The sequence below is a fragment of the Castanea sativa genome, chromosome 6 (assembly GCF_040712315.1).
Source record: "Castanea sativa cultivar Marrone di Chiusa Pesio chromosome 6, ASM4071231v1".
Classification (NCBI taxonomy): domain Eukaryota; kingdom Viridiplantae; phylum Streptophyta; class Magnoliopsida; order Fagales; family Fagaceae; genus Castanea; species Castanea sativa.
In genome coordinates this window covers 13434791-13493831 of record NC_134018.1, presented here as the reverse complement: position 1 = coordinate 13493831, position 59041 = coordinate 13434791, and the positions used below count along the sequence as shown (strand labels likewise).

The following is a 59041-nucleotide window of genomic DNA, read 5'->3' as shown; positions in this document are numbered from 1 at the left end:
TTTTTTTTCCTCATGAGTGATGTTAAAAATGCACAAATTTTACTATATAAGGTTTATAAATTAACGTATCAACAATTACAAATATGTAATTCAAACATTTATTAGTTATAGGTTGTTAAAGTTCGCTAATTGCATCTATTATTACATCCATTAGTAAATATTTTATAGTAGAGTAATGATAGAGACAAAAACTTTTTTACAAAATATTTTATAAATTGCTGATGTGGTTAGTGATTATTGGTAAATGAAAAAGTAATATTAGTAGTGAGCCTGGATAAAAGCCAATGAAAAGTTGCCCACAATAATAGTTTGTAAAAATGTTATAAAATAATTTGTGTCTGTAATATTACTCTTTGTAGTAACTATAGTATTTTCCTTTTTTTTTAATCTCTAAAAACCTCTAAAATACTAGACTAATAGAAACTTAATCCAATTGAAGAGAGAGAGAGAGAGAGAGAGAGAGAGATGAATTGATTTAATTGTTACCTTTTACACTTACTGAATCCTATAAATTAAACAAATAATGTAATCACTTACTTTATAATTAAGCATTGGTTTCCTTGTTTGTATAAATGTCCTAACAAAAATCGATATATACCATCCTACTACACAGGAGGATAGAAGAGTTTTATTACAATTTTTATTCTTTTCTTCTTCTTCGATTATAAAACAAAAATGATGCTTGTGAGTTTATATATAAACTAGCATGTGCATTTAAAAGTAAACAATTTTGTTAATAATAAAAATATCCACAATTGATTGAATTATTAGAAAAAATAAACGTAATTAGATACATATTAAAATTCCTACCTAAGTTAAATATATTTATGATACTTTTTAATAAGATAGAAAGTGGTAATTTTTGTTGAGTAGATATATGATTGGTTTTAAAAAAAATATATTTCACTAAAATTAGATTCTTAGAATTTTGCACTTATTAATTCACTTGGCATAAAAATTAAAAAAATTTATTGGACACATGACACAAATTAGTCCACAATTGAAATTTAATCTGAGATCTAATTGAATTTTCTCTTAGTTTTAAATTTAAATGTATATAGATTATTTTAAATTTCATAAAATTTCGATTAATTCTCTATCCATTATTTGATAATTTGTATATATCAAAAAGTTCCATTCATAAATTGATTACTTTGAGTAAATACACACTGTCAACAACTATATAGCTTTCACTTATTAGTGATCAAAATGTACTTTATAGAATATCAAATTCAACATGAGAGGAGTGAGGACACATGATAAAACTTAAAAATTCAATAGATTCTTTAAACAAATATAGTAAAGTTAGAGCCACAACCAAAATTTACGACAACACCTCACACATGAGTTCATTAATGAAATTTAAATTATAGAATGTGGTGGCCCAAATGTGAGATAATAGGCAATTATAAGGTGTTATATACTAATTTTCAAGAGCTTTGTAGCTCAACCAAATAGCACCTCCTGGTGTTTCCCATAGAAACGTCCAAGGTTTAAATTTCCTCTCCTTTATTATAATTATCGAATTATTAATAAAAAAAGAGGTGTAAGACAATTGTTGTGAATATTTTTTGACAACTCTAACTTTATTGATATCCTTATTATAATATGTGTGTATATTGTAGCTACGCTTGGTACCATTTTGTTAGGGGGGTTGAGCTTATTGGAGGCAAATTAAAAAATAATAAAAATAAAATCGGTTAATTTCATTGGGAATAATTTTAGTGTCCGTTTAGTTGGGGTGATTATTGGGGATGGTAAATGGGCAAGGGAAGAGTGAAGCAAAAATAATATGATAGGGGTATTTGGTTGAGAGGTAAAATGAGAGAGAAAATAGGGGCGAGGAGTTTTCTCACCCGCTCAACATTTGGGGTGATTTTGGAATCTCTCTAATTTGGAGAGAAAATGCGGAGGGAAGAGGAGGCTTGATGAAAAATTACCCATCTCCTCCCACTTACTTGTGTTTAACATTGGTTTCTCTTCTTCTTCTCTCTTTTTTTTTTTAAAAAAAAAAAAATTCTTTTCAATTAATGTTTAGGTTTTTTTTTTCTTCCTTTCTTTTATGTTGAGATCAATTTTTAAAAAAACTATAATAATAATAATAATAATAATAATAATAATAATAATAATAATAAGGGTGCGATTTGAGTCCTAAGCCCAAGAGATAACGGGATTAAGGCCCAAAAAGCCCAACACAATGAATTTATAGAGAATGGGCTAAAAACTAGGCTTCAATGAATTGAACAAGGCTCACAATGGACCAAGATGATAAGGAAGCAAAGAAAAGTAAGCTTTATACAAAGAAATCATTCCTCAGCAAAGTCCGAGGAGAACAGTTCTTGAATATATTTCTTTTAGACTTAATTACAGTTTCAGTTCTTGTTGCTACTGTATTTTTTCTCTAGATTCTCGAATAGCCCTCCCTTTCTAAAGGGCTTCTTTCTCTCTTATATTATCCTATTTCTTTCATCTCCACCCTCCACGTGTAGGTCAAGTTGCTGGCTTTGATCCACGTCTTATCAGCACCTTCTTGAAGTCTCTGGGAATAGTTGTAAGGCTGAATATCACTGTTCAGGTATCACCTCTACATTAATGTGGCCAAAGAGTTAGCTACAGAGCATTCAATGCGGTGGTAGTAGCTTTCTTTTAGATATTTTTTAGCTTCCCTTTGTCTTATACTTTCCTGATGTTTATCCTTATCAATATAATCATCCGGAGTGTTGCTCTTGATGGCAGACCACACCTTCTGACATTTGCTTTGCTTAGCCGATGAGGCATTCCTCCTCGGACTATCTTCCCAAATTCTTATAGACATAATCTTTTCGTAACCCACTGATTCTTATCCCTTCAACAACGTTTCCTTGTCCTCGGACTACTAAGTGTCCTCGGACAAGGCCCACCGCCCAATATACATTTCTAGGCCTTTTACCCCTACAATAATAATAATAATAATAATAATAATAACAACAATAACAACAATAGGTGAAGTTAAGAAAAACTCAAATAAAAATTTCAAATTAGAGTTCTAATTTTGCGTCATGTGTTCTAAATTATTTATTCTTAAAAAATTTTATTTCTTAATTTTAGAATTAAATGTGGGACCACATCATAAATATACATCCAAGTGAGTTATTAAGTACAAAAACCAAAGAGTCTAGAATAAATGAATCGTAAAAAAAAAAAAAAAAAAAATTTCTTCACAATAATAATAAAAAAATTGACAATTTACATTTTATACCTAATAATATCCTTACAAAATTTTTTAAAGAGTTAACAAAATATAAAAATGACTATCATTAGTATTTAAATTATGTATTTAGGAATTATATTATGCATCTTATTGTATATCTTTAAATGTATCCATGCATATGCATGGTTACAAGCTAGTTTGTTTAATGTAAATGGACACGATAATAAATTTATACAAACTACATTTTATATCATCTCATTTTTCTTCAAAAAAAAATGTTTTAATCTCTTCACTTTTCCATCCATTACGTTTGGTTGGGTGAAAGTAGAGGAAAGAGAAAGAAAAGACTTATAATCATTTGTTTCATTTAAAAGGAAAAAGAGGAGGGTGAAGAGAAATTGTTTCCATGGGTCTACCCAATATTTTATGTTTTTACTTTCCCTCTAAATCCATAAAATTACTCTTATACCCTTTGAGAGTTTTAAAATTTTGTGAGTTTTAATTTTTTGTGAGATTACTTCTATATCCTTATAACAAATTATTAATTTATAAGTTATAAGAATAGAATTGTAAAATAAACTCTTATTATTATTATTTTTCTTATTCTTTCCCTCTTTTTTCTATTCCCATCTTCATCCAAACACATAAAGGAAATAATTTATTTCCCTTTCCTTTTTCCTTTCCCTCCCTTATAAGGATAGAATTGTAAAATACATTCTTATTGTTATTTTTCTTATTCTTTCTCTCTTCTTTCCCTTCCCTTATTCGTTCAAGTACACATAAAAGAAATAATTTCTTTCCCTTTCCCTCCCTTATTCTTTCCTCTTCTCTTCCCTACCCTTCCACCCAACCAAGCATAGCCTTAATACTTCTTTTCCTTTTTCTTTTTCTTCAAAACAACAAATAATTTTAGGCAAAAATACAAATTTAGTCCTTACGTTTTGGGATTACTATTAATTTGGTTTTTACATTTTAGTAGCAGTTAATTTGGTATTTCTTATTTTCAACTTGTAGTCAATTTTTATTAGTGAGTTAATAGTAGGGGTCAAATTAACAATAATTCCAAAATGTAGAAGCCAAAAATGGTATTTTTGCAAGAATTTTATTGATTTTGGACCAATAAATATAAGGTGTGAGCCTAGTTTCAAAATGATCTTGCATTAGTGATGTTATCTCATATTTTTCTCATATATAGTATCTCGCTCTAGAGTAGGGATGGCAAAACTCCTTTGCCGTGTCCCTACTTTATCACCCTCTCCTTTTCTCTCACACAGGTCTTCCTTAGACAATGAATTTGTCTTCCTTGCATGGCCCAACTTGCTCCAATTTGTCCAAAAAGTGTGTGGAGAGAGAGAGAGAGAGAGAGAGAGAGAGAGAGAGAGAGAGAGAGAGAGAGAGAGAGAGAGAGAGAGTTGAGTTCAAGTTACACCAAGTGTAACTCTAAGCAATGTTACACCACCCAATAACTTGTTATTGAATTTATATTTTGAAAATCTCACCGTTGGATTACATGTTCTATATGTTTTTAATATGCATGTCAATCTTTATACCAATCAGATGTTATTTACTATTCGATCTATAAACTCATATTTTATGCAATATTGTAAACTACAAAAACTTGAATTTAAACAATTGATTGATGACATGACTATTGATCTTTGATTATTTTGAAACTTTGCAAATATAGAGATTATACAAAGATAATGTAATCCAATGGTTGATTTATTAAAATTCGCGTCCAATTAAAAATAATTGAATGATGTAACATTGCTTAGAGTTACACCTGGTGTAACTTGAACCCAACCTATATATATATATATATATATATATATATATATATATATATATATATATATATATATATATATATATATATATTACATATCTACTACTTATCTCCAAAACTCTCTCTCTCTCTCTCTCTCTCTCTCTCTCTCTCATTGGGATCATTTCATTTTTGATGGCGAAATTCCATCACTCCACTTCTATCTTTCCTACTCTTGTCTCAACGCAAGGATGGGGCACCCATGATTTAATCACGTCTCATCATAATATCATTTACTTATTTAATATACACACTAATAAATAAAAAGATTATTAACTAAAAATATAGTTGGTAAAAAAGTAAAAACTAAGCATGAAGCTATATATTTCTTTCATAATTCGCTAGATTTTTGGGATGGGACTTAGAATTTTTTTTTTCAAATTTTCAAAAGAATCCTTTGTCTAGTCTTATATTTTTCAAATCATTCACCATCTATTAAATATGACTTATTCAAAATCAAAAGTTTTTTTAAGATGGACATAAATAGATGAATGCAATTTTAAAAAATAAATAAAAAGCATACATATCGTTGGGGATATGACCTCAATTATGAACATGAGGGCTCATGTTTTCATTGTATAAAACAAATAATCATTTATGCATCATAGAAGATAGAAATGTTAACTAAGCTTTAACTAATTAGCTATTTTTAGTTGGTTGACATCTCTTAGTATTTTCAAGACATTCAAGATTGAAATTCCTTCTCTCCATTCTAACTATTAAATTATCACCCAAAAAAAAAAAAAAACTATATAGCCATTTTCAAACAAAGTTGACAATTTTGTATACAATATATTTATAAATTATAACTTACTCTAGTATTAAAAATATTAAGGTTTATTTATGCATGTGTGTGTGTGTGTGTTTATTCATTTGTGCGTGGGTTTGTTTTGATCGAATACTACTCTTGGCTAATATATTAGTATTCACAATTTGGTCCCAAGCAAAAACTTTTGGCTCCAACCCTGTATTGTTTGTCCCTTTTCATTCAATGAATTTTCTTTTTCTCACTTTTCCCCACTTGAACTTATTTATCATAGATCTTAATCCATTGCGAAGCATAATAGAGAATTCCATTAGCCTCGCATCTTGGAACTTTTAATCCCCACAAAAACTTTTATAGCCTCCAGCAACACAACAAAGTTTTTATAGAAAGAGCGTTGGGCTATATATTATGTAGCATCCAAGCCTTGTTTGTAGGATCACTGAACTTGAAGAGTAAAATGTTGTCTACTATGTCTTTAGCGGTCACTCTATTTTGAGTTCCCCAGATTTTCATTGGAGTCATTTCCATAGCTAGCTTTTGTGTTGAACGCTGTTGCTATTAACAATTTTTGTGAAGGTCTTCCCCCTCTACTTTTTGTTGGGGGTGTTTTTTATTCGTTGCCCACATGATGTTAGGGGAGTAAAAACCGAGACTCGACTTTAGGCTTTAAACATGGCCCAAAGGCTATCGATGAAGTGTGAAGAGCTTATTTTGCTCAAGGTCTAGGTTGCATCAAACAAAAATTATAATAAGGCTCAAAAGACCTCCTGCAAAGATAAGCTAGTGCAAAGGATGGCCCACCACAACAAGTGCTTAAATAATAGTCTAGTGTTAAACAAGAGAAACGTCCAACGGTAGATGTTTGGAAAATCAATAAATGTATTTGCATAGTAAAAATTATGCATTTCCTCCTTAGTTGGTTAATATAAAAGTGGGCCCATTATAACAAGTACACAAGAGGAAAAAATGGTCCAGCGGTAGATGCTGACAAATTATTAAGTGTGTTTATGTGGTAAAAATTATATGATTTCCTTATTATTATTAATTCAACATAAGGGAAAATTTACATAGTATCCAAAATATTATGACTTTCATCATAATAATAATAGACAAGGATTAAAGATTTCATAATTACAAATAAAAGAGGAAAAATAGGATGGAATGAAGGGAGAGAGAGATTCCGGCTTAGTGCAGCATATATTGAGTTAAGATTTTTGAGGAATATATAAATGTGGCATGAATGGGGTAGTATAGGCTGTTTTGAATGAGTGGGTATGTAAGCTTGTAATGGTATGATAGAGTTAATGTTGAAACTAAGGCTTTAATGGATAAAGAGTTGTTTGTAACTGATTATGAAGCATTTATGGGCTATGAATATGTAGAAAAAGAAAGGGAAAGTTTGAGGCTAAGTGAGTGAGGGCTAACGGGAATAAATTGTGAGCTTGGGGAGAGCTAAACCACAAGCAAACTGGCAAGCAAATCAGAAATTTCAGAGGGAGTTGTTGAGTCTATTTTATGGTGCTGGGATTTTCTGAGAAAATGGAATGTGATGTTTATGGATAAGTGTATATGAGCATTTATGGACTAAAAGCTAGTTTCTGAACTAAGGGGCTGACTTATGGGCTGAAAATAGCATGATGGGTGAGAAATTTTATGATAAGATTTGTTGGTCTCCATGAGTTGATGGTAGTTCCCTTTTATAGTGAAGCTTAAGGGATTGATTAGCAAAAGTTCAAAAACGTAGGGCTTATTCAGGGGCAGAATAACTGATATAATTATCCTAAGATTTGGCCTAAAATGTGAGATTTGCTTTTGGGGCTATTTTGCTTCTTTGGGCAATGTCACACTTGGGTAGTATTTGGGGTAATCTTGCATTAAATGCTAAGTTTGCTGAGATTGTGTTTAGCCAATGGGGTTAAGGCAGGTATTAAGGAGGAATCCTAGTGTTGCAACTGAAATTTGGACCCTAGGAAGTAGGATTTAACACTCCAAGTCAGGTGTCAAAGTTTAAGTCCATTTTTGAGTGTTCCCCTGGAGATCCCTTTATGCCCTCCAAACCACATGTTCCCAAATTTTTCCCTTTAGGATTCATGGGATTGGTTCATGAACCAATTACATGCATTTTTAGTAATAAAATAAACTATTTGGTTAAGGATTTCATGAGCTTGGAGGTCTTGGTTATGGCTTCCTTGAGTTGTGACCAAAACTTGGTTTGTGTATTTATTGCCCATTAGCCTTTAGGTGTCTGCCTCTGGTACTGCTCACATCAAATTTGGCAGTGGGACAGGTGGCCAGCTCCTAATTTGGTTTGGGAGCTTGGTTGCTTCTTGAAGTGACTTGCAGCGAAAGGCAGAATTGAATGGAGTTCTCCAGCGGGATCAGTTTGCACACATGGGCTGTTTTGGCTAAGATTTCATGTTAGGCTTGTCCATGAGGGCTGAGTATTTTGGTGGGTCTTTGACTTGGTGGTTTTCTCCACTTGGGCCTATCCTTTTACTTTCTCATTGTGAGCCCTACAAAATGGACAAAGCTACCATATATTGCCATCAATTTTTATTCCACATGAGTTTTAGTTGTTAGTAGAAATAAAATGAATCCATGAGCTTTAATAAATATTTATGATAGGTTTTAATTTCCATAGGCTTTAAATAACAACTTGTATAGTTTGTCATAATTTTTGTTATGGATTATTTTTGTAAATGATATTTTCTTTGGGATTTTAAATAATGACCTCCAATATTTCTTGAGAATAATATTTACCATGGGTTTTAAATAGAGACAATATCCATGGGTTTCAAATAAAATATGGTAACAACCACTATAGTGGAACAATGTGATATTCTCATGGGTTTTTCTATAGATAATCATAATGGGTTTGTAAGGAGAATAATCACCATGAGTTTTGTAAATAAATATTATGAATGTTGTGATACAAATAGTGACCATGGGTTCTTATATAAATTTCATGGGTTTATATTATGGTTGAAATAAATAATCACAACTTTCCATGGACTTTTATATTAGTAACACAAATTCATAATTCTTCATGAGCTTGATATATGTTTGCCATGGTTTTTGGAAAAATGAATAGTATTACGTAACATAAATTGTTACCATGAGCTTATAATATGGTATGAAATAAATAATATTATGAGTTTAAGATAAATATTAACTTTCCATGGGTTTTTATATTAGTAACACAAATTCATAATTCTCCATGGGCTTGAGATATGTTTGCCATGGATTTTGGAAAAATGAGTAGCATCACATAACATAAATGGCTACCATGAGTTTTATAAGATAGATTTCATAGGTTTGTAATATAGTAGTAATAGGTTTAAGAACTTTAAGTATTGTTTATCATTGGACTTTAAGTGAAATACTTATGAGATAGTATTTTGCCAAGTATTGATAACTTTGGGCTTTTCACAAAATAGTGCCAAGTAGCTAGCTTGGGCTTTTAATATTACTAATGAGAATTGAGCTTGATTAAATAATGATAATAAAATTCGATAAGATTTGAGTTTTTTGGCTTTTTGTGATAGCTTATATTATGACCCAATTTAGATAATGAGATATAAAATATTTGTGGTTAACATTATAATAGAGCAAAAAATATTTGCGAAAGCACAATAGCTTATTTTGATGTTTGAAAATAAATAGGTGGTAATAAAATTAGGTGTAAAAAAAAAGTACCCTAACACTTTTCATGCTCAGATGCTCCCAAGTCCCAACCAATACTTGTACTTCTAGATCTCTGCATTTATCAAGGAAAGTCTTAAGAGGGGAGAAAGACTTGTACTATGAACAAGACATGATATTTCTATAAACCTCTAGCCACAAGAGCAGTTAGGGTTAAGAGAAGACAATATGAATAATTTAAAACCTGATCGTCTTGGTTTAGGTAAAACTTAAGTATTGATTTTTACTTTTTAGAAGTTGTGCTTTAAGGTTCCTAATTAAATTCAACTTTATGGATGTATTGACTAATAAATTACATAATTAATTTTTTTTTATAATATTTCTAAGGGAAGATAAAATACTATTTGTGTTGCATTAATCAACACAATTATGCAGTTGAATTTAATTAAAGAATCTAACCTAGGCATTTAGGCTCCGTTTGGTTGGGGTGAAAATAGGGAGGATGGAAAAGAAGGAGGGGAAAATTGGGTGGAAAATGGAATTTTCCCTTGTTTGGTTCAAGAGAGAAAGAATAGGGAAAGAAAATAGTGTGGAAAATTTTCCCTTCGGCCCACAAAATTTTGTCCTCCCAATTTGGGAGAAAAACTAAGGAGAAAAGATGATGTGGGTAGTAAATTACACAAATACCCTCATCTTTACACACAGCACGTCTCTGTGTTCTCCTCTTTCCTTTCCTCTTTTTTCTTTTGACTTTTCCTTTGTTTGGTATCGCTGGCTTTTTGTTTTGTTTTGTTTTGTTTTTTCTTTCTTCTTTCTTTGGTTTTGTTAGGACGTGGTGGGTTCTTCTTCTTTTCCTTTTCCTTTTTTTTTTTAAATTTTAATTTTTATTATTTTTTTAAGAAAACACTTTTGGATGATTTTTTATGCTATTTTTTGAAATGTCAACTTTCATCTATACACAATTTTTTTTAAAAGTATAATGTATTACTTTTTGTTTTATTTAAGAGGGATATGATGGTAAATTTATACAAACCTTATTTTCAACTAAACTAAAAAGTTTTTCATCCCTCCACTTTTCCACCCTCTCAATCAAACACAAATGAGGAAAATTAAAAACTTTTCTATCTTCCCACTTTTCCATCCTCTCTCTATTTTCTATCTTCTCACTTTTCCATCCTCCCAACGAAACAGACCCTAAGAAACTGTATCTGTACGTGTTTTTTAATGCTTTGTAATATAAAATTGTGAGCACTATATGAAACCTTTGGGCTTTGGGCACACGGACTAAAACCAAACACAAAATCACTTCACTAAAATCAATAATTTGTTTCTCCTTTCTTGTTACTTTTTTAATAAAATAAATAAAAAAGAAGGCCAGAAAATTAGTCCTTACATATGTACATGTAATTTAACCCCCGATACCCCATTCAAAGTTCAAAAGGTACGGACCCAAAGTCCCAAACCCTTGCATTAAACACCACTAGTCCAAAGTTCTTGCGCCGAAATTATCAATGTATGACATTTATAATTTGTATTTAGCTCCTTAAATTGTGGATTAGAGGGCAACAACCATAATGAAAACCGACACTCCAAAAACATGTAGTGATGTTTGCATAAAGAGCTCATTATTATTAGATTTGACTCCTAATTCCCACATGCATTACTTTTTTTAATTCAATTTTGAATACCAAAAAAGTTTATGAAACTAAGACATATATAATAAAGTTAACAATTTTTTTCTAATCACAATCTACCGCATAGTATGTTGTGAAGTTTACTATGTTTCTAACATTGTTTGGGGTATTTTATTAAGGGTAAAACTTATATACAATACTTAGGTGTTGTTCCTTAAATTTCTCTTTTAAAATTCAAACATGTGGTTACTTAATGAAAAATATACTTCTATCTCATGAGAAAAAAACCATATGACTGAATTTTAATAAGGGAATCTAAGGTATTGTATCTAAATTTTGTCATTTTATTAATGAACAATTTCAGAAAAGTTTAATACTTACTTTAATAAGAAATTGAAAAAAGTTAAGAGATTTCCTAAGGACATTAGTTTAGAAAAAAATTTAAAAATTTTTTTATGGGAAAATAAAAATAATAATTTTTTTGACATTTTTTCTATTTACCATAAAAGTGGTGGCAAAACTTTACCAAAATGGTTTTGTAGGGATAAAGGGCCCAGACATGGGTATTGGGCCGTGGGCCGTGTCCGAGAACCTCAGGTAGTTTAAGGACAGGTAATAATGACGGAGACCTATAGAGCAATGTCTCGTGGAAGGAATTTTGTCATGAAAAATTGGAGATGTTGTCCAAGGAGAAGTACCTCCTCGGCAAGGCAAAGTAGAGGTCATACTTCCGACCTTTCATCAAGAACAAGGCAACAAATGATCATTCTGACAAGGATAAACATCAGAAGAGGATAAGACAAAAGAAAGTTGGGAAATATCTAAGGAGAAAGCTACTGCCACCATATTGAGTGCTCTGCAGCTAACCCCCTGGCCGCATTAATGTGGAGGTGATACCTGAACAGTAACCTCCAACCTTATAGCAACCCACAAAGATTTCTGGAAGGTGTTGATGAGACAAGTATTAATGCTAGCAATCTGATCTACATGTGGAGGGCTGAAATGAAGGAAAGAAGGGATATATAAGGAAGGAAATTCTCATTGATCATTAGATAATATATAGAAAATCACTGTACACTCAAGAACTGTAAATGTGGTTAAGTTTAAGAGAAATACATAAGAACAACCTTCCTCAAACTTTGCCGAGGAAGATTTTCCTTGCTCAAATTGTTTGTTTCATGCTTTATAATATCAGCTAACCTATTGTGATCATTGAGCACCTAACTCATTGAAAGTTCGGATACAAGTCCACTCTCTACAAATTCATTATTTTGGACTCTTTGGGCCATTAACCTTTCTTTTGGGCTTTGGGAACAAAACTTGTACTTACATGTTTATTAACAATTGCCGTGAGAGCATTCTTTAACATGAGCATAAGAAATATAAAAAAACCATCAAAAAATTTAGTTGCTTTTTTTTTCCATAAAAATTTTCTAAAAATATTTCCTAAATAAACACTCTTTATGGCATTGGTAAACCTTTTTTTTTTTTACATTCATGTTTCATCTCCGAATTCTCCTAAATAGGTGAGACTTTATTTATTCTAGTAATTTTCTACAATGATGAATCATATGCTTTTGGCTTGAACTATTTTTAATTTATTTTTCTTATTTATTTATGTATAGTTTTTAAAATCTCACTTAAAAAAATAACTATATTTAGCCCAATTTATTTTTATGCAAAATTAAGTAATAAAAATAGTTATATCAAACTAACACTTAATTGGTTTATAATAAAGAACTTTTAAACTCTTCATATATCTTTTTATTATATGTGTATTTTGAAAATTTAATCGTTAAATTATACATTCTTATTATATGCTCCATGTTTGCAAAACTGAGAATGCTCCAATTGGCAGTAATTAGTTATGAAATTGAGATTACAATTTTGAGATTTTCTTGCGCATTACTTTTTCTGCCTTTTTTTTTATCATTTTTTTGTTATACATAAAAGATGCAATATCATGATTCATGTCTCATGGTCCATGAGAGCGGAAACAAAGTGCAAAGACAATGCTAACATTTATTCCTCAAAAAAAAAAAAAGAATAAAAAGACAATGAATTAATGATAACATTTTAAAATTTCGTAACCATTGTTATTATTACAATTCCTGAGTTTCTAAAAAAATTTCCAGATTGTGGATGTGGGGGCCTCGTGCAGAAAGGAGGACAGCAAGTCATATTTAAGGTCCCGGTATTTATGTATTCTTTCATCCATTAATGCAATCACATGAGCATTCTATGTTACACTTTTGCCCTTTTATCTTTGAGAATACATTTGGTCCGGAGCTGCCGTAAAGCAGCTCTTTTACGCCACCAATAAGAATGCGCCACGTCAGCCAATAACTATAAAATTAATACACCTTATTACACACGATTATAACCTACAAAATATCCCAAAACTCAAGATCCCTCTCATCTCTGTTGCTCTCTCCCTCTCATCAAAACCCAGCGCTGATCTGCCATCACCCAATGATGATGCTCCAACAACTGAGTCCAGAAAATCGGGAAGCACGGCGGCGGAGTGCGAGAGCGTGCGGTGAGTGTTTTTTTCCAGAAAAGCTCTCATCTTTACTCTGAAGGGCTGCTCGTCCTAGGTGTTGGTGGTGGTAGTGGTGGGGAAGGTATGGAAGTCGTAGAGATCGGCAAAGATCCTCCTCTTCATCGGCCTCTCATTCACTACCATCGTCACCAACTTACCAGATCTGCCACCAACAAGAAGAAGAAGAAGAAGATGAGTGATTTTAACAATAAACAGTCCTCCAATAATAAGTGATGAATGAGTGTGTGTGTGTGTGCGCCTGAGTGGGTGGGGCTGTTTTATGTTTTGTTTCATCATTTGGGGCTTCGTTTCTTCTTCTTCTTTTTTGCTAAAATTTGTTGGATTTGTTGGGTTTTTTGTTGGTTGGGTTGTTGGGGTTTTTGTTGCTAGATGCACAGAATGATTAGGGGGTTTTGTTGATTGTGTTTGCTGGCTCAATCCGGATTCTATATTGTCAAAAAAAGAAGGAAACATGCAATCTGTGCTTGGCCTTCCAGTGCTCACAAATGATATGTCAGAATCTGAAATATAAAGCTTAAATGCTTTGGTTAAAGAAGCTCTGGCAGATCGGCGCTGGGTTTTGATGAGAGAGGGAGAGAGCAACAGAGATGAGAGGGATCAGGTACACTTGAGTTTTGAGATATTTTTTTGGGTTATAATCGTGTGTAATAAGGTGTATTAATTTTATAGTTATTGGCTGACGTGGCGCATTCTTATTGGTGGCGTAAAAGAGCTGCTTTACGCCAGCTCCGGACCAAATGTATTCTCTTTATCTTTTTTTATTTATTTATTAGAATCTATCAGCTGGGATTCTGGAATTAAAGAAATTCTTTTTCTTCTTCTTGTTTCTGTTTGGTGGTTAAAATTTGTATAATTTGTTGAATATAAAAATCATAGACTAGGATTTTTTTTTTTTTTTTTTTCAAAAGATTGCATCAAGATCAGAGGAATGCCAACTTGAAGAGGAAGGTCACTATGTGTTCATCAAATAAAAAAGAGGAGGAAGATTATTCTTCTATCTAGCAGGATTCTATAAAGAAAAGAACACCTTAGAAAATTAAAAGAAAAAAGAAGGAAAGATTGATGCGATTGAAATTTGAAACATAGAAACACAACCCTAAATAAATAAACGAAGTTCAGTGGAATTGGGAAGAAAAGAAAACAAGAAAGTATATATAATCACATTTTTTTGGTTTCTCAACTTTTATGACAAGTATGTGAAAAATTGTGTCAATCATAAACCCTTATGAAGGTAATGTTAAATTACTTGTAAGTGCACAATTGTACCCGGACCCACAAACAAGTGTTGGACTCAGGCCCAATAAGCCTTATGCAATAAGATTTGTAGAGTGTGGATTTGAAATCTAGGTTCGGGATGTTGGAAGTTTGATTAGCAGGCTAGAGTGCCGTAATCTATGCAAATGGTGAACGAATACAACAAAGAAACCTCCGAGGACGTTAGCCGAGGACGATTTGTGTGTATATATATATATATATATATATATATATATATATATTCTCTTTCTATGTCAAAGTTTACAACTCTTAGTTCCTGTTTTCTCTCAGCATAAAATGTTTATCCTCCCCTTTCTCTTTCCTCTCTCGTTTCCTTATATACTTCTCCTTCACTGGTTCATCCACGTGTCATACAAATCTTCCTCTTGGAGCATTGTCTCATCCACCACCTTCTTGAAGTCTTCCCATCATAGCAGGGAGACTGAATCTTACTGTCCATAAGTCACTTTCCCATTAATGCGGCCAGGGAGGTAGATGCAGAGTCTTTAATGTGGAGGTAGCAGCCTTTTCCTTAGATATTTCTCTCACATCCTTGCTTCTAGAGGGTGCTTGGATCACCCTTTGATCCATCAGTTTTTCTAGAATTTTGCCTTTAACCCGTTTAGCAAGTCCCAGGGTCATCGCCAGGCCTGTCCAAGGAGACATTCCTCCTCGGACAACTCCTTGGACCTTTACAGTGCAGACTAACTTGTGGGCCTGGAGCTCCTAATCAAAAACAAACTGGTACCAGCCAATCAGGCCCAAAACCCAAATGTTTATTCAGGAGTTTTTACCCCCCACATTACTCACAACTTATCAATATCATTTCGATAATTTTCTTTTTAGGTGGGTGGGGGGAGTGTGAAAAGTGAGTGTTTACTGTTTAGTATAATTAAAAATAAAAATAAAAAGATTTGTTAATTCATTTGATCCACTGCTAGGACTTGAGCCTTGGATTTTTCTCCCTCTCTACTCTTGAGCTTGGATTTACTACTAGGACTTCAAGTACAAAGGTGTACCTTTGATTTCAGCCCATATAAACTCAAAAGAGATCCACTAAAACAACAAGATTCTCAAAGTCAGAAACAAATTCGATTTCACACTTTAACACTCACATAGAAACAAAATGAACCAGCTTGGGTTGAGTATACAAGAACACAACCCATGGCAGATCTCAACGGGCAACCATCGATGTGCAGCCCTCGGTGAGGGTATATTTTGAAATATTTAGACCATGAACTCCTCAATAACTCCCACTGGCTTTTCAACTAAGCATGATTATTAATTGTGTGAATCAATAGTTTTTCTTGCTGTGTGCCCACGCTGGGTTGCCATGGGCACCGGACCCCAAGGTAACCCTAGGCTTACGCCACTTAGGCTGTCACCTAAGGTATCCCCTACTAGAGAAATGCCCCAAATTTGGGTGCAAAAATATGAAGATATGGAGATATTTTAAAAAGCCCAAAATTTTGAATAATAGTATAGATAAGACAAATTTAAATATATAAGTTTTACAAATAGATGTGTCATTAATTATAAAGTAATTTGAATGAAAATATGCTAGAAATACTATAAATTTTACTACGTAGCTTTTACATATTAATGTGATAATGAAAATGATTGGTGGATTTCAACAACTTATTAAATGCATTTTTAAATTACTTTTTGTGATTGGTGATACATCTTGATCTTTGTAAGCTCCATATTGTAAAATTTATGATGTCCCTAGTATCATTCAATCAAATACTTGTTAATATCTTCTTAAAGTATCAATAATCACATTAGTTACTACATCACTTTATAAGTTTTTTGTAGTAAAATTTGTTATAGTTTTGGCATTTTTCAAATAACAAAAATTCATATTGAAAAGTAAAAAAATTGGATTTTTTTATTTAAAAAATTATGATATAAAATACTAATTAAATATTATTTAAGTGGTAACAAAAATGACTCATTTGAAGATATCCAAATCCGTTGGCCGGCATTGCTGGACCCAATTCTTACCAAAAACAAAATGATTTCATACTCAATTTTATTGTTACGGTTGTATGACTATGACATATGATATGACTACTTAACCATGCCAAGGAATTCATGCAAGATTCTATTCTACTTCTACAAACAAATTAAAATTAGAAAAACAAAAAACTATACAACCCTCTCCTGTTCACTGCAAATGGAGGCTTTGAATTCTAAAACAGTGTTTAAAACAATGTATAACCAAACCCAAAATCAAATCACAAGGAGAGTTAAGCCGCTGCTAATGTCTTCAAAATTTTACACTTTGATCTTATTTACCCATTCCTCTCAAGCCTTGTGGTTGAAAACAAAATTTACAAATCAATCAACAGGCAACAGATCAAAGAAATGAGTCGGCTTGTGACTCTCTCTCTCTCTCTCTCGTGATTGTTTCCCCTTTTTTTGGAATTTATTTTGTGAATTTGAGTTGTTAATATGGCTCATAATTGTTGTTTGGGCTGGGTTTTTTTTTTTTTTTGGGCATAGGAATGTTGTTATTCGGACTAAGTTGTGATCTTGTTAGGGTTAGTATTTGGGTTGTGCTGTTGTTTGGGCTGGATTTTAGTTTTTATTTTGTGGAGGGCGGCCAAACTATTGAAAGCAAGGGGGGCCGAACTCTAATTTTTCTTGGGCTCAATATGGGCATATTATATACACTAGTTTTCGTTTTGGGGTTAATGTCAAGGGGACGGGCCCCCTACGACGTTAGTCCCTACTTCTTGTGGGAATCGGGGTAGGTCTCCCACACCTCCTATGAGGGGACAAGCCGGTTGAATGGTAGTGAAATAGATGCAGTCGTCTATGGCCTCAAGTGAAAAAAATGCTCCTAAATTCTAATCAATAGGGTTATTTATAATCAATAAATAAAATATGGGTAATTACACTAAATCCACCTGTGGTTTAGCCCGAAATCACTTTGCCTACTCGTAGTTTAAAAAATGTCACTTTACCCACCTAAAGTATGTTCCGTTTGTTTTCCGTAATCCACTGGAAGAGGCAAAATTTTAAGCCAATTATAAAATGCCACATCAAAATTTAGTGACAAATTCTGAATTAATGTCATTAAATTAATTAAATTAGATGATGACATGTGTCATCCAAATTGACATCACACCGGCATATCAAAATTTGCCACATGTCATTTGGCGCACAAGATAAAGATAAATTTCCTATTCAAAATTTATGGATAATTATTTTTATTAAAATAAATAAATAAAATAAAGATAAATTTTCTATTCAAAATTGATAGATAATTATCTTTATTAAAATAAATTAAATAGAGATAATGATTTATCTTTGTTGATTGTTATCTTTATCAAAATATGATATAGATAAATAAAGATAATCATCTCTAAGAAGAATTTGGGCCAATTAAAAGTCTACTACTTACTTTCAAGCATATCAACTCAAAGTGGAGCTTATCCTCTAAAATCACTATAAATAGAGAACATCCCCTCTCATTTTGAGGACGAAGTTTTCAAGAGACCCAAGCTCTGGAGAATTTTTGTCTCAAGAATCTTTGAAGAACTTGAATCATCTTTGAAGAACTTGAAGAACATTCAAAGGGATTGCTTGAAGAACTTGAAGGACAACAAATTTCTAATAAGCTTAAGGCTAGAGATTCATTGTGAAGACCGTTCAATCCATCTTCCAACCAAAGTCAAGAAGATCTTTTGTTCGAGTTCTTTGAAGTTCTATTGGAAGTAAGCTAAAAAGCCTCCATAAACTTCAACAAACTCATATATTTGAAGCTCAACGGATTAAGCCTCTAAAGCCCCAATGAACTTCAACTTGAGAGCCTTCACATTCGAAGACTTCAAGAACAATAAATCTCTAATAAGCTCAAAGTTAGAGATTTGTTGTGAAGACCATTCAATCCATCTTCCAACTAAAGGCAAGAAGATTCCTTGTTCGAGTCAAGTTCAATGAAGATAGAATCAGAGGGTATTCTTTTGTAAAAGAATTGAAATAGAGATTGTACTCATTATACATCAATACAAATTTATATTTGCAAACCATATTTCTTTTCAATTGTTTGATTTTTTGCAATTGGGAAATTTTGTGTTTACACGCACCTCTATTAAAATCAAGGTTAAATAGGTATTTTTGCTCAAATTTTATGTCTCTCTCCTCCCAAAACAAAACATAGCACAAAAATGAAAGAGAAACAAGATCAAAAAGTGGTATTGGTCTCTCTCTCAATTCACATAAATCTTGAACATGAAGAATATGCAAAAAAATAAATAAATATAACTTGAAAAATGAATTAGAGGAAAAAAGAAATAAGAAAATGCAATAATCAATCATTCAACTTCCTCTTTCCCTTTCTCTCATATGATTACAGATCAGGCCACAATTTCCATTTTGATTTTCGAACCTTCTCTCTCTAAAACTCCATGGAATTTCTAGGTTTTGTGTAAGCATTTCTCGGCGGCTTTGGTTATCATTTACTTTTTTTTTTCGATGCCGTCGGCAAAGGTGTGTTACAATTTGGAGTGCAAGGAATTGAAATTGGAGCGAGCTAGGAAGGGCTGGAAGCTCCGCAATGGCGAGTTCGCCGAGCTCTGTGTTCGAGCGCGTAAGCAAAATACTTCTATTTTTGTCTTTGTTCTACTGTTTTGTTGACTGGTACAGTGGATTTTGCACTTTCTTTCTTTGCCTTGCTTTGCTTTTTTTTAGGGATTTCGTTGCTTAATTTGGCGTGAACTTGAGGTTTTGTAGTGTGGCTGATTAGTTTAACTTCGAGTTTGGTGAATGCTACCATGGTTCTTTTATTTATTTTTGGTGCTAAAATTTTGGTTGTAGAGCTGGATATTAAGCTTGTTAGAGCAACCACATCAGTTCGTTTAAATTTTTTGTCTATTTTACATGAAAAAACCTACTTTTTCTATTTTACACCTCCACTTTTATAAAACATCCACATCAGTTTATCTATTCTATACATTTATTCAATAAAATATTCCTTCTTTTTACATTTTTTATTATTTATTTCCCTCCCTCACTGCATCTTCTCCGGCGAGCCACTTTCCCTCCCTCACTGCGTCTTCAACAAACCCATTCATCGAACAAAATCGGTGGCAAGATCCTTCAACAAAATCCTTCAACAAACCCACCGATCCGTCGAGCCTCACCCACACCAGAAAAAAAAAAAAAAAAAAAAAGAACAACCAACGAATCGGAGCAAGATCGATGCCTCACAGCACCGCCACCTCCTTGCGATGGCCGTCCGGTGACTCGGCTTGCTCGACCTTGTTCTTATCGGCGGTGATGGCGATCGGCGACTAGAGGAAAAAAATGGATGAGATGAGAGAAAGAGAGAGTTATGCTGTGTCTGAGAGAGAGAGAGGGAGGTGAGAGTCAGGAGGGAGGAGAGAGAAAAACTAAAAAAAAAAAAATCAAATACACCTGCTATAGTACCCGTGTAAATTTACACGGTACTGTAGCAAAGTGTATCTTATAGATGAGTTTAGAGGCACTGATGTAGAGACTTTTTTGCTCAAAATGTGTAAAATTAATGACTTTTTCTCATTTTGCACATTTATACACACTTATCCATCCACTAATGTGGATACTCTTAGAAAGTCAGTTTGGGAAATTAGGTTCCGGTTTTGATGTTTTTGTTGCTGTGAAGTTTGATTGACTTTCTAACAGGAAATTAGGTTCCGCTTTTGATGGTTTTGATGTTGTTGTTGCTGTGAAGCTGGATGATTGATTTTTGCATTTGATTGAGGAAACGATTTACAATACATGGACTCACCACTATTGTTGTTCCTTTCTTATCTCTTTTTTCCTCTTATTTGTTTTTCAAGTTTTATTTTTTTTTTTAGGTATGTTCTTCGTGTTCAAGATTTACGTGAATTGAGAGAGAGATCAATACTACTTTTTTATCTTGTTTCTCTTACATTTTTGTGCTATATTTTGATTTGGGAGGAAAGAGACATAAAATTTGAGCAAATACCTATTTACCCCTGATTTTAACAGAGGTGGGTTACAGAAAATAAAAGGAACATACCTCAGGTGGATAAAGTAACACTTTTTAAACCAAGGGTAGGCAAAGTGATTTCAGGCCAAATTACAAGTTGGTTTAGTGTAATTACCCCAATAAAATAATATTTTTTTATCAAATGAAAAACAAACAAAAAAGTGAGAAAAATGCTAAGTCCACAATATTTTTTACAACACTTTTACAACAAATGCTAAGTAGCAGATTGTTACAGCCTATTATTGATGACAAAAAAAAATAATTATAGTGGTGTTTTCAAATAGAAAACAAAAAGCAACTTAAAACTTAGGATTTGTTGTGAAAAATATTGTGAATGTTGCACTTCTAAAAGATAAAATAATAATAAGAATTTTTTTTTTTTTTTGATTGAGAGAAATAATAATAAGAGTTGAGTTAACAAATTTTTACTACTTTTCATCTAGGTCTACCATTAATACCACTATTTTATTTACCACTATCAATCTGCCACATCAACATGTGTGAAAAGTTTTGTCAAATTTTTTATATATTTAAAATTTTAAAAAAAAATTTCTACATAGTTCATGTTAATTAATAATAATTTTGTATTTGAAACAAAATAATCAATTTTTACCTTAATCCCCTGAAGGCATCTTGACACCCCTAGCTCCTCTAGCAGTGAATAATTTCTTGACAAGAACGTGGAACATGAAAATGAAGAGGTCAAAGAAAAAATAATAAAAAGAACCGCATTGGTCCGACATCTATTATTAATTTTTGTCATATATAGGCAGTTAGGCACAGAATATTCTAACATCAAAAAATATCTCAAGCAGCGAACTAACCTAGAAGGGGGCTTACCGTATATGGATACGGTAGAAAATAGAAACATGAAAGGTTGAGGACTTCTTTACTTAAAAAAAAAAAAAAAAAAATTGGCTTATTTTCAAGAATTTCCTTTTATTTTAATGAGAAATTGTCACATCACCTACTAACTAAATAAAATATAAAAATTAAAGTCCATTATCATTTGCTATTGTGTATTTAAAACAAAAAAAAATTTCTAATTAAAAAATACTAGAAGCGAGCTAAACCAAAAAAAAAAAAAAAAAGGGGTGGAGAATTTCAAAGCTTCCTGGACTCTATGAAGTGATGCATATCATGCCTCATTGACTCGCTGGATAAGTTGCTTTGATACTCCAGTAAGGACACACCAAATGGATAAATATATAGCTCTCTCTCTCTCTCTCTCTTTCTCTCTCTCTCTCTTTTCCCGCCTTTTCCCTTCTCCTCTGCCATTATTTGACATTTAGTATCAGATTCATTCTTATGAGGTATACTATGGGCACGTAGTCTAAAACTTTAATACATGCATGAATTAGGGATTAAATCTCTTTATATATATATTTTTTCTTCTTCTTCCATTTTATAAATTTCTTTTTCAATGGAAAAAAAAAAAAAAAAAAAAAAAACTGAAAACTAGCACTCTCTCGTCTTGTATCCAATTCACATATTTAAAAAAAAAAAATATATATATATATATATATATATATATATTGTAAGACAACATATAATATCCTTATTTCTTTGGGAGTACTATTTATTTGTGGTGTATTTTTTGACTAATATACTAGATTAAATTTTCTTCTAATATCTCTTATAATAGTAAAATTTAAAAATAATTAAAAATCAATAACTATATTATCAATTAAATAATATATTTTTAAAATTTTGTAATATAAAATTATACATAAAAAGTAAGTTTAGTTTTTAATGATCCAGTCAAAGGCAAAATAATAAGAAGTTAGATAAAATCCCAAAGTAAAACTGTGGATGAGAATGCTCAAACCATGGTATCCATTCATGTGGGGTTCACACTTTACAAAATTACAGATAATGTTCCCCAACCAAGCCATTGAATAATTAACCAGTGAACAAAATCCAAGCTTGCAATGAGTGATAATAAAAGTGGTGGGTTGACAAAGAAGCAGTTAAAATTTCTTTGTCACATTAGTCGCTTTGTTTCCTCAAAAAATAAAAATAAAAAATGGCTCTAACAAAAATGAAAATGGATACCCTCCGGACAAAAAATATTAGCATCATAGAAAAAAACCTACAATTTGTCCATGTGGCGAATTGTAAGTGATGGAGTTGTGGGCCCATTAATATCATTTACTCCATCACTCACAACTTACCATGAGTTATGGCAAGATTGCGGGTTTTATTGTGGTCCTAGCATTATTTTCCATACTCACTTCACTCACTACTTAATTAGTGAAGCCCATCCATAATCAATTAGTGTGTTTGTCTTCTACCTTCTTCTTCAAAGGGCCATATATCTCTATTGGTAGCTCCAAAGTTGCAGACATGGCAAAATAGGTGTTGTTATTGTTTGTCTAGTACTTGTGGCTATGGACGTTGCAGCTGGTATCCTCAGCATGGAAGCTCAATTTGCCAAAAACAAGGTACACGATTTCTCTTTATAAGTCAACGTATAATAGTACAGTAAGAGTTGATGAAGCAAAATCTCATCAGTCGATGAGAGTTCGTCCAGATGATGCCGGTCACGCCCCTGCGCCTCGACGGAGGCAAAAGTTCCTTCAATTGGTCACCGGTGTAGTGCCTGCCACAACGCCTTCGATGCCAAAGTCAGCACAAAAGGAGGTTTATCATAAAAGAATCACTTTGCATCTAATATAATTGTGTTGGTATCTGTACCTTGTGTTGGAGGTGTGAAGGCTTTATATACCTTCTTCTGGATTCTAGCCGTTGTGGCATTTATTCCTTGCTTAATGACGCTCCTAGCCGAGTAATGGGTCTTTAATACGCCTCCAACGGTCTACCCAGCTGGTGTTGTAACCATCCAAGGTATTACTTGCGGCATTGAATGATTTTGGTATCCTCGTCAATGACGTGGCAGTGTTATGTTCACCAAAAAGGGGTGGTGTCGTCTGCGGCATTATCTTCATCCATGATCCCTCTCATCAGCCCCATCAGATGCCCCCGGATTCTGCAGTCGTCGTGACATGTCATGTCGACCACAGAATGCGAAAGGTTTATTAGACTGCAGGCGACTTTTGGGATTTTGTGCCGTAATAAAGGTGTAGTGGCGGCGCCATACTGGTTGTGGCCACGTGGCGCTTAATGGTGGGTGCAGTTACTGTTCCCTTTGTGCGACCCTTGGGTTTCCCGCCGATTTTCGGTTTTTCTGGGCTTTGTTTAAAAACTCCCTCTTTCCTCCTTCTCTTTGCTTTTCACCTTCTCAGACTCCCTATTTGTGCCCCGAGCCTCCCTATCTCTTTGATTTTTCTACAAACCAATGCGCACCCCCATCTTTTCCAATTTCTTCTGTAAGCTGGTGCGAGGCGGGGTCTCCTACTTTCTCCATTCGAGGTATGTCCTTCTTTTCCTCTTTTTGATCCTTCCTCTTTCTTTTTCTTTTTCTTTTTCGCGATGAATTTCTGATATCTCCCCTTTTTCTCTTTTTTATTTTTTTTTTTATTTTTAGTTTCTCTGGTCTTTCTATGATTGGTAGTTCTGAGGTTTGGACTATTTGCCCCTCAATTTCCTTCCTTTTTGCACGCTTAGGAGGGTTTCTAGGTGTTTTTCCAAATCTTGAGGATTTTGTTTTTAAGGATAACGGTTTGGGAGTCGCAGTGGCCGATTTGTTGCCATTGCTTCGTCAGTCCGTCAATTGGTTCGAGGATTTGTTAAGGGAGTGGGTAGAGATGTCTGAGGTGAGGACTAGTGAACTCGAGACCGGGTTGTCGTCTAGTGACGACCCGGTGGAGGGAGATACAGCCGTTTCTACCTTTCGGGAAGCTAGGGCTTTCCATGCCCTTAGAGAGGTATGTGGGCTGGATTCTGAGACGCTGGGCCAGTTTAGGGATAGATTTCAATTTCTAGAGCGGGTTAGGGTTCGTTTGCCCAGTAAGGAGGATTGGGCCTGTCATTCCTTTCTAGGAGAGGTCTGCTTTTATGAGTCTTCATTTGTCTATGGGCTGAGGTTCCTGGTTCATCCTTTTTTTTATGGAGCTGTTAAACCGCTACGGTATTGCTCCGGGGCAGCTTATGCCCAACTCCTGGAGAATATTGGTCAGCTGTATGGGGATATGGCTGGCCGCGACGGACGGTGGAGAGCTTAGGGTGGACAAGCTCACCTACTTGTACCGTTTGAAAGAGTCCAAGGAATTCGGGTACTATGAGCTAGTCCCTTGGGAAAAGAGGACCAGGATTGTCCGAAATTTACCTTCGTCTTTCAGGTATTGGAAGTCCCGGTTTTTCTTTGTGTCAAGGGACGATTTTGAAACCCCCTCCGAAGGGGTTTGGGGTGAACTCCCAAGGCTATCTCGTCAGTGGAGGACCCCTACCTTAGGTGCGTCGTTATTTATTCTCATCATGTGAGTTTTGTGGTGTTTTGCTTTTTCTGGTTTTTAATTTCTCCTCCCATTGTTTTGTGCAGTCAAGAGGTGGCCTAAGCTCAAGAGTCGGTATAAGGAGCGTGTGGAGAAGGCGATCGAATACGCGCAGACAATCAAAGATTAGGACGACCTGGTGGACCTGAGAACTCTTGCATTCTATTGCCTCGGCCCAGAACCTTCTGCTTTCGTCTTGCATAACCTCAGGATTGAGGGGAAAAAAAGTAAGTGGATGCTTCGTCTGCGCCGGGTTTTCTTGCACATGTATATATATATTTACAAGTGTTTCCCTCTTGCAGAGATGACGACCAAATTTAACAAAGATATGTATGATAAGATGAGGGCCAAGAAGGACGAACCGTTGTCCAATCTCGGGAAGAAGGTGGTATGTATCACCGAGAAGGGCCCTCCCGTCACTTCAGCCACTTTTGTCACCCACCTCGCCTCCGGGACTGATACGACGAGGTTTGCTTCTCCCGCTACTTCCATTGAGGAGATCCCTACTCCTGCCTCAAAAAAGCAGGAAACCTTAGATAAGGGAAAGGAGAAAGCTGATTCTCGCTCGTCCTCAATCTAGGACGATGAAAAATTGGCAGTGGACAGGGCTCGTGAGATTTTAACGGCGGAGGACTTGAGGGTCTTCTCGGGTTCGTCAACAAAGGACCTTGTGGGTCGTCATCTCCACAAGCTAGTCCAGGTAACGCTTCTTGTACCAATTTTATTTCCTGGTGTCCGTCCTTCCTCTTTTTTCTTTTTTTTGATGTGCGATCTCCTTGCGTGTTCGGCAGGTGTTGGGGGAGGGTATTCACTTTTCCTCCGAGTATCTAGCTCAAGAGGCCAAGGTCGAGTCCGCTTTGTCGCAAATAACGGCCTTGGAGGTGGATAACTCAAAGCTGAAGAAGAAGCTGATAACTTCCATGGACGAAGCCAATATTGCCAAGGAAAAGGCCAAGAAACTTCCTGACGACCTCAGAACCGAGCGGCAATTAGTTTTGGAGAAGGACGAACAACTTGCCGCTGCCAGGGAGAGGTTGAAGGGCGTCGCTACCAGGGCCATAGAAGGCTTCCAGCAAACTGAAGAGTACAACTCTGTGCTCTTCAGTTGGTACTTCAAGGGGTTCTAGTTGTTGAGGAGATATCTGATCAAGCACCCCTTTGGAGTAAACCTGGAGATGCTGGATATGGAGGAGGTAGACAAAGAGATGTCTGCTGACGAAGCTGCGTAGCAGTTGGCCCCTGATACCAGTGCTCCGGCGGATGTTCCTCCTACTGATGATGCAACTGACGAATGAAACTTGTGATAATTCCTGTGTTTTTTTTGGTGTGCCCTTTGTATTTTGGGCTTAAATTCAAGAACAATTTTATTCTTATTTTGAGAACACTACCTTTGGCTTAAAGTAATTACTTACTGCTCTGGTTTTCGTAGCTGCCTGCTTTGTTGTCTTTATGTGCGTAGTATGTTGCACTTGTTCTTCCTTCCAATGATCTTGCACTTAGGCTCCCCCCTTTTTTTTTCTTTTTTTTTTTCTCAATAATGCACATCCGTCACTGCGGAATTTTATTATTTAAGACTTTTTTGGAGATAACCTTTTTACATCGTTAGTAATGTACATCCGTCACCACGGAATCTTATTACTTAAGACTTTTTTGGAGATAATCTTTTATCTCGTCAGTAATGTACATCCGTCACCACGGAATCTTATTACTTAAGACTTTTTTGGAGATAATCTTTTATTTCGTCAGTAATGTACATCCGTCATTGCGGAATCTTATTACTTAAGACTTTTTTGGAGATAATCTTTTATCTCGTCAGTAATGTACATCCGTCAATGCGGAATCTTATTACTTAAGTCTTTTTTGGAGACAATCTTTTATCTCGTCCTTGTGACCTGGTCTGCTAGCATGAATATATTAAATAAGCAATGCTTTCATTAATTTCAAAAAGCAAATACATTAGTTTGTTACACCTTTTGGTGGTACTTCTTCAAGTGCTCAATGTTCCATGGTCGAGGAAGCCTTTTCCCATCCAGAGTTTCCAGGTGATAACTGCCTTGCCTGGAATAATGGGTAACTCGGTATGGTCTTTCCCATGTGGGGCCGAGTTTTCCTTAGGTGGAGTCTCTAGTTGCTGTAGTGACCTTGCGCAGGACGAGGTCGCCTATGTCAAGTCGCTTGAGCCTCACTCTCCTATTATAGTATTCGGTCATTTTCTCCTGGTATTTCAACATCCTGTTAGAAGCTCTGTCTCTTACTTCGTCTAGGCAGTCCAGGTTTACTCGCAATTGCTTGTTATTGTTTTCTTCGTGGAATGCTTCTTGTCTGATGCTGGCTACTCCTACTTCGACCGAGATTACTGCTTCAGTGCCATATGTAAGCCTGAATGGGGTTTCACCCGTCGGGGTTCTCGCCGTGGTTCTGTAGGCCCATAATACATTGGGCAATTCTTCTGGCCATGCGCCCTTCGCGTCATCTAGTTTGGTTTTAATTATCTGGAGCAATGTTCGGTTCGTCACTTCTGTCTGCCCGTTTGCCTGTGGATGCCTAGGGGATAAGAACTGGTTTTTGATGCCAAGGTCGAAGCAGAAATCCCTGAAGCCTTGGTTGTCAAACTTCCGCCCATTGTCTGATATGATCGTCCGTGGGATCCCGAACCTGCAGATTATATTTTTTCCACACGAAGCTTCGGATTCGTGCTTCGGTGATGGTTGTCGTTGCCTTTGCTTCAACCCATTTTGTAAAGTAATCAATTGCAACGAGTAGGAATCTTACTTGACCTTTACCCGGGGGTAGTGGTCCGACGATGTCGATTTCCCATTGTGCGAATGGCCACGGGGACAATATTGTCGTCAATTTCTCTACTGGAAGTCGTTGGATGTTCCCGAATCTCTGACACTTGTCACAATTCTTGACGAGTTCTACTGCATCAGCTTGGATAATTAGCCAGAAATAACCTGTTCGAATGACTTTGCTTACCAAGGACCTGGGGCCAGCCTGATCTCCGTAAACACCTTCATGTATTTCTTCTAAGATTTACCTGGCTTCATCTTCGTCGACACACTTCAAGTAGGGCAGAGAATAGCCTCTTTTGTATAGGTGGTCATTTAGAATCGTGAACCTCGTGGCTCTCTGCTTGATTTTCCTGGCCTCCTTGGCATCCTGGGGGAGGTGTCTGTCTTGGAGGAAGGACACGATCGACATCATCCAGCTGTTTACGCTTTGGATTGCGAATGTCGAGATTTATTCGATGTTGGGGCGTTTTTGCATCTCCATTCTCAGCTCCGTGCACGTCAGTTCTTCTTCTGAGGAGGCTATTTTAGCAATCTCGTCTGCTTCCATATTTCGGCCTCTTGGGATCTGCTCAAACTCCAATTTGTCAAACTCCCGGGCCAAATTTTTTGTTATCTTGAGGTATTTCTTCATTCTTTCCTCCTTTGCTTCGTACTCTTCTCTGATTTGTCCTATTACTAGCTTCGAGTCATTTTGAACGAGCAGATTTTTTGCTCCGAGTGCCTTCCCGAGTCTCAGCCCTGTCAATATTCCTTCGTATTACACTTCGTTATTGGTGGCTGGGAACTTAAGTCGAACTCCATATCTGAGCTTTTCTCCATCGGGGGTGATTATGATGACCCCTACTCCTCCCCTTTTTTGGGCTAACGAGCCATCAGTTTGGATTGTCCACCGTTCTGTCGCATCCCTACGGTCGTTATCGTCGTTTGGGGTGAACTCGGCAATGAAATCTGCTAAAGCTTGGGCCTTGATGGTAGTTCTAAGAAGGTACTCAATGTCAAACTGGTTGAGTTCGATTGCCCACTGTACCATTCTCCCTGTTGCCTCAGGTTTTTTCATGGATTTCCTGATCGGTTGGTCTGTCATTACTAGGATTGGATGTGCTTCGAAGTATGGTCGCATCTTTCGTGAGGCTACTATTAAAGCGAATGCAATTTTTTCAATCTTAGGGTACTTGGCTTCTGCTCCCTGGAGGGCTTGACTGATGTAATAAACTAGAAGCTGCTTCTTATCTTCCTCTCGTATCAGGGCTGCACTGACAGCCGTGTCTGATGCTGCTAGGTATAGATAAAGACTTTCCCCTTCCTTTGACGGACTTAGTAGGGGCGGATTGCTCAGGTAGTGTTTGAGTTCTTGAAACGCTGCTTCGCATTCGTCAGTCCAGGCGAAAGCCTGCTTTAACGTCTTAAAAAAGGGTAGGCATTTGTCCGTTGCTTTGGAGACGAACCTATTCAGTGCTGCAATCCTCCTTGTGAGCTTCTGGACTTCTTTGACGGACTTTGGCGACGTCATGTTGAGTATTGCTTGTACCTTCTCCGGGTTTGCTTCTATCCCTCTTTGGGACACCATGAATCCCAAGAATTTTCCTGAGGCTACCCCAAAAACACACTTACTGGGATTCAACTTCATTTGATATTTTCTAAAGGTGTTAAATGTTTCTTTCAAATCGTCCAGGTGCGTTAATTCCCTTTTGCTCTTGACGATCATATCGTCCACATATACCTCCATGTTTCTGTCGATTTGCTTACTAAACATCTTGTTCACTAATCTTTGGTACGTTGCCCCTGCGTTCTTCAGTCCAAAGGGCATTACCTTATAACAGTAGAGGCCTTGGCTCGTGATGAAGGCGATTTTTTCTTGATCTTCCTCAACCACCTTTATCTGGTTGTATCCTGAAAAGGCATCCATGAACGTCAGTAGCTTATGCCCGGCCGTGGAATCTACCAGCTGGTCTATCCTGGGCAGGGGGAAACTGTCCTTTGGGCAAGCCTTGTTTAGATCCGTGAAATCTACACACATTTTCCATCTTCCATTCGTCTTTTTTCACCAGCGCGACGTTGGCCAGCCACTCGGGATAATACACTTCCCTAATGAAGTCTGCCTGCAACAACTTGTTAACTTCGTCGATGATCGCCTGGCTTCGTTCGGGGGCAAAGACTCGGCGTCTCTATTGGACGGGCTTTTTCCCGGGGTTTACGTTTAATTTGTGCTGAATAATCTGGCATGATATGTCGGGCATATCCTCATTACTCCACGCGAAGACATCCAGATTTTCCTTGAGGAATTGAATGAGCTTCGTCCTCATTTCGGGACTTAATGTTGTTCCTATCCTCGTCGTTTTGGCGGTCTCCCCCTCGATGAGCTCCACCGCTTCCGAAGTCTCTGTTATGTCTTCTTTTTCCTTCTCGATTGTCCATGTGTGGTTCTCCTTTGTAGCCACTACAGCCTGGTAGCATTCTCTAGCCAGGACCTGATCCCCTTTCACTTCGCCGACACCATCCTCAGTTGGGAATTTCACCTTTAGGCAGTATGTGGACGTGACCGCCTTCCACCTGTTGAGCGTGGGTCTACTAATGATTACATTATATAAAGACGGGCAATCTACCACTAGGAAGTCCAACTGACGTGTTTGCTGCTTCGGGTAGGTTCCTATTGAGACTTTTAGTGTCACTATGCCCTTAAGGTACACCTTGTCCCTGCTGAAGCTAACGAGGGGGGAGTTGAAGGGACGCAATCGTCCAGGATCTAGTTTCAACTGTTGGAAGGCAGGTAAGTACATGATGTTTGTGGAGCTGCCATTGTCTATAAGGATCCTCCTAGTGTTAAATCCTTTAATTGTGAGCATTATAACTAGGGGGTCATTATGTGGCTGCCTTACTCCTCGAGCATCCTTTTCGTTGAATAACATGTCCTGGTTTGTTCGTCTTTGCTTGAATGGAGGTTCCATATGGACGCTATTCACTTGTCTCTAGCTTGCTTTCTTGAGGGATTTGCACGACCCCCCCGTGAATGGCCCTCCTGTGATTGTATGTATTTCCCCAATCACATCCTGTGGTGGTTGAGAGTGGCTGACCCCATTCTTTGACGAAGACTCGCGCTAGCCCTTTCCGTCGTCTCTAAACCTGCCGGATTCTCCCTTTTTTACATACTTTTGCAATTTTCCTTTCTGTATCAACTCCTCTATCTGTCCTTTCAGGTCTCGACAATCCTCTATGTAATGGCCATGATCCTTGTGGAATCGGCAGTATTTGTTCTTGTCCCGCATGTTAGGTGATGAATGCAAAGGTCTCAGCCACTGAAGGTAATGTTGATCCTGAATCTGTGTCAAAATTTTGTCAATAGGCATAATTAGAGGGGTGAATTTTACCATTCGGGGAGCTTTTTCGTCCTTTCGTTTGTCTACATCACTTCCTCGACGGCTTGGGCGCTCCCTCTTTTGCCCCTGGCTTTCGTCTTCATTCCTTCCCTCCTTTTTCGGTCTCCCCTCGTCCACAATGGCTGCCAGTGCGTCCTCGACATTCATGTACTTTTGGGCCTTCAAGAGCATTTCTGCCATCGTCCGAGGCGGATTCTTTGCCAGCGAGACGACGAATTCTCGGGACCTAAGCCCTGCTTTAAATGTCGTCAGTTGTACCTTGTCGTCTGCATCGTCCACTTCTAGGGTCTCTCGAGTGAAGCGTTTCACATATGACCGCAAGGTCTCCTTCTCCCTTTGCTTAATAGTGAGTAGGTGATCCGTTGGTCTCTTAGGGCGTTGCCCTCCGACGCAGAAAGACGCTACTTAACTGTTCAAAGCTGTCAATGGATGAGGTGGGCAATCTCGTGAACCATTCCCTTCCAGCTCCCTTCAGCGTGGTCGGAAAAGAACGACACATTATCTCATCAGGGGGCTGTTGAAGACCCAGTGTCGTTTTGAAGGTATTAAGGTGATCTTGGGGATCCTTGAGCCCATCAAAAGGTTCGAGTTGGGGCAACCAAAACTTTACTGGTATTGGTCGTTCTAAGACTGCCATGGTAAAGGGAGAGTTTGTTGCCCTGACCATTCTATCTAGGCTCCGATCCGTCTTCTCCTTGATGGCATTTCTCAACTCATTCACCTCCTTTCTCATTTCCTGGAGAAGATCAGAATGCTGTTCCTCCGGGGTGATGGTCCTTCGTCGGTCAGTTCTCCCGTGGCTATCCCCTTCATCCTCTTGGACCGCTCTCGATCGGTTCTCCTCCTGCTGAAGCCTTTGTCTCATCTCTTGATTCTGCCTGGTGATTTCTTCCACAGTAGCCGCAAGAGCTTGAACTTGCTGAGCTAGGGCTGCTGAGTCTTGGTTGGATTCCATCTGGATATCGAAGTTGGTAGGAACTGCGCTTTGAGAACGTCGTCCCCACAGACGGCGCCAAACTGATGAAGCAAAATCTCGTCAGTCGATGAGAGTTCGTCCAGATGATGCCGGTCACGCCCCTGCGCCTCAACGGAGGCAAAAGTTCCTTCAATTGGTCACCGGTGTGGTGCCTGCCACAACGCCTCCAATGCCAAAGTCAGTACAAAAGGAGGTTTATCATAAAAGAACCACTTCGCATCTAATATAATTGTGTTGGTATATGTACCTTGTGTGAAGGCTTTATATATCTTCTTCTGGATTCTAGCCGTTGTGGCATTAATTCCTTGCTTAATGACGCTCCCAGCCGAGTAATGGGTCTTTAATACGCCTCCAACGGTCTACCCAGCTGGTGTTGTAACCGCCCAAGGTATTACTGGCGACATTGAATGATTTTGGTATCCTCGTCAATGACGTGGCAGTGTTATGCTCATCAAAAAGGGGTGGTGCCGTCTACGGCATTATCTTCATCCATGATCCCTCTCGTCAGCCCCATCAAGAGTTATAATACAAATTAAGTACAATACAATTGTGGCTATTGTTTCATAACTTTATAGTATTACTATTATATGTTATAACTATTTTTGTCTACTTTAAGATAGAATTCAGTTTTAGTATATAGATTCATGCTAGCTATGCTATCTTTTATTTTCTTTATCCTCCCCCTAGCTCTCTCAATTACACTAGTTTGAGCTTTGTTTCCATGAAGGTGATTACACTTAAGGGGCTACGAACATTTGAGTGTAAGGAATCTAGACGTAAAGCATTTAAGCTTGGATTAGCTTCAGCTGTGTTTCTAGCTCTAGCACACGTTACATCTAACTTGCTTAGCGGGTGCATTTGCACTAGTTCCATGGAAGAGCTGGAAAGATCATCTGCTAACCGGAAAACATCGTTTGCATGTCTTATTTCCTCATGGTACGTATTTTTCATCATTACTTGCTTATAGTAGTAAAAGTACACAAATTATTGAAGCCCATCTCTAGAAATTAGAGTTCCTTAATTTATCAATTACATTTGCATATTTATATATCTTCGTGCTTTGGCTAGCTAGATGTAAATTTAAAACACAATTAACATTTGCTTATTCACTCTGATTCCGTGGAAGAAGTTCTTCCCCCTTTTATATGGGAGGAAGTATATCCTGTTTTGAGTGTATGTTTCCTCCCTCTTTAGTTGGTGGGATTTACCAACGGTGAGGGAGAGGAAGCATACACCTAGGGGTGCCAAAATCAACCCAAACCCATTTGCTTACCCAAACCCACCCACTTAAATGTGACTCAAACCTATCCAATTATTAATTGGGTTAAATGGATATTAACCCAATTAGGTCGATCCAATTATGATCCAAGTATCATTTTTACAAATTACCCAACTCTAAAATACCACAAAACCACTAAAAATAACCAAAATAACCCCTAAACCAAAAAAAAAAAAAAAAAAATACCCCTTAAACCTAAAAATGACCAAAATACTCCTAAAATCTAAAAAAAAGACCAAAATACCCCTAAAACCTAAAAAATGACCAAAATACCCCTAAAACCTAAAAAATGACCAAAATACTACTAAACCTAAAAAATGACCAAAATCCAATGCTATTAAATCCGTTCCATTCCGGCAGGAATGGCTGGAATATTTCGTACTAGGATGCAATCCGGAACGATAATACCACCCGTTCCACCTCGAGTCCAATTCCGGTCAATTTCGGCCGGTAGCAATTTTTAGCCAAAAAAAAAAAAACTTAAACTAACAAACCCATCAACACGGCATGTTTCCACCTAACACTGATTTCTTGAAGAAGTTCAAATCAGATCTGCTACGAAGCTACCAAATGATATGAAAAAACAAAAAAAAAAAAAAAACAAAACAAAGGAAGAAGAAGAGAACAGAAATTTAGAGCAGTTGTGGAGGAAGCTCAAATTTTAGCTGCGTTTGAAACTTTCTTCTTCAGTCCTACACTTAAACTTCTGGTCTGGGTCTTTGAAACTTTCCAAGAAGTACTTTTGTAACTGTAAGTAACTGATGGGAATATGAAATGAAGAAGAAAAAGTGGAGGAGAAAGTGTAAGTCATTGGCTCATTGCTCGTGTTTGATAGAGTGGGGTTAGGTGAAAAGGTAAAAAGAGGGCTTCCTAGAATCTTCCTATATTATAAATATTAACATGTTTATTTACAAAAATACCCAAATTTGAATTTTAAAATAATCAATTTAATCACTTTATCACTTTATTATTATATTTCTTTTAAAACACCATATTACATTCATTAACTGATGATGATATTACATTTATAAAATTTGGTTTAAGAATAGCAATGAGTAATAACATTTTTTTTTTATTAATTACTAATATATATATATATATATATATATATATATATATATATATATATATATATATAAAGTGGTAATTCCGAAACGGTTTAAAACGATACGCCAAAATAGGCCAGTACCGAAATATTTAGTTCCAATAAACAAACCGAAACGGGCATCGAAACGGTATTCATAACAATGCAAAATACCCCCTAAACCAAAAAAAAATGACCAAAATACCCTAAACCTATAAAAAGACCAAAATACCCCCCCCCCCCAAAACCTAAAAATTACCAAAATACCCTTGAAACCTAAAAAATGACCGAAATACCCCCAAAACTGAAAAATTGACCAAAATACCCCCTGAACCAAAAAAAAAGACCAAAATACCCCTAAAACCTAAAAAAGATCAAAATACCCCCCCTAAACCTTAAAATTACCAAATACCCCCAAAACCTAAAAAATGACCAAATAACCCCTAAACTTAAAAATTACCAAAATACCTCCAAAACCTAAAAAAATGACCGAAATACCCCTAAAACCTAAATATGACCAAAATAACCTGAAACATAAAAAATGACAAATATGCCCCTAAAACCTGTAAGAAAATAAAAATACACCCGAAACCTAAAAAATGACTAAAAGACCTCCAAAACTTATAAAATTACTGAAATAGCCCCAAAATCTAAAAATTAATGAAATTCCCCTAAAACCTAAAAAATTAGTGACATTCCCTCGAAACCTACAAAATGGCTGAAATACTTTTAGAACCTTTAATTTGAAAAAAAAAAAAACCTAAAAATAACCTATTTTGGTAACTTTAGAGGCTTTGGGTGCATTTTGTTCATCTTATAGGGTTAGTGGTACTTTGGTCATTTTAAATATTTTGAGGGATATTTTGCTCGTTTTTATAGGTTTAGAGCTACTTTGCGTGAATAATTATGTTGGTCACGGGATAAGAGAATAAACATCCGAATTTCAATTAAAATTTGAACACTTGAAGAGAAGTGATGCGTACCTTTTGTCGGTCTGTGTTTAGTTCCGTCGATCTCTTGTTCTTCCTCTATCTTCGTACAATAATCAAGTCTTCTGGTTGATCGAACTTTAAATTTTAAAGGATGCAATTATGTGAATATTATGTTGGTCACGGGGTAGTTTCAATCCTCAATCTCAATTCTTGTGCGCCTTACGGACTGTATCTATGTCACTCTCTATCTCGGTCTCTCTATTTCTCTGTATCTGTCTCTCTTTATCTCCGTATCTCAATTCCTCTATGGACCTTTCATCGTATTTAATTTTTACTGGTGAGTTAGGTGTATTTTCGTTATTTTATAGGTTTGAGGGCATTTTGGTCATTTTTTAGGTTTAGAGGGTATTTTGGTCATTTTTTAGGTTTTTTTGTATTTTGGTTATTTTTAGGTTTCAGAGGTATTTTTGTCATTTTATAGGTTTCAAGGGTATTTTGGTCATTTTTAGGTTTCGAGGTTATTTTTGTCAATTTTTAGGCTACGAGATTATTTTGGTCATCTTTTAGGTATCGGGGGTATTTCGGTCATTTTTTAGGTTTAAGTGGTATTTTGGTTAATTTTAAGTTTCAAGGGTATTTTGGTCATTTTTTTAGGTTTCGGGGGTATTTTTGTTAATTTTAGAGGTTTCGGGTTATTTGTGGTCATTTTAGAGGTTTTGGGTTTATTTGGGTCATTTTAAAGGTTTAGGGGAATTTTGGTCATTTTTTAGGTTTATGGGGTATTTTGGTCATTTTTAGAGTTCAGGATTATTTTGGTCAATTTTTAGGCTTTGGGGTTATTTTGATCTTTTTTAGGTTTCGAGGGTATTTCAGTCCTTTTTTTTTTAAGTTTAGGGGGTATTTTGGTAATTTTTAAGTTTTGGGGTTATTTCGGTCATTTTTTAAGTTTCAGGGGTATTTTGGTCATTTTTATGTTTCAATAGTATTTTGGTCAATTTTTAGGTTTAGCTGGTATTTTGGTCAATTTTACGTTTCGGGGATATTTTGGTCATTTTTTAGATTTCAGGGGTATTTTTGTCAATTTTTAGGTTTCGGGGGTATTTTGGTCATTTTTTAGGTTTTGGGGCCATTTTAGTAATTTTTTTAGGTTTAGAGGGTATTTTGGTAAATTTTAGTGGTTTTTTTTTATCATATTTGGTCTTTTTTAGGTTTAGGGATTATTTTGGTAAATGTAAAAGATTTTATGAGTACTTTGGTCATTTTCAAGTTTTAGTGGCATTTTGGTAATTTTGATTATTGGGTAATTATGTGAGTTGGGCTGTACCCATAATAATTGGATTGAGTTGTGTTTGGGTTAGAAGTAATTAGTTAAATGGGCAATAAATGGGTAAATAAGTTTTATATACCCAAACCCATCCATTTGACACCCTTACATACCAATGTTATGAATATCGTTTTGGAACCCATTTCTGTTTGTCCATTGAAATGGAATATTTCGGTACTGGCCTATTTTGGCGTACCGTTGCATACTGTTTTAGGTTATAGCTATATTTATAAATATATATATATATATATATATATGTGTGTGTGTGTGTGTGTGTGTGTGTGTGTGTGTGTGTGTGTGTGTGTGTATTATTGATAAATAAAAATAAATATGAATTATTAAGGGTTTTAAAGGTTTTTTCTTTGTTGGTAAAAAAGATTTTAAAGTTATAACTAAGTACATATTTAAACTAATATGTAATCTTTAAACCCAAATATCTGTTCAATTATTTATAGAATATAACAAGAGTAATAATATGAAAAAAAACAAACAAACAAATAAAAAAAAAAACAAACAAACCTAGATGTTAATGTTAGTCACATGGAGGTGACTGTGAATCAGTGGATGGTTTAAATTACCGTTTCAGAATTACTAATATATATATATATATATATATATATATATATATATATATATATATATATAATTAGTATTATTATCTAGTCATTAATAAAATAAATATTTACTAATTACTATTATAGAGCCAAGTGATATAAAATAAATGAATGCATTTAATATGGTGGTTTAAAAAGAAATTTATAATAAAGGGAATTAGATTGGTTATTTTAAAAAATATTCAAATTTGGGTTTTTTGTTGTGAGTGAGTGAATGTGTTGGGATACTTTGAAATTAGAATCATGAAGCTTCTAGGAAGCTCCACTCCCACCAGAGACACAAGCTTGAAGAAGTGAGTTTTAAAGGCAGCACTTGAGCTTTGTCCATGACTTGAATTTTTTTTTTTTTTTTCCGTCTTCGATCTAATGTGAATCTTATCCTTCTTCGGCCAGTATTTGCCAAAACACACTGTAATGACTAAAATGCCCCGAAACTGGTCGAATGTTGACCCGAGGTGGAACAAAGGGTATTCCAGTTTCGGATTATATACCGGTACGAGAAATTCCGTCCATTATGGTCAAAACGGAACAGAATTCATAACATTGCTACATACACCCAAAACAAGGTATTCTTTCCCTTCATAAATATGGGGTGTGAACTCTTGTGTAAAACCTATGATAGGGCCCACACCACTTATGAGAGGAATGAAGAGAACATGAAACACGAAAATGAAAATGTAAGAGCATATTTGGTAGACTGTAACAGTAATTACATAGAAATAGGAACAGATATTACAAGAAATACAAATACTGTAATATAATGCTTATTAGTATTCATTTGTTTGGTGATAACATAATAATAGAACCCTAAAGATAATGAAATGAAAGCATTTTAAAGTAAACTTAGGATATGTTTTAGGAAATATCTTACTCATATAATTGTATTTCCTATTTTTTAAATTGAAAGAGAGATTAGTTATTTTTTATGATTTTTTATTTTCATAATTATTATATGCATATGGAAAGTTTGTTTATTTGAAAATATATTAATTGTAGAAATTAATACACCTGTTAAGGAATAACTATTACATCCCTTTAGAAATGAATTGTATTTCCTATTAATAACTATTCATTTCTATAAGGGATGTAATAGTTATTTCTTATTTTAAAGAATAGTTATTCATAAGAAATGAATATTCCTTGTAATAAAAAAAATAAGTAAACTACTGAATAGCTAAATCATATTACAAAGCCTATTACAATCTATCAAACATACCCTAAATGAATTACTTTATTAAAGAAACTTTAGCTAAACCAGCACTTTCTCACCTTTTATCCAATTCGCGAGTGTGTGGGAGGGTGCATTCGATTTAGAGAAATGATATGTCCACAATATTTTTATAACAAATCTTAAGTGGCAGGTTGTTACTGGTTGTTATTGTTGGGGCAAAAAAGTAATCTTAGTGTTAAGTTCAAATTTGAACCAATAATAACTAACCACCTATGATTTGTTGTGAAAATGTTGTAAAAATGTTGTGGACGTAGCACCTCTCTTCGATTTAATGTGTTATCATGTGATGGCAAAATTATTATAACAATGTTGTAGTCTTTTTTTTGATACAACAATGTTGTAGCCTTTTAACTCAAAAAATAGTTAGAAAAGTATACATGTTACGTGATATACAAAAAGTTAAACATGAGAGTATTTTTAAAAATATTTAAAATATATATGCTTTTTATAATTAAAAAAGTATTAACTATTCTCTTTAATACTTAGGGTCTGTTTCGATACCTCTTATTTTGCTGAAAACTGAAAACTGAAAATACTGTAGCAAAATAATTTTGAAATGTGTGAATAATACTGTGAGACCCAGTTTTAAAGTTTTTTTTTTTTTTTTTTTTTCAGAGTAAAGTACTTGTGAGTCTTGTGAACAGTGCATGGGATCCATTGAACAGTATATAATCCCACTTGTGGCGCTTTGAGAAAAAAAGAAGAAGCCAAAATGCAGATGCTGGCTATGTTTAGCTATATCCAAACGGGTACTAAAACAAAAATAGCTCAATTACTCTCATCTCATTGGCAATATAATTGCTTCGTTTGCCAATGTTGCTCTATATCATGTATGACATTTAAATTATGATCGATATTTTTAGTTCTATATTTTATATATTATTTACAATCTTGGTTGATTAGATTTTAAAGTTATATATAATTATTTTGTAAAAAATAAAAATAAATTTTTAGATTTTGAGAATATATATAGTTTTGTAAGTTTTTTATTTATTTGAAAGCACAGTGAAAATTTGCAAAAAAAAAATGCATCAAAATTTCAAACATTTCCACAATATATCAGTCGATACGTGTATTCAATTTTTATGCCAAAAACATTAGTATAAATATTTCAAAACTACATTAATAATTAGTGAATTGCATGAAACTTTAATAATTTTACCAAAACTAAGATAACTATCTTAATGAGTTACATGATAAAGAAAAAACATTAATTTTACCATGCCTAATACATGCATATATTGAGCCACTTGGCACAAAAACAATATCTAGTGCATAAATTTTACTCTCTCCGTTCCAGTTTGTTTGTCCTCTATTCAATTTTTAGATGTACCAAAATATTGTCATATTTCTAAAAAGAAAAGTAATTAATTTACTAATGTTCCTATTATACTCCTACTTTATTTTCAAAACTATTTGAAAAGAAAACTAACAAATATTTTAAAAAATCAATCTAATTGGGACACCTTTTTAGTTGCCTCATTAAAATAACTTTTTTTTTTTTAACTAATAAATTTACATAAGGGCAGTTTTGTAAACTTATACATTTTTATAAGGTAGACAAGATAATAAATAATGTTCTCTTAAAAAATTTGACTTTTCAAACAGGACAAACAAATTGGGATAGAGAGAGTACTATATTAGAACACAAAACTATGATATAAAATCAAAATAATTAAAATTAATCTTAAATTTTATTTTAAATTACTTGAAGCTATTTGTAACATAATTTTAAAATTATTGATTTTTAGGATAGACAAAAAACTTAATAACAACAATTAAGCTTTTATATTTATCCAAAAAATTTGATAAAGCAGTAGTGGAGAAATTGATAAGACCAATTGAGTTGTTGTTTATATTTAATAATAAATTACTATAATTTTTTTTTTTGAGAACCAAATTACTATAATTTGGTGTAACCACTTGGTGACAATTAAACAAGATATTCATTTGGCACAACCAAGACTTCTAAACTTAGTTATTAAAAAAAATTCTAAATCTAATTTTATTGTATAGTATATGATATGAGATGATTTAAATATCTTATAGATGCAATAAAATTTTAATCTATGTCGTCTATTTCATGATGAATGCTCTTATCATCATTTATTAACTATATATGTCCCTGAATAAACAGGATTATAGTGGCCATTGGTCTTCCTACGCTGATTATGGAATATTAGATGATTTCACATCAAGAGGTTCATGCCAACTCTTACACCTTCATTTTCAGTCCATTGGTGGGATATCATGCTTCATACATGGTCTGTTAACTGTTATGCATAGCATTTTATCTTTCCGCGACTTTCAATTGTGAAATTAATGAAAGCTCTACTACCTCTTCGGGACGTGAAGTGCTTCCCTGACTGTCATTTTCTTCTCTCTCTTTATGTATGGCTTTTTCTTTCTGACAATTCATCTCTTTCTCAGTCAATAACGATAAGACATCTATAATTTCTAATAGCTCATGATAAGACAACAGTAAATATTAATTTTTCTTTTTTTTGATGGTAACAGCAAATATTAATTGGAGACTACCATATGTACGCAACAAATCAATCAGTTACGTCTAATCCAATCTAAATGGCTCCTGATTGAATTACCTCATGAAGATAGAAGTGCATGCTAGAATAGAAGGGTGTTTTTTTTTCTTCTCTGATTAACATTGAAATCCAAGATGCACATTACAAGGACAGTGGCGGTCTCAATCCATTGCCATCCAAAGAAGCAAAAGCATAATTATGCTTTAAAATGATGCAGAATTTTGAGCCAAAATTGAAGTTCTTGTGCACAAAACAGAAATCTCAGCCTTGAAAGGAATTCGAATCTAACATATAAACACAACAAAATGTAATAATATTTTCTCAAGTGAGATGTCAACTTACCATAAATAAATAAATAAAAAATAACAAAAATAATACGAAGACCTATTAGTCTACCACAACTTATAAATAAGAGTATTATGAAATGTTTTGAAATTTTATTGTGTCTTTAGACTCTTTTCTTCTTATATTTGATACGATTGAGGAATTAGACCAAGCAAATTCTACACTATTAGAACTGATGGCTTTGGATCGTAGCCAGTGCATCATTCTCAAATATCACAAAAGCAAACCCAAATCTACTATTGTGTTCTTACCTTTTGGAGAGATGCTTTAACCTCTACTCAAAGAGCATCAACGGGCGCTTCCTTATGATTCTCGAAAGCAAGAACATGGTGATAATTGCAAAGGTCGGTCCAAGGCCCATGCCTAAGGGCTAAGGCCCTACTAAAAAAAAAAGCCCAACCCCTACACAAAAGAATGCTCCAAACCTTATGATAATAATTTTTTTTAAAAGGTTGTGCGATTTTTTTATTATTATTTATTTATATAAGTGATGCTAAAGATACAAAAATTTTATTACATAATAAGATTTATAAATTAGCATGTTAGCAATTAAAAAATAATAATTCAAACATTTATTAATTATAGTTTGTTAAAATTCACTAATTGCATTTATTATTACATCTGTTTTTATATATTTTGTAGTAACTATAACATTTTCCTTTTTTCATCTCTAAAATATTAGATTAATAGGAACTTAATCCGATTGGGGGGAGAGAGAGAGAGATGAATTGATTTAATTGTTACCTTTTACACTTACTTAATCCTATAAATTAAACAAATATAATGTAACCACTTACTTTAAAATTAAGCATTGGTTTCCTTGTTTGCATAAAAGTTCTAACAAAAATCGATATACACCATGTATCCTACTACACACGAGGATAGAAAGAGTTTTATTACAATTTTTATTCTTTTCTTCTGGCCAAAATAGGGATATACCCCTTTCGCTGAAATTTTTCAGCAAAATACTCCATGTCTAAAACTATTTAGGGATATGTCTTTGTTTTAAACTCGATTTGGCAAAAATCGAGTTATAGGTAATCAAACTTGAAGAAAAAAAAAATCCTGCATGGAACTCGATTTCCATGCAGGATTTTTCAAGAAACTCGATTTTCGGCAAATCGAGTTTTTCATTGAAACTTGATTTTCTAAAAATCGGGTTTCAAAACAGGGGCATATCCCTAAATAGTTTCAGACATGGGGCTTTTTGCTAGAAAGTTTCGGCGAAAGGAGTATTTTGCCATTTTGGCCATTTTCTTCTTCTTCAATAATAAAACAAAAAATATGCTTATGAGTTTATATATAAACTAGCATGTGCATTTAAAAGCAAAACATTTTTTATTAATCATAAAAATATACACAATTGATTGAATTATTAGAATAAATAAATGTGATTAGATGCATATTAAAATTCCTACCTATAAGTTAAATATATTTATGATAATTTTTATTCTAATTTTTAATAAGATAGAAAGTGTGGTGATTTTCATTGAGTAGATATATGATTGGGTTGTTTATTTTTATTTTTATTTTTTTATATTTCACTAAAATTTGTTCTTAGTATTTTGCATTCATTAACTCACTTGGTAAAAACTTTAGTAGACACATGACACAAATTAGTCCAGAATTAAAATTTAATTTGATATCTAATTGATTTTCTCTTAGTTTTGAATTTGAATATATATATATATAGACTATTTTAGATTTCATAAAATATCGATTAAATTTCTATCCATTATTTGATAATTTGTATATATCAAAAAGTTCCATTCATAAATTGATTACTTTGAGTAAATACACATTGTCTACAACTATATAGCTATCACTTATTAGAGCATTCGCATTTGAGGATGCCAAAAAGTTTTATTTTGCATTCTCAAAACCTACTTTATTTATTTTACATTCTCATTTTACAACTCACACAACATCCCAGTTTCTATTTTTAAATACAACTTATTAAAATAAAACAACCTACAACATTAAATAATATAAACAATTCATTCTCTCTTCTCTTCCCTTCTGTCTCTCTCTCCAATAAACCCACACAACCACTTTCCAGTTTTTACCAAAACTCAGCCACAAACACCAATTCTTCACCACCAAAATTACCTCAAAAATAAAATTGCCACCACCCAGCACCACACCACTACAGTCAATCCCCATCCCAAAATCAAACCCTATAGCAAACAAACTCACCACTAAAACCCAACCACCAATCCCAACCCAACCATCACCGAAACCCACCCAAACAACCACCACCCCACCACCACCACACACCCCAGCAACCGCCAACAAAAAAAAAACCCTAAACCAAAGTAGCTGCCGATTTACCATGGCAGCAACTCCATAGTCGCCACTACCGCTCCACCATACACGCACCACTACCACATCCAACCCACAATAACCCACAAATCCACCATCAACACCACCAGTAAACCCACCAAAAAAAAACCTAGCAACCCAAGGTCCTCACCACTCTGCACCATACACACACCACCACCACAACCCACAAAAACCTACAAATCCACCATCAACACCACTGGTAAACCCACCACTAAATCCATAAATCCACCATGAACCACCAAAAAAAACCCACTAATGAGCAGAGAAACACCATGAACCACCAGTAAATCCATATTTGTCGATTTCTTGGGGTGATAGGGTGGTGGTCCAATTTGGTAAGAAAAGTGGGTGAGGGAGGCGGAAGAAGGTGAGAGAGAATAAAGGGTGAGGGAGGTGGAGAAAGGAGAGGTGGAGGCGGAGAAAAAAAAAGGGAGGCGAATGGAGGTGGAGAGCAGAAAGGGTGATGGAGGTGGAGAGGATTGAGATGAGAAAAGGTGAGGAGCAGAGAGGAGAGAGGCGGAAAAAGTGAAGAGTAGATTTGTGGGGAAATTATTGTGTACTCCAGGAGTATTATAAATATGTACTCCCTCCTCTCACATTAATGGTGGGTCCCACTAATTAAATTCATGGTGGGACCCACCATTCATGTGAGAGGGGGGACTATGCATTTATGGTACTCCAGAAGTACTTAATAATTTTCCAGATTTGTGAGGGAAAGTGTGTGAAGAGAGAGAAAAAATAATAAAAAATAGATAGTTGGATGTGAGAGACAATTAATATAATATTTTAGTTTTACCCTCCAGCTACAGTTGGTTGCATATACACCATCAGACTGTTCATAGTTGGTATAATATTTTAGGTGTACCTACCAGGATGAAGCTTACTTTGGGCTTATTGGTGGCTAAAATAGCAACTCTAATGCTCTTAGTGATTAAAATGTACTTTATGGAAACATCAAATTCAATATGGGAGGAGTGAGGAAACATGATAAAACTTACAAATTCAATAGTTACTTTAAACAAATATCCTTATAGTAAAGGTAGAGCCACAACCAAAATTTACAACAACACCTAGTTTGCCTAATACCTCACACATGAGTTAATTAATGAAATTTAAATTATAGATTGTGGTGGTGCAAATGTGAGAGAATAGGCAATTATGAGGTGCTATATAATAATTACGAAGAGCTTTGTAGCTCAACCAAATATCACCTCCCCTGGTGGTTCCTATAGAAACGTTTGGAGTTTAAATTTTCTTTCTTTAATTATAACTATCGAATTATTAATAAAGAAAGAGGTGTAAGATAATTTCTGAGAATTTTTTTTTTACAACCCTAACTTTATTGATGTCCATATGATGTGTGTATTGAGAGATCACGAGCTTAGTTAGACTCTTTTTTTGGTTCAAGTAAAACCCATATTAATGAGTGAGGTCGTGTTAAGTGCCTCTCAGCGATTCAAACTTGAGTCATTTGGCCCACTAGATCAAAGATTTTATATGGAGTTGTCACTTATTTTAATTAATATAAAAATAGGAAAACCATAATTTTTTTAATAAAAACATCATTTTATTAAAAGATAAATGTTTAATTTACATCTTATTGAATAAAAAAATGATGGTTACACTTGCACGAAATGTTAATTTCAAGAATGGTTTTGAATGTTTAATAGGATTGGCAAAATGTTATACCTGCATGCAATGTTGATTTCAATAATAGTCTTAAATGTTCTCGAGGTTTTGGATCTTTGTGTTGTATGTATCTGCTTCAAGCTTGGAATGTGGGCAGCACTATTGGATTGTCTGTTTTCTTGGTTAAGATATATTGATGGAGTTTAGGCATCAATTCCTTGGATCGAGGATCGGATTAGCATAGCTTGGGCGGCACTTTCTTGGGTCAGGGTTCGGAGTGGCGGAGCTTGGCTAGTACTTCCTTCCTTTGGAGTGTTCTTTGAAGAATTTGGCAGAAGAACAACACATCTTTCACAATTTGTATATGGAAAATAGGTCGAACGCTTGCTTTGAGTCAAGTTATGCTATGGAGTCATAAACTTGAGGCCTTTGAGAAGTTAAAGAGTGTTGTGATTGAAAAGAAGGATCGGCAATCACCAAATAGTTTTTTTTACCGAAAGCTCTCTTAAAGGATTTTTGTGTCTTGCATACGAGGAGGCCTTCTCCATTTATAGTGGAGGGAAAGCCTTAGGTTGATGTGTTGGAATGAGTTTGGGGCTCTTCAAGGCTCGAATTTTGGGAATAATGAGTTAGAAATATCACAAGTGGAAACTGAAAATCAAAAAAAGGAAAGAAAGAAAATGATCGAAAATCAAGGGGGTCTTTGGTAGAGTAGTTTGAGATGAGATTTTTGTAGTTTTTTAAATTACGTGTAGGTGAAAAAGTGTGTAATGTTATTTAAAATGTAAAAATGTGAGTTTGAACTTAGAGACTAAACAGGCCCCAAGGGTAACTTGGACCAAGAATCCAAATTTGTGCTTGTTTCGATTTTTTTTGGTCGTTATTTTGGCATTTTTGAGTAGTTTTTAGAGTTTCATTTGACTTTAAGACCTACTCTTTAGCCTTTATAAGAGTATGACCATGTTAGGGAATATTTATTAACTTCAAACAATAATTAATTGCATCTAATTACAAATAATTCAACTAGTTGTTTAAAATCACTAAACTTACTAAAAAATTGGACTCTTAGAATTACTTGGATGCATTCATCACTAGATCTCTACCATTATTTTTGACATTACCTTATACAAATGAGTCATAATTAATTATAGTTCATTCTTTTAAGAACCAATCATAATTTAATCGTAATCACATGTGATTGGCTTAAATTGTGAAAATACATATTAACCGTTGAATGAATCTTGATTCAACTAGAAATTTTAATCAAATTGTTTAATTTAAGCACGTGTATGTTGCTTTGATTGTTTGGATTTGTGGATTTCTCTTCAATCAAGTATGTGAAAATTAAATGGTCAAAATTATGATTTTGTCGCTATTTTATGAAATAACTATTTTGCTCATGACGTGAGGTTAAGCAGAGGCTGCAATATTTGGTGTCTAAAATATTATGTTATTTATACTACAAAACTTACATATTATTCAAGTAGTACTCATTTTAATTGGTGCATACATGAAGTTTACACTTAGGGTCCGTTCGGTTGGAGGAGTGGAAATGTGGGAGGATGGAAAAGTAAGAGGATGGGAAATATTTAGTTTTCTTTCTTGTGTGTTCGGTTGGAGGGGTAGAAAAGTGTAGAGTGGAAAACTCTTTTATTCGGTTGGAGAGAAAAATAGAAGGATGAAAAATGTAATTTATATAAATTGACTATTATACCCTTGTTACATAATATGTAAAAAAAATAGATTTATTTGTACTCATTACATAATATAAAATTTATCACATCATATATATAAATTATTATTATTATTTTTATTATTACTATGTAAAAATTATATTAGGTCAAGTTGAAAAAAAAAAAACGTTCAAGTCACGTGAAAAAAAAAAAGAAGAAGAAGAAGAGAGTTTAGGTAACATTGAAAAAAAAGTTTAGGTCATGATAAAAAAAAATAATAAAAAAAAAAGAAGAAGAGAGAGAACATTGAAAAAAAATAGGTGAGAAGAGGGTATTTTTGTAAAAGTGCTACCATAACATTTTTTTCTCTAGATTTTCCTTCTGATTTGGAAGGGAAAAAAAAGTGGGCCTGGAGAGAAAACTTTTTCCCCAATTTTCTCTCCTTCCTATTTTCCTTCTTCAAACGAACAGTCAAAAACAGTATTTTCACCTTATTTTCCTTTCTTTATTTTCTATCCTTCCTATTTTCCACCCAATCGGACGGACCCTTAATGTCTTGTCTTTGGAACCAAAAGACTCTCTCTCTCTCTCTCAATGGACGTTAGCAACCGAGCCTATATTGGTTGACATCACAAGCGTCACTTTGAGGTGGGCCTTCCTGGGCTCAGATCATGGGTTCTTCAACCACTTTAAGTGGCCAACACAACGTTTTCTCAAGGAGTTCTTTGTCTCATTGTAGGTCTTGCACCGCTTTGGATCTAGAGTCTTCACCATGGTTCTCTTGTTGCCTTGCTGGGAGCTTGTCTCTCTATCTTCACGAGTTCACCGTCCATTCCTCCTATGGACTCAACAAAATCTCATAACATTTTTAAAACACTCTTATTTTTAATTTTGAGGAATCTCAATCTAATATTTTATGATTTTATTTTGGCATATGAGGGACTAACACTTCAATTATTGTGAAAAATGTTGTAACTATTTGTTAGTGTCCCTAGTACAACTCGATAAATTTTGATAAGGTTGGTTGATAAAAACAAAAGATCCATGTATTAACAAATTATTATTAAATATAAAACTTGAGCCATTTATTAAATTGATCAAGAAGAACAATTCGATAAAAGAAGTTGATAAGAACAAAAGACGTGTTTGATTAAACAAAATTTGTGTATTAAAAAAATTATTATAAAAAGTTAATAATAAAACTATGAATAAAAACACAATATACATGGTAATTAAGTAGGGTATTTAGATGACGTAAACACAACTTCTAGAATCCATATTTCATTTTATTATATAGAATATATAATACACTTTTTGTTTTCCACAAGAATACAATTGTACAACTAAAGAGGCCAAGTATGGACTTTTAGTTAGGAACAACGAATCTCTTTATGATAAATAGATTCATTTTGCAAGTTCGTTATTAAGGGTAGTTCCTACAAGGAATCGGACCAATGACGTATACAATACTCGAATTCTCCATGTAAATGCTATTGTAGATGATACATAGTTGGTTCTCATCCTTCAAAAACTACGAGTGTGATAGAGCATCCGTTGACAAAATGATCACCCTAAGATGATCATCTCATGGCTATTGAGAACGAATCAAATCAGATGGTTCTATTTCTCACTCTTTCTGACTTGCTTCTATGGAACCAAGGTCGAAAAGATTGAGAAAAATAGATCATTCATAACCATTGATAAAGGATTCCTTGAAAAGTTAAGGATTAGTAATCCTTTTTAGAAATCGAATGGATTCAATCTTATACATACGTGAGTAAGGTAATAAAAAAAAAGGAAAGAAGATGAGTTCTTCTTTCTTTTATAATTTAGAAGCCGTGTGAGATGAAAGTCTCATGCACGGTTTTGAATGAGAGAAAAATGTGAGGAATCCTCTTTTCAACTATGACTCTCCCACTCCAGTCGCTGTTTTTCTTTTTGTCACTTCGAAAGTAGCTGCTTCAGCTTTAGCCACTCGAATTTTCGATATTCCTTTTTATTTATCATCAAACGAATGACATCTTCTTCTAGAAATCCTAGTTATTCTTAGCATGATATTGGGGAATCTCATTACTATTACTCAAACAAGCATGAAACGTATGCTTGCATATTTGTCCATAGGTCAAATCGGATATGTAATTATTGGAATAATTGTTGGAGACTCAAATTGTAGATATGCAAGTATGATAACTTATATATTGTTTTATGTTTGGATGAATTTATTTATGTTTAATTAATTTTATTTTGAAATAAACTATATATATAATTATAAATGTGAGGTTCCGAGGACCCAAGAACCCGAAGACCCGAAGAAGGGAAGGTCGACATGCAGTAGGTAAGATGGAGCAAAGGAGTAAGGGAAGTTACCTGAAAATACCCGAAGATGATGTGGCATGGGCATTGCTGACATAAGGGTTACAAATATCCGAAGGTGGTAGGCTAATTTAGAGGGATGCATTAAATGCCCGGCAACAACCATTCTGGCCGCATTAATTGGAAGATACCAGTTCAATCCGTTGCATTAATGTGGATATGACCTGAACAGTGTTGAACGCAAAGTTAGAACTCTGCTCCATTACCGACAGACAGGTGTCAGAGGGAAAAACATAGTAGATTGTGAGGTGTAGGGCCATGATAAAAGGAGCAAATAGTATAAATAAGAGTCAGGACACTATAGAGCGAGGATTTTTGTTGTTGAACCCTCTCTACCAAATGTATTGTATGAGGACCTTAAGTGAATAAAGAAGCAGCCACGTTTTTAAGCTAGTTTTATGAGTTTTTGGTCCTTACAATAAAAATTTTATATAAAAATATTATAGTGTGATTTTATAAAATTTATATAATAATTGATAAATGGGAAATGTTATATCCTCAATATTTTCACAACAAATTTTAAGTGACAAATTTTTACGGATGATTAATAATGGACAAAAAAATAATTTAACTAGTAAATTTAAATTAGAACCGATAGCAACGTACTACCTAAAATTTTGAAAATTTTGTAAAAACATAATTGAGTTGACACTTCTCTTGATAAATTGGGCAGAAAATAAACCATTAAACATACCACCTAAACACGCCACGTGGCAATGGTCCAAACTTAACTTCACAGGTGCTCGTCCGTATGGAAGGAAAACTCAAATCATTGCTCGGCCAGCCCCAATCAAGTACTAGTAAAGTAGTAATTATATAAAAAAAACGAGGGCATTTCCGTCAATCCAGAAGTCATCCCCTCACCCAGAGGCCAGAGCTGACTTCGAATCCCTTTCACGCAATTGCCCAGAAGAGCAAAAGCGGTGGAAAACCCGAATACCCCGTACTTTCAAATCTCCACCGTCCTTATCCACCCTAATCCAACGACTCTCATCCCTCTATCCGCGTATTTTAATCCCATTGGTCCAATTCAAAAGCCCACCCCACTATATATACCCCCAACTACCCTTTTTAACCTCCTCATCTCTCTTCTCTCTCGCGCTTGGCCTCTCTCTCTCTCTCAACGAACTTTCTTTTTTACCTTTCTTCTCTCTGAGCGTTGTTGAAGTAATAATCATCCTTTAGAATCAATGGCGGGTCGGGGCAAAACTCTCGGATCTGGAGCCGCCAAGAAGGCCCAGTCTCGGAGCAGCAAGGCGGGTCTCCAATTCCCCGTTGGGCGTATCGCTCGGTTCCTCAAGGCCGGCAAGTACGCCGAGCGTGTCGGCGCCGGCGCTCCGGTTTACCTCGCTGCCGTCCTCGAATACCTTGCCGCCGAGGTATTCAATTTCTCTCTCTCTCTCTCTCTCTCTCTCTAGGGTTTCTATTTTTGTTTTTATATTTGTTTTTGCGTTCGTTTTCCCCTTTTTGTTAATCTAGGGTTTTGAATTTGAGTAATTTGTGTAAAGTTATAGAATTTGTGAATCTAGGGTCTCGAAATTCTTGATTTTTGATTTATGAGTAAAAGCCCCCTAAAGATTTTATAGGAGATGGTGTAAAAATCTCGAATTTGTCAGTCTAGGGTTTCATTTTTATTGAAAATTCTATTCTTTTTTCGATCCTTATCGAAAATAACACTAAAGCCCTCTTGAAAAAGCATTGAATTATTGCTAATTGGGAAAATCTAGGTTTTGAGATCTTTATTGAGAATTGGGAAATTTGGGTTTTGAATTGAAATTTTGGGGCTTGTTCTGTTCTGTCAGGTTCTTGAACTCGCTGGAAATGCAGCAAGGGACAACAAGAAGACAAGGATTGTGCCACGCCACATTCAGCTTGCAGTCCGAAACGACGAGGAGCTCAGCAAGCTTCTTGGTGATGTGACGATCGCCAATGGTGGTGTCATGCCCAACATCCACAACCTTCTTCTTCCCAAGAAGACCGGGACCTCAAAGGCCACCGGTGGAGACGATGATTCTTAGATTGAAATTGAGAAAGAGAGGGCAGAGAGTTGTGGATTTTCGGGGTATTCTACAATAGTTGGTATCAGATTTAGCATCTTTCTTCTTTAGTTTTGGTTAGGGTGTGAGTTTTTATGTGATTGTTGAGTTGTAGCAGTTAGTAGTTTAGGGGTTTCAGGTGGTAGTAGTGAATGTGAATATTGATCAATCTTCTACTAGTCATAGAAGAGATTGCTAAATCTTTGTTTTTACTTTTTATTATTTTTTTTAATCTCACTGCTTGATGAAATAGTTAATGACATTGATTATGCAACATTTGATTCTAGTTGAATTGAATTTTTAATGATTGCTATTACATGAATTATTGTTTGTTTGCTTGGCTTAATGGCGAATTTGCCATTTTTGCGTTGCATAAAAAGGTATATGGTGTTTTCGGCATGTGAAAATGCGGTTTTGTATTTTGACTTTGTGCGTGTGGCAATTGTCAGTGACTTTGTATTTTGGCTATAATCAAAGTTTTCGTTTGTAGCTGTTGGTGATGTACTAGTCTATGTTTTTCATATTTGATCAGAGTACTGTGCTTGCAATGAATTTTGCTGTCTTGGGAAATGTTGGTTTGAGATTTTGGATATGAGAACCCAATGTATGTTGTTTAGAAATGCAGGGATGTGTGCCTTAGGTGAAAAATTAAAGTAGGGATGTGATGTTGTTTCACCATAACCAGGCCACAATTTGTTACTTTAGGTGGGGGATACTTTTGGATATGAGGACCCAATGTATGCTTGAAATGAATTTTGATATGCAAATTTGAAATGCCTTAACCTTCGCACTAAAATTGGAATTGTATATCTCCAATTTGATAAAATTGATCTAAAATTAAGCTAGTGACTTTTGATTAAATAGTATATTCCTCTATTTTTAATAGAGGTACTGAAATTGTATGAAAAAGAATTTGGCCTGAAATTTTAAGGTGCAAAGATCCATAGGTTAACGATAACTATCTTTGGCATTTAAGCTACAGTTTACAGTAGCTTTGAAGTTATAAAAACATTAGGTTTTTATTTGTAACTTTTCTCTCTGGCACTCCTTTTGTCTCTCTTTCTCTCACTTTGTTCTCTCTCCTCTCTTGCTCACCCCCCTCTCTTTGACTCTCCCTCCCTCTCTTTGAATTTATAAATTTTCTTCTCTCCCTCAGACTAGGTGGGGTTATGGGTGTTTGTGGAAGGGATGGTGGGTTGGGTCACTTGGGTGTGGTGGTTGTTAAGGTAGGTTTGTGGTGGTGGTTTTTTATTTTTTATTTTGAAGTCAGAGTTGTGGTGGGCTAGTTCTGGTTTTGGCAGGGGGTAGTGGTTGGTTGTGGTAGTGCATGGCTATGATTGGATTGGATTAGTGGTTTTGACATGGGGGTTGTGGGTTTGTGATTTGGTTTTGCCCAGGGGTTTTGATTTGTGAGGGTTGGAGGCCATGTAGTCGCTGTGGGTTTGTTAGTGGAGGTAGCTGTGGGTTTGGGTTTGGGGTTTGCAGGGTCGTTCTTGCTTCAGATGAGAGAGAGAGAGAGAGAGAGAGAGAGAGAGAGAGAGGCGTGGAAGAAGAATAAATGATGAATAAAAAATTATTATTATTTTTTTTCAAATGAAGGAGTAAAAAAATAAAACTTTTGATGTTGAATATAATATGTACTGTGAAGTGAGCGAGATGTTAAAATAGATAAAATTATTTTTTGAGTTATTAAAAACATAATTTTTTAATGTCACCATTGTGAATGCTTTGGGGGATATTTGATAGATTAGTTTTAACACATTTTTACACATTTTAAATAATATTATATATTTTTTTACACACTTTTTCATTCATACGAATATTAAAAACACCCAAATAATATAACTCAAACTCCTCTTCCAAATACCCACTTGATATCCCTAAACATACAAAGTTTGGCTTTGAACATTGGGATTCAATTATTAATAAAAAATGACAATCCCTAAAGCTTCACTATAAAAAGAACCACAATCAACTCTTTAGGAGACACTATCATCTCAAAAAATTCCTCACATCATTTTCAGCTCATAAGCCCTCCAGCATAAAATAGCTTTTAGTCTATAAATGTTCAAGTACACCTACCTAGAAACGTCTCCTTACATCTCCTCGAAAAATCGCAGCACCATAAATAGCCATGAACATGCCCTTTTACACCATAGCCAAAAAAATAACTAGACACTACTTCACCTCTCTTCCATTCTTTTATAAATTCACCCATACCTTTCCATAAAGTCACTCCCACCACTTACTATATATATATATATATATATATACTATTATTTAAGGGGTTTTTTTTATTTGAATTTATTATTTTTTAGTTTAAAAATGCTCTTACACTTCTATATTTAAGTAAAAACAAAACTAAAGGACAATTTGGTAAATTGACACTCTAACTCTCACTAAAACATTGCTTAAAAAATAGGACTACTCTCTGGTTAATTTTCAAATTATTTTATCCACTTATAAATTAAAATTTCAAAATAAAAATTATATATATATAAAATAAAAACACGAGTTTTTTTTTTTGGCTAAAAAAAAGCCTCGTGTGTGATGAGACTAGTTTATACTACTATTTAAGGGGCTTCTCCTGTTTGGATTTCACATTTTTAGTTCAAAAATGCCCATATACCCTTATGTTTAAGTAGAGACAAAACTAAAGGACATTCTAATAAAAATGAACCTCTAACTCCCATTAAAACATTGCCTAAAAAACAAGACCACTCTCCTGCTAAGTTTTAAATTACTTTATCCACTTATAAATTAGATTTTCAAATTAAAAATGATATATAATTATATATATACTCATCTCATCGCACGCGCACTTTTTTTTTAACAAAAAGAAAAAACTTTGTATTTTTATCTTATATATATATATAATTTTTATTTTGAAAATCTAATTTATAAGTGGATAAAGCAGTTTGAAAATTAACAGGAGAGTAGTCCTATTTTTAGGCAACGTTTTAGTGGGAGTTAAAGTTTCATTTTTATCGAATTGTCTTTCAGTTTTGTCTCTACTTAAACATAGGGGTGTAAGATCATTTTTGAACTAAAAAATGAAGAATCCAAATAGGGGAAGCCCCTTAAATAATAGTATAGATATAAAATTAAAAAAACACAATTTTTTTTTTATACAAAATAGGACCACTAACAAAAAAAAAAAAAGCCTCATTGCACGCGCGAAGCGCGTGTGATGAGGCTAGTTATTATTTAAAGGGTTTTTCCTGTTTGGATTACTCATTTTTTAGTTCAAAAATACCCCTACATTCTTATGTTTAAGTAGAGACAAAACTAAAAGACAATTTGGTAAAAATGCAACTTTAACTCCCACTAAAACATTGCCTAAAAAATGTGGCCACTCTCCTATTAATTTTTAAATTTATTTATTCACTTATAAATTAGATTTTCAAAATAAAAATTATATATATAAAATAAAAATATACATTTTTTTTCTACAAAATAAAACCACTTAACCATGTTTATATTCATCATTATAAACATGACATGACAAACATTAGCTGGATCCTCTCTCTCTCTCTCTCTCTCTCCACACCAAATATTTCTCGTTTACTTGTAATTATGAAGCCTTTAATCCTTGTTACTATGAAATTTTCCTTTTATATTGACTAGATAACAGAAGAAGAAATACTATTTTTATGATTTTTTTAAAATTTTTTTTATGTAAACACATTTCTTAGTATGTTGGACGTTTCTCTTGTTTAATTGTTGGATAATTATTTGAGTGCTTGTTATAGTGGACAATCTTTTGTTCTAACTTATCTTTGCAAGAAGGATTCTTGGAGCTTTATTATAATCCTTGTTGGGTGGAATCCAAACCTTGAGAAAAAGAGTAGTTCAAAGATTACAAATTATTCCACAACTTTTTTGTCACAACTCTAACGTGGTAGATTGTGAGTGGTTAACTATCGCTTACACATTGATCCACCATTTTTTGCCACAACTCTAACGTGACAGATTGTGAGTGGTTAACTATCACTTATACATAGATCTACCATTTTTTCTTTATCAATCACACTTTGTCATGTCACAATTGTAACAAGTAGTGAAAAATTACGTGGTCCTAAACTTTTCCTGAAAAAAATTAGCATCTCACATTTCACTAATAGCCTGTAGGCCGTATTTTAAGCTCAATGTCTTGACTTCCCAAATATTTTATTGTCAACAAAAATCCACTCCCAACACCCATCATTGACACTTTAGACATAAAAACTTGACAGATTCTATTTTTTGGCTCATAGCCCATGGTTTTCTTCTGCCCATTTTTTGTTGGGTCTTCTCCTTCAAGTCGTTGGTGCTTGCTTCTTTGCCCATTGCTGGGGTTTATCTAGCCTCCCTTTCTCTTCTTTAGGAGGTATGCTTCCTTTTAACATCCTTTCCCAGCTTATCCAACTCATAACGTAGCCCATTGGGTGTAAATTGTAATTCTACTTGAATTGAGTGTAAACCCCAGGTTTTACACCTCAAATCAAGAAAACACCACATTTTACTAAAAATGAATAAACCTATCACACATAATAACTACTCATTTACACCTTTTGCCGTCTCTCTCCCACCCACACTCCACCAGCAATTGCGGCTGCACAGACTCATTACTGTTTCACTCTCGGCTTATTCTAGTTCGAACCACCTCAAAGCACCGGCCCCACCTCTGTGCTGACCACCTCCAACCAAACTCGAAATGAAGCAATATAAAATTTTCTATTGCTCTTTTTCCATCAAAACTAGCAAACCCACTCGAATCCGAAAAACCCAAACCAATCTAAATTTTTATTATTATTATTATTATTATTATTTAACAACAAAAACTCCTACAGTAAGAGTAACAATAATTAATACTCATAAACACATGAGAAGACCCATATTTATAAGAGACCAAAATTCTCCAGTGATGAATGCAATGATTTTGAAGACCCGGTTATCTCTATCGGGCAAATTACGCTTTTTAATCACATCCTTTTGAAGACTGACCTGCGATTTTCGGTCCATTTGAAAACCCATTTGAATTCAGTCACGCAAACTTCTGACTCTTAAGCCTCCGATGCTCAAAATAGCTTAGGCCCTTCAATTCCTATGTTGTCTCTAGATCCGGAGTTTCCTTTTTCTTAATACAAAATTTTCTATTGCTCAGTTGGAATTAATTTTTCTTTCTTACAATACAAAAGCTTTTTGACTCTTGATTATATTTGTGTTTTTGCTATTTCTTTAATAAAAATTAAAGAAAAATCACAATTATAGCATCACAACCTGTCCAACAAGGAGTTAGAGAGAAACAAAACTAAATGAGAGAGAGAGAGAGAGAGAGAGAGAGAGAGAGAGAGAGAGAGAGAGAGAGAGAGAGAGAGAGAGAGAGAGAGAGAGAGAGAGAGAGTAGGGATGGCAATTGCGGCCCGACCCACGAGTACCTGGCCTGATAAAGAATAGAGTCGGGTTCGGGATTTTTGTTAAACCTGGCCCAAACTTAGACCCGACCCGACCCGGTTACAAGTTAATAAAATTACAAAAAAATACATACCTATATATATATATATATATATATATATATATATATATATATATATATATATATATATATATATATCTCACTTATAGCAAACCCTAAGTCCCTAACCCTATTTTCATTTCTTTGAACCTCTCGTAGCTCAAGCTGCCTCTCCCTCTCTAAATCTCCGATGTCTCTCAGTGCTCTCACCTCATTTTCTCTCAAGCCAAGCCAAGCCACACGGTCTCACCTAGTCACCCTTACCCTTACTCTGATTCACTCACCGACCCACCCTCACCTTCACTTTTATCATGTGGTGGTTGCGATTTACCAGGGAGAAGCATGGAGGTTAGATAGGAGAGAGATGTGCGAGGTTTAGGCCGTGACAGGTAGAGAGGCCCTTTGGTGATGATCAGAGGAGCTCTTGGTCATGTTGAGGTTAGGCCTGAGTTTTAACCTAGAGGTGGGATTGATGGCTGAAACTACCGCCGATCATTGGAGATGTTGGTGGTCTGAGATAGAGAGAGGCCGAGCAGGAGTTCGAGATCGGAGATAGAGCCTTAGTGGACTGAGTTCTCCAAAAAAAATTTTGGGTTCATGTCCTCTCTCAAATTTGTGAGTTTGTGATTTTGTGTTTGAAAGGGAAACTTTTTTTTTTTTAAAGATTGTATGGTCATGGATTAAGGCCTTGAAGTGGCTGGTGGAGCCCACAGGGCCCAACGGGACCTGACGGGGAGGGTTTGGATGTTAAAAAAAACTATTTATTAAACAGGGCGGGTTTGGATTTTGGGGTTAGACATGCGGGTCGGGTTCGGGCATAAAGAAACCCAACCCATTGCTATTCCTGAGAGAGAGAGAGAGAGAGAGAGAGAGAGAGAGAGAGAGAGAGAGAGAGAGAGAGAGAGAGAGAGAGAGAGAGAGAGAGAGATAAATATTTATTGCTGCTGTAGTCTGTAGTGCTGTTGTTGGTGTCTCTCAAAAGCAGATTTAGGGCGGTGGTGCCAAAGTGCCTTGCTGGCATGTTGTTATGTTTTGGTCTCAATCTTCATTGTCTCTGCCTTTGACGCACACTTCAGTCCTAGTGCCTCTCTCTCTTTTTTTTAGGCTCCGTTTGGTTGAAATGATGGAAAAGTGGAAGGGTAGAAAATGATATAAAGATAAAAAAAAAATTTTAATTTCTCTCTTTTTTGTTTGGTTGGGAGTGAAAAGTGGAAAGGTGAAAAAAATGAGTGTATAAATTTACTCATATACCATTGTTAAAAAATAATACCCAATCAAAACAAAAGAGTGACAAGCAACAAAAGAAAAAAAAAATCAATTTCCCAAATTTATTTCATAAAAAAAAAAAAACAAAACAAAGCACCGCGTCATATCATGTCCTTGGAAAAGGCAAAGTCGTAGGAAAGTAAAATAATAATAATAGTAATAATAAGAAGAAGAAGAAGAAAAGAAGAAGAGGCAAACACCTAGTAAAGTAACTAGACAAAACCCATGTGCACTGCACATGGGCAATTTTGTCATTTATCCCTTAAATTTTTCCCTACCCATTTTTCTCCTCGTTTTTTGGGGGAGAACTTTTTAGTGGGTCTGGAGAAAAAACACTCGGGTTCCATCATTTTTTTCCCTTCTACCTTTCCCAATCCAATACTCTCCAAAAAATTTTACCTTCTCATTTTCTCTCTTTTATTTTTATTTTTTTTGGAATTTGATGGAACTGAATGTCTAAG

General features: G+C 34.8%; 1 protein-coding gene and 1 pseudogene across 1 annotated transcript; both read left to right on the top strand.

The window, feature by feature from the left end:
* Positions 1–19438: 19438 nt before the first annotated feature.
* Positions 19439–41241, top strand: LOC142639492 (protein VASCULATURE COMPLEXITY AND CONNECTIVITY-like; annotated as a pseudogene).
* Positions 41242–50677: 9436 nt separating this feature from the next.
* On the top strand, positions 50678–52139 carry LOC142639051 (histone H2A.6). The gene is made up of 2 exons (XM_075813143.1): positions 50678–51160; positions 51584–52139. Exons 1-2 carry the CDS (start codon positions 50972–50974, stop codon positions 51797–51799), a joined length of 405 nt encoding a protein of 134 aa, XP_075669258.1. The 5' UTR covers positions 50678–50971; the 3' UTR covers positions 51800–52139.
* The last annotated feature ends 6902 nt before the right edge of the window (positions 52140–59041 follow it).

Coding starts and splice junctions, on each gene's coding strand:
- LOC142639051 (XM_075813143.1), top strand. CDS start 50,972: ATGGCGGGTCGGGGCAAAACTCTCGGATCTGGAGCCGCCAAGAAGGCC. Junction 51,161..51,583: donor TCGAATACCTTGCCGCCGAG/GTATTCAATTTC, acceptor CTGTTCTGTCAG/GTTCTTGAACTCGCTGGAAA.